This window comes from Neovison vison, chromosome 7 (assembly GCF_020171115.1).
Source record: "Neovison vison isolate M4711 chromosome 7, ASM_NN_V1, whole genome shotgun sequence".
Taxonomy (NCBI): Eukaryota; Metazoa; Chordata; class Mammalia; order Carnivora; family Mustelidae; genus Neogale; species Neogale vison.
This window is the reverse complement of record NC_058097.1, coordinates 192,896,521-192,961,229: the sequence shown is the minus strand read 5'-3', so window position 1 is coordinate 192,961,229 and position 64,709 is coordinate 192,896,521. Positions and strand designations below refer to the sequence as shown.

The window sequence follows — 64,709 nt, the reverse complement described above, 5'->3', positions numbered from 1 at the left end:
CTGTGTCAATTCAGATAATTCATACTTTACTCATGAGAACACATGCACACATAAATGCTTTTTAAAAAAATGTAGCTTAGTATAAATGGTTATGTGAATGAAATAACTTATAAAACCATCAACTAGCAACATTAAAACGTATTAATGTATTGTTTGTTTAACCATCAAAACATGCATTTATATTTAAACAAGTTTTTTGTTTTCTCTTTCTCTTTCCAGAATTTATGTATTGCATACAAAAACATTTATTAAGAAGAATCAGATACAAAATAGGAAATCAAGCAGATAGAAAGAAGCAGAGTGAAAAGAAATGAAAATATACAAGCAGATTTTAAAAACTGGACTAATAGGTGGTCTACTTAAGGAATCCATCAAGAAAATACATGTTGACTGACATACATATGGGAAATTCCAGCCTCAATATAATTCTAATCTTTACTTAACTTATATGTCTCAGGTAGCACACCTGTGGAAGATAAAGAACATTATACTTTGAGTCTAAAACTTTGTATTTAAATCTCAGACTTACACCTAATATGACCGGAGAATACTAACTTTATCGTCCTAACCAAAGAATAAGTAAGATGGACCAAAATTTTTGCGCATGTCTTGTTCAGCTACATGAATATCATGTGATTGCAGAGTGCTTTGTATGGTATGAACTGAAATATGTTTTAGTAAAGGGATTGTTATATGTGAGGGATACCTACATATGATATATTACTTCCAGATTTTATTTAACTACAGCAAAATAAATAGGGAGTTATAAAATCAATTTATCATCCAAGCATTGAGCAATGAAAGATCCCAACTGTTTCTTCTTTTATTAGTCATATGTGTGTTATATGACACTTACATATTAAAATACCATTCTCATGAGACTAAATCCAGTGGATCCCAATATTCTATGCTATCAGATATCTTAAAAATGCATCTAGGTCACTGCATGACTTTGGGCATTTCAATAAAATAATGGTATGTTTATTTAAATCCTCCTCATCATTTTATCCATAATAATTTCCCATAACTCTTGATATCTGATCATATGTGTAGGACAGGAAGGTAGTTTATGAATGAAGGTAAATGTTAGGCTAAATAATGCCCCATTAGAGAAATTATGTAGACACAAAATATGAGGTTCATTTATTTCATCCAAGATGGCTCTTTAAACAGGACATTCTGTCAAATATTTAAAGAAATTAAAACTCATTGTTTTTATCTAGCTGATTTTGCTTTGAGACAGAAGCTTGAAAGGCAAAAATATAGATCCCAAACTAAAGTCAAATGAGTTCCTCAGCCCTAACACAGTTAGAAACAGACTGTATGGACACCCATGAGAACTCTACCATAAACACTAAGCTTGAGAAGAAACCAAACTATGATGGCAACTACCACAAATTATAAAGTGGTCAAGAGAGGTTAGTGATTTTGTGTATTTCATCTAATGCAACCTACGAAGTAAATAATTTGGATCCTTTTATAGATGAGAACACTATGGACCAGTGAGAACCATAAATTAATGTAACCCACACAATAAATTACTAATAGAAGGAGGATTAAAGTCTAGGAGTCTTGGTCACACATTTTAAGTTACTTCCACTTGTCCATTTTGCAGACTCATTATGATATGTTCTAATTCTGGAAATGCTATCCCCTAGAATCAATACAATATAACATATACGTGTATTTGAATTTCTTTAAGAAATCAGCAAGCTTGAGTACACTGTGATGTTAAAGCACACAAAATAAAAATCTGCAGTGGCTTGTAGATCAACTAGCTAACTAATAAAATAAATTTTAAGTTGATTTATGATCCCCAAATGGCATATACTCAATGGCTGGCTGATAATTAATTTTTCCACTTAATAAATTTCCCAAATTTTAAATATAGTCATTTATTTCTATTATCTTCATTCTCACTGTTACCTCCCATCAAATAAATTAAAGCAATTTTCTAATTTATAGCTCTAGTGACCTAAGTATAATGGAAGCATTATACTGGAAGCAGTATATGGAAGCAGTTCCCCTACTATGGTCCCCGGAATACCCTCATTCAATTCTTAATTCAACAGTGAGTTGACTAGAATTTTCTATCTCAGATCTATATTTAAAATGTAGAATCTAGTTTGACGTTTAAGGTCATAGCTTCTAAAATATTTTATAAGTGATAAAAATCCTTTCCTCTTACCTGTGGAAATTAACTGCTCACTTGGCTAAGGTACTCTATAAATATTAGGCTTTTGGACTTGTATGCCAGGTTCTCAAGCTTTTCTTGAAGTCCACAACAATGCCCCGAGGACAAAACACAGTAGTTCTCTTCTGGGACAGAGAAGTAACAAGATGACTTAATTCTTTTCCATAATGAGTAAGTGACTAGTTCTGGAGTAATTAACTACATGAGAAAAATGGTTACATGGTACACTTTGGCTTCTGGAATAACCTGATCCTTAGTGGAAAAAAATATGATTAAGGCTGGAATAGAAATCTAATGCAGCACAACGTATCTTGGTTCTGATATTGAATAAGTATGTACCATTGGGTTGATGACTTAAATTCTCTGAAAATACAGCTTCCTCTTCCTGGGAATAACACCTGTTTAATTCTTTCAAAATTCTGTAAGCATGTATGTAATGAAATAATATGAAAAGTGTAACCTAGAACACACTTCAAAATCACTTAATAAAGCTTACCATACTTATTTAACTTTTAAAGGGCTATACATCTAAGTGGTACAAGAGATGAAATTAAGTTCATTGAAAGTGTAACAGAGGATATAGGATATAAATACATGAATAGAAAGTATGGACAGGAGATACGGTGCACTGTAAAGACCATTTTATATTTTATATAGTATGACATTAGAATATTAGAGATCTGGCAGAGATAAACGTCAAATGGTTTGCATTGTATATGGTTTTGTGTTGTCATTGGGATCCCATATACTAATCTATATATTAGTACCTACTTATGTATTTAATTTTTTTAAACTGTAAACAATACATGGATGCCTGAACTGTACACTCAGAAATTCTAAATTAGTAGTTAAAGAATGTTGAACATAGAATCTGGGTGAAAAAGAAGAAAGAGAGAAAGAAAAAAAGAAAGGGAGAAAGGGAGGAAAAAAGAGGGAGAGAGAAAAGAAAGAAAGGAAGACAGAGAAGAAGGAAAGAAGGATGGAAAGAAGGGAGGAAGGAAGGAAAGAATGAAGTAAGAAAAGGGGGAAGAAAGAAAAGAAAAGAGAAGGAAAGAAAATAAAAAAAAAGAAAGAAGGAAAGGAAAGCAAAGAGAAGGAAAGAAAGAAAGGAGGGAGAAAAGAAGAGAGGGAGGAAGATAAGAAGGAATGAAGAAAAACTTCATAGGAATCCCAGCTGAGAAGATGGTATTTATTTGTAGCCAGTCCAATTATGAACAAAGGATCTATTCATTAGATGCAATTCCAAATTATCCACACATTTAATATAACTGTAATTAAAATTAACCACCATTTCTGCAGAAGTTGACAGGGTAATTCATATGTAATTTCAAAGGAAATAAGGTAGTCAAAACAATTTTGAAATAGTACAATAGTGTTAGAAGGATTCACATGAGTTCATCAAGATTTACTACAAAGCTAAAATAATAAAGAGTATATGGCATGGGTGAAAAGTTAGGTCTTCAAAATTTCATTCACAGAATATAATCAATTAACTTTTGACAGTTTCTAAGGAAATCCATGGAGAAAGATAGTCTTAAAAAATCATTTTGAATATGAACAATAACCTTACATCATAAAAAAGGAGACAGTGACTCATTCCTTGCACCATATAAAAAAACCTCATCTCAAAATGGATCTTAGACCTTAATATAAAACCTTATTTATAACATTTGTAGAGAGAGGAAAAAGATATTTGTGTGACCATGGGTTAGCCACAACTCTGTATATGAAACACAAAAGGAATCAAAGGAGAAGAAAAAGTGATGAACTGTCCATTGTAATTAAAATCTTAGCTTAGTAAAAGACACTGTCCTGGGAATGAGCCAGACACATACTTGTATAAAACATTTGCTAGACAGCTACCTGATAAAGAGCGAGTATATATCTGGATACATCCAGAAGATATAAAGATCCTAATAACTCAATCATATGAAAATAAAAGAAAAATGAACAATAAAAAGAGAACTATTGTGTTTTGTCCTCGGGGCATTGTTGTGGACTTCAAGAAAAGCTTGAGAACCTGGCATACAAGTCCAAAAGCCTAATATTTATAGAGTACCTTAGCCAAGTGAGCAGTTCATTTCCACAGGTAAGAGGAAAGGATTTTTATCACTTATAAAATATTTTAGAAGCTATGACCTTAAACGTCAAACTAGATTCTACATTTTAAATATAGATCTGAGATAGAAAATTCTAGTCAACTCACTGTTGAATTAAGAATTGAATGAGGGTATTCCGGGGACCATAGTAGGGGAACTGCTTCCATATACTGCTTCCAGTATAATGCTTCCATTATACTTAGGTCACTAGAGCTATAAATTAGAAAATTGCTTTAATTTATTTGATGGGAGGTAACAGTGAGAATGAAGATAATAGAAATAAATGACTATATTTAAAATTTGGGAAATTTATTAAGTGGAAAAATTAATTATCAGCCAGCCATTGAGTATATGCCATTTGGGGATCATAAATCAACTTAAAATTTATTTTATTAGTTAGCTAGTTGATCTACAAGCCACTGCAGATTTTTATTTTGTGTGCTTTAACATCACACCCAAGACAAAAGAAAACATAGTTCACACAAAGTCCTTATTGCAATATTTATAACAGCTTTATTCAATTTATTCCAAAACTGGAAATGATCCAAATATCCATCAACTAGTGGATGGGAAAACTGTGTACATCCATTATCCTTACTCATACCTGAGCTTGTAGCTTTCTGCTAAATTTCTGATATATTCACAGTATTTCTGCTGCCCAGAAGAAACTAAATTTTTTCATCAAATCTCATATTTAGTGAGCTAGTCTTTTCTCCACAACAAAAAATTCACTGGTAATTCGTCTTTCTTATTTAATAGTTGATTTATTATTATTTCCCTAAGAAAAATTATTGTGGATATCCTTGTTCCTTCCCCCTCTGTCATGTACTTTATATTGTTTAAAAAAATACATCAACTGCAGGGTCATAAGGAAGCTCTATTTTTAATTTCTTGAGGAATCTCCATACTGTTCTCCAAAGTGGCTGCACCAACTTACATTCCTAACAACAGTGTAAGAGGGTTCCCCTTTCTCCACATTCTCTCCAACACATGTTGTTTCCTGTCTTGTTAATTTTGGCCATTCTAACTGGTGTAAGGTGGTATCTCAATGTGGTTTTAATTTGAATCTCCCTGAGGGCTAGTGATGATGAACATTTTTTCATGTGTGTGATAGCAATTTGTATGTCTTCATTGGAGAAGTGTCTATTCATATCTTCCGCCCATTTTTTGATATGATTATCTGTTTTGTGTGTGTTGAGTTTGAGGAGCTCTTTATAGATCCTGGATACCAATCTTTTGTCTGTACTGTCATTTGCAAATATCTTCTTGGGAGAAGAAGATATGGGTTGTCTCTGTGGGTTGCCTCTTAGTTTTGTTGACTGTTTCCTTTGCTGTGCAAAAGCTTTTGATCCTGATGAAGTCCCAAAATGTGGGAATGCAAGTTGGTGCAGCCTCTTTGGAGAACAGTGTGGAGATTCCTCAAGAAATTAAAAATAGAGCTTCCCTATGACCCTGCAATTGCACTACTGGGTATTTACCCCAAAGATACAGATGTCGTGAAAAGAAGGGCCATCTGTACCCCAATGTTTATAGCAGCCATGGCCACGATCATCAAACTGTGGAAAGAACCAAGATGCCCTTCAACAGACGAATGGATAAGGAAGATGTGGTCCATATACACTATGGAGTATTATGCTTCCATCAGAAAGGATAAATACCCAACTTTTGTAGCAACATGGACGGGACTGGAAGAGATTATGCTGAGTGAAATAATTCAAGCAGAGAGAATCAATTATCATATAGTTTCACTTATTTGTGGAGCATAACAAATAGCATGAGGGACATGGGGAGTTAGAGAGGAGAAGGGAGTTGAGGGAAATTGGAAGGGGAGGTGAACCATGAAAGACTATGGACTCTGAAAAACAATCTGAGAGTTTTGAAGGGGTGAGGGGTGGAAGGTTGGGGGAACCAGGTGGTGGGTATTGGAGAGGGCACGGATTGTATGGAGCACTGGGTGTGGTGCAAAAACAAAGAATACTGTTATGCTGAAAAAAATAATAAAAAAATAATAATAAACAATAAATAAATAAATAGATAGATAGATAGATAGATATGGTTCCAATATAATTTTACAAATACAACACCAATGAATTAAGACCATGATTTCAGAGCTCAGAATGTTAGTAGTAACTGATGATCAAATGTCTATATATGGTGCCAATATAGAGAATTAATGGAAGAAAATTCACCAAGAAAGTTGGTTTTATAAGTTATGGAATGCCTCTGTTCCAGTATTCCATTGCTGCATTAAAAAAAAAAAAAAAAACACGGACTTTTTAACTTAGAGTATTATCACTTTATTGTATCTCATAAATGTAGAGGTTAGGAATTAAGGCAGGGGACAGCTGGTGATGATCATTCTATCTCCTGTGGCACTGACTGTGGTCACTCAGGGGTACTCAGATGGTGATGGGCTTAATCTACAATGTACAAAATGGCTTGACAAAAATCCAGTTTTGTGTAACTTATATTCTATTGTGGAAAACCAGTTAAATTAAAAGAAACACATTGTTAAGATTATATACAATAATGAAATAAATCAAATACAATCATGTGCATAACAACTGTATTTGCAGTATTTAGCGGTGTTTAATTTATTTTGGGTAATCAAAGATTACAAAACATTTTCCCATTGTAACTGGCATTATGCATCTCATTTATCTCACCAATGACACTTTCATCTAGACAGTAGAATCCTACATGTGATTAAGTTTTTAAAAAAGAAAAAAAAATAATTAAGTGCGGGTGTAAAAGGTGAAGAAAGGCAGAGTAAAAATTTTTATACTTACTACAATTGTCATAGGACATAAATGTATGTATGCACAGAACATAATCCAGAATCTTCAATGAAATTATTATAGTTTATAAGTGATTTTAACATGTTTGTTGAATACAGACAATAAATAAAAATCAATTTGTTTTTATGAAAAGAGGCAAACATAATTAAATATTTAAAATGTTGTACAAAAACCACTGTGCAAATAAGATCAAATATGTCAAATACTTGAATATTAAAATTCTAATAAAAATGTGTGGAAAGTCTATCCAATAAACTATAAAATAATTTTAAGGAATTGAAAGAAAAATAAATAAAAGGATATTAAAACATGGGTACTCCAATTTGAAGAAGTTTGCCTTCATCTAGAGACACTTACTCTTAGGTATGTATCCAGCAGAATTGCTTACAATGTTTCCAAAGACAAAACTGCACAAATTCATACCTGTTCAAGTTGTATTGTTCAAGGAATAAGTGATGGTGTCCCATCCCACCCCCCAGGGCTTGTGCACACTCACCATTAGTATATAAAATGTGTGTTTCCAAGCAATTACATTGGACAAGTGTCCTAGGGTTTCTTACAAACTAAATGTCTGTGTCCTTTAAAACTGTATTCCTTTGTCTTGAATGAAATTGAGTATTCTTTCATATGTTTAAAGGATGATTTCCCTCCCCTTTCTATAAAGTTTTACTTCATTTACTTGACCTGTTTTCCTTCTTTTCTTTCCTTCCTTCCTTCCTTTAGTTCCTTCCTTCCTTCATTTCTTCCTTCTTTTTTTTTTCCCCTCTTTCTTTCTTTTTGGAATTCTTGATATTTAAGAAGATGTTATTTGTAATGGCAAATAACACCTTATCTGAGATATTACATCTTATCAACATTATCAATAGTATTTTGATTTTATTTTTGGTTCACCTTTGTTTCTACCACATAGAATTACTTATTTTTATGTAGTTGCTTTCTTTTTTGTTCAATTTTTATGTCCTGCATTTTTAATCTTGAGCCAAAGCTACATAATCTTTTTGTGCTTCGATATTACAAAAACTTTAAAAATTATAAAATCTTAGAACTCTTTCATTATCTTATCTTCTAAAATATTTAGACCTTTGGCTTAGATTTCCTTACTGTAGTATGACGTTTTACTGAAAATCTGTATTTTTTTCTTCAAAGCTTTCCATGCTGTCCCAGTAACATGTATTTTAAATGTCCACGTCTTGCCAATTTCGTAGGTGAGCTTTATTGAATGATAAATTCTCATTCATATTGGAATCTTTTTCTATCTTTCTACTCTATGGCATCAGAAGATCTCCATATCCACACCTGGTACTAGTATTATGAGGCTTCGAACCCTTCGGCAGAGCTACTTGTTGGATGTACATTCTCAGTAACGCCTGCCTGGCCCTCCTCTCACTCACTTGCTGAGCTCTGTCATGTCTGTCTTCCCTGTGAAATCTGTTGCCCTCCTCCTCCCTGCCTTCCATGTTCCCCGGCATGTGTTCCTAATATTTCATAATTAGTTTTCCTAATCACTCTCTGTTATCACATTACCATAGGGGTTCTCTCTCTTGGAAATATTTTCTCTTTCTAATCATAAACTTGTAGAAATCACTATTTATTAAATAACAAGAAGCAACATCCTATTTTTGAGGAATTGAACCCAAGCCATGATTTTTAAACAATCTAAGTGTTGGAAGTCATTGTCTTTTCCAGAATTGAAGCTTAGAGATGTGCTTTGCCTGGCATCTTTCCCACACAGCTGGGAAAAAAAAAAAAAAATTATCCTACATTTTGTTTGGTAGTATTTCCACTTAAAAGTGGGTTTAGGGGGTGCCTGGATGGCTCAGTGAGCTAAAGCCTCTGCCTTTGGCTCAGGTCATGATCCCAGGGTCCTGGGATCAAGCCCCACATTGATCTGTTCAGTGGGGAGTCTGCCTCCCCCCACCTCTCTCTCTCTGCCCGTCTCTCTCCCTGTCTGTAACTTCTGTCTGTCAAATAAATAAATAAAATCTTTAAAAAAACAAGTGGGTCCAGACTGGAAATAAAATTAGAGGCAGATGACAAAATGCTGTATGAAAAAGAATTTTCCCCTACCAAAGGTCATATTGGTTCCAAAATTATTTTTTAAGATTATCTTTATTTATGAGAGAGAGAGAGAGAGAAGGAGCAGAGGGAGGGGCAGAGGGAGAAGCACACTCCGTTGAGCAGGGATCCCAGTGTGGGGTTTTATCCTGGGACTCCAGAATCATGACCTGAGCCAAAGGCTGAGAGCTTAATAGACTGAGCCATCCAGGCATTCCCCCAAATTAATTTTTTAAACTAGATATAATACATCCAACAGCTAGCTCTCAGGCTGCCTTGGTGCTCATGAAGAAGTCAAGAAAAGAACAGGCTAAAATAGTATTTGTCATCAGGACATTTACAACTATTACACAGGCAGAACCCTGAATATAGAGAATAGTAAGAAAAGAAATGGTTTAGGAAAGTGATGGGAACAAGTCTAACAGAAACAGAAGCTCTATATGGAGTATTCATAACAGTGGATGAATTGGATGTGTATCAATTTTGGATGGTCTTAAATGATATTGCTCAGTACTCTATTCATAGTAAGAAATAAGACACACTGTGTGCATTATTCCATGGAGAGGCTGAAGAGAAAATATTCTGGGTAGAGTGAGTGAGAGCTATCTGGAAAAAAAATGTAACAAATTACAGAATGCCAAAATGATACTTGTAATTAGAGAGTTAAGCATTTCTGGTTGGAGAGAACCCACAGTGTAAAGATGACTACCTTTTATTTAAAGAACACTTTATTTTTGGAAAGAACAGGACAATTTATAGTTGAATGTCTTTGATGGACTAAGTGATATCATCTAAAGTAATATGAATATTTAAATCCTCTACAGTGAGAAAAAATCAGCATCATCCTACTAAGAAAGGTAAATATGAACTATTTCATACTGTTGGAAGCTTCATTTATAATATGTTTAAGTTTAAAAATTAAGATTTAATATATATAGCAAATGTGTCATATTAAAGCAAGTCCTACATATTTCTGATATTAAATAGAATTTATAGTTAAATAATAATTAAATACTGATATTAAATCTCTTTGAAATACTCAAAACTTGAATAACTGATACGTTTTCTCTTAAGTATGATAAACACATAATAGGGTCAAACTTAATTTTTAGCTAAGACCTGGTAATGAATACGCATTTATTTCATAATTTTAGTCTTGACGACATTGTACTAAAAGATTTTAAAATAAAATAATTCAGCTATTACAATCATAATTTTATGGGAATTCAAGGAATATTTTATTCTTCAAAATAAAGAAAAAATGATCTTATAATTAATTACAGAGTTTCATTTGCTCATCACTAGTAAATATACAAACATAAGTAAAGTCAGTAGAGATGTTAATATGGCAAATATCAAACTGATTTAGAGTAATATTGCCCAGTCCCTCAATCATTTGGATATTTCCAGAGAGTACAAGCTTGAATTTAAAAAATAGCTATATGAGAACATTTTTATTTTTTTCTTGATGAGTAAATAATTAAACATTTATAGGAAAGGAGAATAATATAGATAATTTTGTGAGAGACGCAGAGTAAAAATTTGCTCTTTCTACTCTGTTGCCTCATGAGAGTAGCATATGCAAATCTTACATGGTTCGTGTTTTACCTTGATGATTTAAGTGTGAAAACGTAGGGTTTGTCCAACTAGAAATTATATTTTATTCAGCACTGGAGGCTGTTACATTGAAATAATTAGAGTGAAATTATTTAAACCAAATGCTGCCATTCTTTAAAGTGATGCACAAACATTAGACTCTTGTTCTTTCTTGCATTAATTCTTTTATCCCTTTTAAGAATAAAGATTCTTAAATAGTATCTACATCTTTGGTTCATTGTAGAATCAAATATTGAGCATCTTGATACATATATCATATTTCTTTTGATCTGTATGTATCTCTAATAGGAAAGGGATCACAGTCCTTCCTATCAGATAATTTAGTGTCGGTGAAAGAAAGGACAACAAAAGGAATTTAGCAAATTGCAGCACTAAATCTTGAACGGTTATGCATCCTGTAGGCAAGGTTAATAGTTTAAAAACTCTACATATTGGCAGAGAATTCAGGAGAATTTGCGACGTGAGTGTTTAATTGTTTGGGATTTCTATAACATTTGGTGATCACTTTAAAATCTCACTGCATTTCTCTAATAATTGTGTGACACAAAGAAAAGTTATTTACAGGGCATTTTTCCAAGTTGTGTAGAACTCTGAGTATAATGCAGAAGAATAAAACCTAGTTTTTAGTTATAATGGTCATAACTAGCACATGTGTTAACTTTTATAAATGCCAAGGCTTCTTCCATTTTTTTTGCGTATATTAAATGATTTAATTCACATAATGACCCAAAGCATTGGAACAACAGCAGGATCACTTTTGACTGAGAGAACAGAGTAACTTGTACCAGGTCACAAACTAGCAGTGGAGTGGCCAGGCTTCAGTTCTGTCCACCAGTGGAGGACTGTACTCCTCACCTATGACATTGCACAGGTGCTAAGTTTCATGAACCATGTCCAATCCCATCAAGATGGAGAGATGGAGAGATGAGGGACAGGCTGGGTGGACCTTGTGGTCAGCCAAAAGACATGGGCACGCAACAATCAAGGAGGGACTCATACGGAGATACAGGCCCAAGAGCAGATGTGGGCATGATTTCCCCTTTTTCCCCCTTAAAATCACTCTCCAGAGCCTCCTTCTCCTCACTAATCTGGCCCTGAGAAAGGGAAGAGTGGAAAAGAGTGATCACCAACAAGAGAATGCAATAACTCTATGGCATGAAATTCTGCTGGCAATGCACTGTGACACTGGAGAATACAAAGAACAAAATATAATCCTAATTGTAATTATTTAATCCCAGCTAATAAGTAATCAGCTTAAATTTGATAGGTAATAATGTTATCAATAGTCTCCCATTCATTTCTCACAAATGAAGAGGCAAAATTTAGAAAGTTTAAATGATTATTTAACATTACACAAATGATAAATCCTGGAAAAAGGATTCAAAGATGAAAAAAAAATCACTAGTTTGCAGTTACGAACATGTGCAACTGGTCAAGGACCCACATTTTGTGAGGCCCCATATCCTTATCTTTAAAGAATGGTGAGTTTAGAAATGGTGTTGAGGGGGTATCTTTGGAGAACCAACAAAGGCAATGGAGGGTGCATATTGTACAGGGTTAAACCAGATGTAGACATCTTTTCTCCCCGCACCCACACATGTAGAGACCACTGGTAGTGAACACATTTCTGGCCATCCTTGTTTCCCCAAGTTCGATCGCCTTTAGTGTTTTTTATCTGAATCAGTGTTCTCTAGTTAATATTTTTGAATAAAACCCTCTTATGTTTTCCACCTATAAGCCTTCTAAAAGACATTTTCATGAGATGATAACAGTTCTAACAATTAAAGAAATCTAATAATTTGAGCCTAATAATAGGGGCATTTAAGCTCAAGGTCAACAAGTGAAGACAGAGGAATGAAGGACTGAAATTGGCAGCTGAAAATATATGTGAAAAGACACTTTATGAAAAAGTGTTACTGGGGGCGCCAGGGTGGCTCAGTGGGTTAAACCTCTGTCTCCGGCTCAGGTCCTGATCTCAGAGTCCTGGGATGGAATCCCACATCAGGCTCTCTGTTCATCGGGGAGCCTGCTTCCCCCACCTCCACATGCCTCTCTGCCTACTTGCGATCTCTCTCTCTGTCAAATAAATAAATAAAATCTTTTAAAAAACAAGTGTTACTAAACAAAAAATTGCATGGAAAAGTATAATAGGATTGTCAAAAAGTGCAGTCAATTAAGAAAGTAAGGTCATATGGCAAAGCTCGGAGTCTTTCTCCACAACAGCCAATGTTTCAGAGCCTCTGCTGAATGGGATATAGTTTCTTTATCCTGGGTTGTTTTCAGAAAGTGTAATGGAATGACCCTCAAGGAACTTTCAGGGGAGATTTTACAGTGATAACCCACAGGATTTAGTTGTCTATATCCTTATGCTGATGGACAACGGTGCCATTATTTCTAAAAAATAAAGAATTGGGCCCCATTGTACAGGTTACCATGCAGATTTTGTTTTTAAAGTTTTTCGTAATAAAATCTTTGAATTTTTTTTTTCCTTCTTGGAAATCTGCTATGTATCCATTACCCTCCCAGAATGCTCATGAATCTTGGGATCCAAATAGAAGGGCTTTTATGTTAGTCATACAACTGTTTGAGCTTAAGTACTTCCATCTATAATATACCATGAAGACACCAACATAGAATTCAAGATCATTTTAGAATACATGAGAGATCTTATTGCACGCTCTTGGCTAATACAATGGTCACACAGTTAAAATCATTTTTGTCCTTTGTTTTCTCAGATATTGTTTGATGGTATAATGTAATTGTCTTTCTTGTTTAAATTTCTATATTGTCCACCTATATCTCAACACACGAGATTATTGAGTCTCTGTAAGTTTTATTAATTAATTACTCATGATCAAAATACACTTGCTCACTCTCTGGTTAAAATATATATTCTCTGTCTTTGGTATTTCTGGAAACTAATAATGATATTTTAAAATATTTTGTAGCATTCCATTATGATTTTTATGTTTTTCACCTCTGAAATATTATTAAAATGAAAATTGTTAGATGAAAATGGCCAATGGCAGATAACAAGTCACTGAAAGATAAATTTACTAGGCAGAGTTTTGGAAACCATATCATCAATGTAATTCCTTTAATATTGTCATTATTAGTTAAATAATCAATAGCTCAAAAAACACTAAAACATTTACTGCATCTTTGAGTAAGATAAATAAAAGATCTTACATTGTGATACCTGAAGACTATTTATTTTGATAAATAAATGAAACCAGATGGTTTCAAATAACATGCATGCTTGAATAGTAACAGTTATAGCTGTACCGTGTGGAAAGAAAGGCATGCCTTATACTTGGAAGAGTGGAGAAATTACAAGAAAAAAATAATAATTTGAAATATGATGGTAATATACCAATGAGAAAATGTGATGTAAAAGTTTCTGCCTCAGGATTCTGCTTGTTGATATGAAGAAAAAAATGGACTAATTTGGTCTACACACAAACATACAAAAATTCAGAATTAATAATTCTAGAACATATTACTTTCTTCCAAATCCAAACCTAGCCTTAAATATCAAATACATTCATATATTTAGAATTTAGCATGTATTCTCCATTATACTTCAGTTGTGTTCTTAGAGCCCAGGATGTAAAAAGTTGGAAATTAGTAAACAATAGAAATTGTATGTGCTAATTCCCCCAAGTTTCTTTAGTCCATTAGAAATTAAAATAAATAAATAAATAAACAAAACAAAACAAACAAACAAATAAACAAACAAACAAAACCCTGGAAAACAGCCCTCAAAAGATAAGTGTCTAATTTTATTGTTTTCACAGATGGAAAAAAACCCAGCAGAAGTAAATCTCACTTCAATGACAGAATTTATTCTTTTGGGATTTTCTGATTATCCCAATCTTCAAATGTTTCTTTTCATAATATTCTTCTTTGTCTACGTGATAATTCTGATGGGAAATGGCATTATTGTTCTCATAACCAGGGTTGACCAGGCTCTCCAGACTCCCATGTATTTTTTCCTTAGTAATTTTTCCTTCTTGGAAGTCTGTTTTGTATCTGCCACTCTTCCCAGAATGCTCACAAATCTTTGGACTCAAAAAAGAAGTATCTCTTTGTTTGCCTGTGCGACACAAATGAGTTTTGTGCTTATGCTTGGAAACGTAGAGTGCCTCCTTCTGATGGTGATGGCCTATGACCGCTACATTGCCATTTGTAACCCTCTGCACTACCCTCTCGTCATGAACCACAAGGTCTGTGTCCAGCTGGTGACAGCCTGCTGGATCACAGGTGTTCTGGTCGAGATAGGACAGACATGCCAGATTTTCTCTCTGCCATATTGTGGGTCCAACCAAATCAATCACTTCTTCTGTGACATTCCCCCACTACTCAGTCTGGCTTGTGGGGACACTTTCCTGAATGAGATGTTAGTCTTCACAGTTGCTATGCTCTTTGTTATGATCCCTTTTCTATTGATTCTTGGATCCTACAGTAAAATCATCTCTACCATCCTGAGGTTGCCATCAGCAACAGGACGAACCAAAGCTTTCTCCACCTGCTCATCTCATGTCATAATTGTGGCCATGTTCTTTGGATCTGCAATTATTACATATTTACGGCCCAAAGCTAAACATTCCTCCAAAACAGACAAGTTTCTCTCTCTTTTCTATACCATCGTCACCCCAATGTTTAATCCCATGATATACACTCTGAGAAATAAGGATGTCATGATAGCCTTGAGGAAATTGTTGCCTTGAAGTTTAATGTATTAGTTGCTGATTTGAACTCATTGTCAATTTTCTTATTTAATTCTGCCATTGTGCAATCAAAAATAAGTATTCATTTTGTTTTCCTACCTAACTATACAATAATTACCTGTACTCATTGTTGAACTTGTTGTTATTTGCTGGACTCTAATATCAGGATTATATCCACAAGGTGGTCATGCCAATTAAGAAATTAAGAAAATAAGTATCCAGCCAATTCCATATTCAGGCCACCACTCTACTTCTCCTTCAATATTACTAGTAACTACTTGTTACTTTTTACTGAAAAATGTAATTCTCCTTATCTAGTAATTGTTGCCATATACTTTTTCCACCTAAAAATTATAGTCTTTATTTTATTTATTTTTTTCTTAGAGCAAATGGACTTTATTTCAGGAACTTGCAATTAAAAGATGGTCTAGTGAATGTCTTTGATACTTTTCCTTTTATGTAACGGTCTTTTTTTCTTCTCATGAAATTATTCAATTGTAAATATGGTAAGCCTTTGGAGAATATTTGCTAAATATCTACATGATTATACTTTTATGAGACATTTTACCATTCATCTAACTGAATTTTCTTTGTTATGATTTTGAGAACACCAAAGGAAAGACTAAAACAAAAAAAGCTCTTTGATTATGTATATTTGGAAATTGGTAAGACGGCAATGCATCTTTTACCATCTGCTTTTTTTTTCTATAGTCAGCCTGATTTCTCTTTGACATATGCTTTTTCTATATGGCTGAATCATGACCAGTGATGTTTTGATAATTTCTTAACTTAGATTTTATTAATGCAAAAAAATGAGTGTACTGTGCTTTTCAGACATACAATATGTATGGGATTGGACTACTTTGCTCCCAAAAGGATTCACCCATTCTCTAAGATTACTTGACTTAATGTTTTTACTCTTTTGGTGGAACATATAATTGAGATTAATATAGCAGCGTTTCTGATATTTATTGCATTATTTTGCCAAGTCCTTCTGGATGAAAGGAGGACAAGTGAGAAAAGAGAATCATTATACCAAACAGACAAAAGTTACCGTTAAGAAACAAAAGTCTTATATTTCTTTAGATGCATCCCATTAAAATACAGAAAACCCATTTGGATATATTTTCAATCAAACTTGATTGGAAAATAATGTTGTTTGTATACAGTTTTTTTATTGTTTTAAGGTATTTATTTATTGTATCTCTTCTCTATACATTTAAATAATATCCATAATTTATAAATCAGTTAGTTCTCTTGTTTAGAGAGGTATCATGGCATCAATAAACACATCTAAAAACACAGGGCAATTAAGGTACTCCTTTCAGAGAAGAGAATGTTCAGAGAATAACTGTGACTAAAACATATTAACCATCTAGAGAAATAATGGAAGGAAAGGTAAGAATATTGATTTCATAACCATTTGGAAATGTCCCGTTTCAGTTTTTTACTGTTGCATAACAAATCACACCCTAGGTTTGTAGCTTAGAACAAGGGTCAGGAATTGGGGCAGGACCCACTGAGTGATTCTTCTGCTCCTTGTGACACTGTGGTCACTAAAGGAGTATTCACATGGTAACTGGTCTGATCTGTGATGTCTAAAATAGCTTTGTATCACTATATATTACTTTGTGTTACCATATGATATCGTTACAATCGTGGATGTCAGAGGAAAAAAAAAATCTAGTTGTTATGTAACTTACATATACATGGGAAGAAGCAGTTAAATACTTAGAGAAATACATTAGTAAGAAGAGAGCCTGGTTGCCTCAGTCAGTTGAGAGCATCCAACTTGGTTTCAGCTCAGGTCATGAACTCTGGTTTAGGACTCTACACTTGGTGGAGAGTCTGCTTGAGGATTCTCTCCCTCTGTCCTTCCCTTCACACGTGCCCAATCCCTCTCTCTCCAAAGTAAATAAATAAATAAATCTTTTAAAAAAATACATTAATAAGATAGTCTAAAAGTATGATGTAAATTATGTACAGTAAACTGTCTGAGATTGCATTTGTAATAGAACATTTTTAAATTTAGTTTGGTAATCAGAGGTTAAGGAATATTTTCCATCAGGAAAGGCACTGAGGTTTCTTTTTTTTATCTCACCAATAGGACTCATCTACAGAAAAAAAATTCTTACATATTATTAAGTTAAAAATGATAAGGGAAAACAATGAAGAAATGATAAATGAAAAGAGGAGAGGAAGGGTCCCACATTCACTAGTTTATATAAGGTACGACACATATACATGGCAATAAGAAAGAGACGTGTTAGAATATGAGCTAATAAACATAATTATGTGTAAAAATATTGAAATGTATCATTCTGCAATTGAGACCAAGAAAAAGATTGTGTCTTACAGTTTGTATTCATCATTTTACTGGCAATACTAGATTCTGTAGTGACAAAGAAATAATGTGAGAATTGGAAAGATAAGTATTAAAGTAATTATTGGCAACATATATAAATGTAGATGTAGAAATATTCCAGAATCTACATTGAAATTACTAGAGTTAATAAATTAATCCTATATATGTGCTGAATGTATAATCAATAAACAAAGTCAACGTATTTCCACACAAAAGAAGCAAACATAAGTTAACATTAAAGCACTATGTAAATAGGATAGAATATATCAAATTCTTAAGAGAAATCTAGTTAAAAAAAAAAACAAAAACATGCAGGAAGTCTACCCAGTAAACTATAAGATAATTTGAGGAAAGTTTTAGAGAAGTAAAGTAAATGGATTGCAAGGACATGTCCATGGATTAAAACTTAATATTTTTCAATAATTGAAAATATTAATAATAATTTTCAGGTGTCAGTTTTCCTCAGTATGAACCGCAAATTCAATACAATACAAAAAAATTCCATCTGTATGTGTGCAAGATGTGTGTTTGTAATGTACCAACCTGATTCTAAAACTGTTGTAGAAATGAAGATAGCCAGCAATAGCCAAACCACTGCTGGAGAGAAGTAGAGTGGGAGCACCCACTCTGCTGGGCATCAGGACATTATAAACTGGGAATTCAGACCAGAGGAAAGAGTTCAACAATAGATAAAGAGACCAGTGGCACAAAATAGAGAGCCCAGTACGTACCAAGCTCCTGGACTCACTTGAATATATAAAAACCACAGAGTAATATAGAAAAGATGAGTTTTTATAAATTGTACTAATTTAATTAGAAGTGAATGTATTTTTAAGAATAAACCCATACCTCACATTTATAAAAAATCCAGATCGTTTGCAAACCTAAATATGAAATGCAACATAATAAAGCTTTAATGAAAATAGGACTATGCTATGACCCAGCAATTACACTACTAGGTATATATCCAAAAGAGAGCAAAATACTGATTCAAAGAGGCACATGTACCCCTACATTTCTTGTAGTATTATTTGTAATAGTCAAATTGTTGAAAGAGCCCAAATGTGCATTGGCTGACAATTGGATAAAGAAGATGTGGTATAAATATACAGTGAGATATTACTCAGCCATCAAGAAGAATGAAATCTTACCATTTGCAATGACATGGATGGAGCTAGAGAGTACAATGCTAAGTGGAGTAAGACAGTCAGAGAAAGACAAATATCATAAGTTATCACTAATAGGTAAAATTTAAGAAACAAAACAAATAAGTAGGGGGAAAATAGAGGTAGAGACAAATTAAGAAACAGACTTTTAACTAATAAAGAGCAAACCAATGATTACCAGAGGGGTGGTAGGTGGGGGATGTGTGAAACAGGGTATTGGGATGAAAGAGTATATTTATCATAATGAAAAAAATAAAATAAAATGATAAAAGTAAAACAAGAAAACTGATCATAGTATGCCAAGCCATAAAAACTCTTCTGATGATAGCATGTGAATTGTTACCCCATTTAGAGTAATCTGCCTTCATCTACAGAATTCTCCTCTTAGGTACGAATCCAGGAGAATTACATACACATGGGTGCTGGGAACCCTCTAAGAATGTTTATTTTAGCAACCTTCATGATAGCAAACTCTTATCAAATCAAAATTGTAACATTAACTGTAAATTTCACATGAAGAAAAAGCAAAGATCTATCAAAATGAACAACACAATTATATTCAACTTGATTGAAGTCTACCAGTGAACAAAATAAACCATAAACATAGTGTATATGTCCTTTTAGGTAATGTTAAAAGACAATATTTGGGGATGCTTACTGATTTAATGGCTCCCATTGGGAAGAGGAATTGCAAACTAGAGTACAACAGGATTATTAGATGAAAGAAACCATAGTTTCTTAATTATTGGTCACAAAATTGTACTGTAGTAAAAATGAAAGATGTTCTTTATTTTGTTAAGAAACTGGTACATCTAAGACAATGTTTCACTTTCTAAATTATTATTATTATTTTCTGGTGATGGTGATACTTAATTGAATAAAGAAACACTCAATTTTTTGTCTTAAGGATAGGATGGGTATTAGATCAGTCTACTCCAATGGGGGATGGGCATTCAATATGTCCCAGCCTGTAAGTAACTGACATCTTATTCAAGGCAAATCATGAATGAAGTTCCCATTTGCATATAAACATGAAGGAAGTCCCTCAGCAATATCAAATCAGTGACAATAAGGAGTCTAGAGAACCAATGTATAGGAAGCATGCTATAGTGAAGAGAAGCAGCCTTAAAATACAGAAAGGAAAGGCAGTTTTGAAAACATACTATCTGGACAAATAGAAATGTACCATTTTGACAAATGGAAGCACAGAATTTTCACAAATAGCCAAAGAACCCCCAAAAGGAAGAAACAAATGTAATTGCAAATAGAAGTAGATATTAGGTTTGCAACTTTAGGCATGATAATTTTATCTCCATACCTAACTAGAAGTAGTCTAAACAGGAAAACAATTTTGACAGGAAAGTTTCTTTCTCTCTCTCTCTCTTTCTTTCTTAAATATTTTTAAATGCTTATTTCTGAGGTAGTTTATATTTTGAATCAGCTGGATATTTTCCCTGATGCCTGAGAAGATGATGTAACTTAAAACCATCTAGATTTTTTTTTTAAACCATCTAGATTTTTGTCAGCAGACATGGCATGCTTCAATTTCCACAAAATTTAATCTAGGAACAGACCTCTCTTCTTCTGAAAATGGATCTTACCACCTAATATATTCAGGAACCAATACCATGCTCATGTGATAAAACATGTAACACATTTTTCCAAGGTTGTGAAGGATCTAGACCAGGATGAATTACAGAATGAAAGTAAGAAAAGCAAACCCATACTAATTATTAAGGATCTAAAAACAAACACAAAAAAATTAAACTATTTTCCTGAAAGTAATACTAGACAACAAAGTAACACATTTTCTCCCCCTAGGGACCCCCCCCCCCATAGTGGGGAAGCTTTTTGCAAGAAGAACCTGAAGAGAAGGACAGGTCGTCTACAGAGAAAGTTTTATAAAATAAACTCAAATGATTGCTCAACAGAGGCAGTCTTCTGGAAATCAAAATGATACACGAGAGAAGATGTCCCCTAGGATGAACATGATGACTTCCTATTTAAAAGCAGCTAATGTTTGAAGCCAGCAAGAGTACTGTAGAATTACAGTGAATTACTGACATGAAAGAAGAACTTAAAAGTTTTATTGGTTATAAAACACCTACACTCACATAGATAGCTTCATGCAAATTCATAAAGGTAAGGTATATTTGTGCTGCTAGACTATTTTATTTAAGGGTACTTCTAAAATTGAGGCTCAAGATACAAAGAACAAAATAGAAAAGCATAACATTTTGAGATCTTTATCTGAAAATGAGTTACCTTCTTTTGGGGAGGAAATAATTTTCTATATCCCTCAAGGTTCTTCTAGCTGGGCTAAGAGAAACTGACATGAGACAAAACAGAAGAGGAAAAAAAAATTAATATTGTGTCCACAGAAGCCCAATAAATAAATTGAGACCTAAAGAAGTGATCGTGTTGCTTTTATGCATCTTAGACAAAGGGATTCCAAACAGAATTTGGGCTGGGGTAGTAATCAGTAAAAGTAATAAGGTTTGTTTAAATAGGTTTCTTCCACCCTGAGTTGCCCATCTCTGAAGAGAGGAATGTCTCTCTATATCATGCTACAGGTCCTTTCATATGGAAAATTTATTTCCTGCTTTCTGGAGACAAAAGGAGAGGGTGTCAGAGTGCTTTTCTTGTACTGGCTGTTTCTTAAGTAACTTTAATACAAAATAATCATTATAGCATTGTGGCATAATTTGGGGCAGCCTGCCCTGTACTCCCCATTACTTAACATGATCCATATAGTTCTTACCTTTCTTAACGATAAAGTAAAATTGGATGTATGTAAAATAACAATCATTATTATATTTGTAATAAAAATATTCACTTAAGGTAATTTTGAAAACTAGTTCTAATGAAAATGGGAAAGTATGAGAGAATTTGCTCAGTTTTTAAAATTTATTTATTTATTTAAAAAATTTTTTTTGTTCAGTTTTATTTATCAAAGTATAAGGCAAAAATGTCAGCTGATAGGGATATAAGGGGGAGACAGGAATAGTGGATTTGGGGACTGCCTAATATTAGATGGCATTATTAAGTGAAGTAGAATAGGAAGAGAGTGTGCGTGTGTGTTAGTCCCATTCTTATGCTTTGACCATTTGCATGTTCAGAATAAATAATAGTTAGGTTTAATGAAAGTTACACTTTAATAGCTTAAATTTTTAAAAAAGGAATATAAAGAAAGGGAGTTGCATTTGATTGCAATGAAACCTTACATAGGTAAGGAGCAATATATGGAAAAAGATTGCACTGAATGGATCATTTTTTTTGGATTGGATTAAAGCTTACTTGATATTTATCATGCATTGCACAGGATGTGTTAATAAGGAAGGTTATTGAGCAGTATGATGAGATTAAGCTTTCAATATTTAGCAAAAGTGATGGAGAGGTACATAAAGTAGAACAATAATATTGCATATATTTATTCCCTTAGGAACAAAGGATTTGCTTAAAAAAGTGATTCTAATTGGAAGATAAATAGGAAGATTTAAAACTCATTTTGAATAAGAATGAAACAAAAGTTTAAGAGAAAATATTTAAATTGAAAGAAGATGGAATAAGTCAACCAATACAGAAAAACAAGATGAACTCAGACAAAAACAGTAGAAAAATAGTTCCACTTTTAATAGGGGTGAAATAACTACAGATTATTCCTGCACAATATGCTGTAAATAACAATATACACTTCTCAGTATCTCTAGTATTATTACATGCAAGTATAAGACCTATATATTAGGATTTTTTTCTTGAATTGATTTTAACTTCACATCAGTTCATTTCTGAGGTTTCACGTATCATTTCCTGGTAATAGAGCAAAGTAATGGAAATAATTTGAGATTACATAAATACATTCATCCATCTACTCCAGGTAAAAGTAGAGAAAAATGTGATTCAAAAGTGTTAGTGAATTGGGGCACTTGGGTGACTCAGTCAGTTGAGCTTCTGACCCTTGATTTTGACTCCGGTCATAATCTCAGGGTCATGAGATAGAACCATGTGTCAGGCTCTACTCTGGATGCAGAGCTTGGTTGAGATTCTCTTTCTCTCTGTTCTCTCCCTTCCCCCCTCCCAACCCTACTTGCACTCTCTCTTTCTCTAAAAAAAAAAAAGGTGAATTAACCATCTTGAATTTACTATATCTGCAGATGGAGAACAAATTAAAAACAGAAATTTTGAATATAACTGCCATTGTGGAATTTGTTCTCTTGGGGTTTTCTGATATTCCCAATATTCAATGGATTCTTTTTGGAGTATTTTTAGTCATCTACCTAACTATCCTTATGTGCAATAGCATCATAATATTGATAATAAGAATTGACTCTGCTCTCCAGACCCCCATGTATTTTTTTCTCAGCAATTTTTCCTTCTTAGAAATCTGTTATGTAACAGTCACTATCCCAAGAATGCTCATGGACCTATTGACCAAGAAAGGAAATATTTCTTTCTTTGCCTGTGCTGCGCAAATGTGTTTTGTCCTTATGTTTGGAGGTTCAGAGTGTCTTCTCCTGACAGTGATGGCCTATGACCGCTATGTGGCCATCTGTAACCCTTTGCATTATACTCTAGTCATGAACCACAAGGTCTGTGTCCAGCTGGTAACTGTGTCATGGGTCAGTACAGCTCCAGTTGTAATTGGGCAAACATGCCAGATTTTCTCTCTGCCCTTTTGTGGGTCTAACATAATTAATCATTTCTTCTGTGACATTCCCCCAGTACTCAAACTTGCTTGCGGGGACACATTTGTGAATGAGATAGCAATCTATGTAGTTGCAGTGGTCTTCATCATGGTTCCATTTCTGTTGATTGTTTTCTCCTATGGCAAAATTATATCCAGCATTCTGAAATTGTCATCAGCCAAAGGGAGAGCTAAAGCCTTCTCCACCTGCTCCTCTCACCTGATAGTTGTAGTCTTATTCTATGGAACGGCTACCATCACTTATTTACGACCCAAACCAAATCAGTCTGAAGGAGTTGGAAAATTGATCTCTCTTTTCTATACCGTTTTGATCCCAACATTGAATCCCATTATATATACTCTGAGGAACAAAGACATCATGGTAGCACTGAGAAAACTACTAACAAAGTTATTAATGTGACTCAAATTATGGAATTTGCTTATGTGTTCATCATGTAGAGACAATAGAAAAAAAGTCTTCTAGTTTTATTTCTCAATAATGATCATTAATGTCATCATAGCAACCTCACATTATATTAAGAAAATTCAGTTTTACAGGATTAAGTTAAGGGCTCTGTAAACCAAAGCACAATTTATCTCGATAGCAGCAATCTAATTTGAAGATTCATCTGTCCTCTACTGTGAACTAGTGAGTTACGAGATTGCCTGAACAATACAATAATAGCTAACTCAGTGTGTTTTATAAGGAAGGTTTAGGGTCATGTGCTGTGATCATTTTTTTTTTAACCTTCCCATTCCTTCAAATATATTTGCTGCCATTCCTTGTACTTGTGATTGAATTTAGTCAGTGACAAAATCCAGCAGCAGCCAAGATGGTGGAAGCAGGAGAATCAGTATTTTCCTTGCATTTGTCCTTCTGTCTATCTCTTGTCATTGTCCATGTTGCTTTAAGATTACAAATCCTGAGAATTTTCCCTTTACTCTGGTGACATCATTCCCTCCCCCTTGTAGCTTCAAGTTTTGCTTTGATAATATCTATTTAGTATTACGAGACTCTGGAGTTTTCACTATAAACTATCCAAATGGATGTGTAACACATTGAAATGTTAGTCCTTCTAAAATAAATGTCTATTTACAATCTGCAAATGTGCCTTATTTGAAAAAAAAAAAAAGGAAAAAAAAAAAGGACTTTGTAGATGTAATCAAGTCAAGGAAATGAGATCATCCTGATTTAAGGTGGGCAATATATTCCTTGACCAGTGGCCTTATGAGACAGAAAGGTAAACACAGTTTAAAAAATAGAGTCACCGAGAAGAACCACATGTGAAGGTGGAGGCAGAGATGGGAGTGATGCAACCAAGAACCAAAAAGATCAAGAGCCTCCAAGAGCTGGAAGAAACAAAGAATGAGTCTCCCTTAGATCTTGTAAAGGGAATGAGGAGAGACTGCTAACACTGTGATATTGGACTCTGGATTCTAAAACTATGAGAGATTCAATTTTTGTTGTTTTAAGCTCTTCAATTGGTGGTATTTTGTTACAGTAGATCTAGGAAAGTAATGCACTATGTAAGTAGTCTTTTCATTGAGTTGCTTCTATTTGAATCCTCTGGAATAAATTCTGTACCCTTTTGGGGAAGTAATTTGGCATTTTTTTCTTTTGAATGAAAAAATTAAAGTACTTCTTTTATTTTAAAAACCATATCAATGAAGGGCGCCTGGGTGGCTCAGTGGGTTAAAGCCTCTGCCTTCAGCTCAGGTCATGATCCCAGGGTCCTGAGATCAAGCCCTGTGGCAGGCTCTCTGCTCAGCAGAGAGCCTGCTTCCCTTCCTCTCTCTCTGCCTGCCTCTCTACCTACTTGTGATTTCTGTCTGTCAAATAAATAAATAAAAATCTTTAAAAAAAAATCAATGAAAACTCATCTTATAGAAATAATATTTTCCAAGAATAATTATTACCTATATTCGTTTAAGAATTTTTATTAAATGTGTTTGTTCAAGAGTGTTTATAAGAGGTTTTCTTTTGTTTTTTGTTTTTTTTTGGGGGGGGTTATAGTGCAAAAGGAAACAAGAAGCAAAGGGAAGGTGCTCTCAGTTGAAACATACTGACATAGTGGAGTACATCTACACCATATAATATAAGCCAGCCTGTCAAGACAATGTTTTAGATCCCCTTCGCTGAAGAATTTCCAAGCTTTCCTGACATGTGAGAAAGTAAATGCATGCATAAAACATAACTATTTTTGTAAGACAAAGAAGGTTAGCAATCCATAATCTCATACACTAAAAAAAAAATTAAGATTTTGTTTATTTATTTGTCAGAGGGATCCAGAGAGCACATGCAAGGGAAGCAGCAGGCAGAAGGAGAAACAGGCTCTCGACTGAGCCAGGAGCCAAACATGGGACTCAATCCCAGGATTCTGGGATGGTGGCCTGAGCCAAAGGCAGATGCTTAACTGACTGAGCCACCCAGGTGTCCCAAAACAAAAGCTTCTTGCATATATATGATTATATATGTATTTGTATATATTTATATCATATATTACATATATAATATATATAAAATGTAGATACACTATTCTACTGAGGGAGCAAAAATAAGCTCTAACTAAACATAGAAGAGAAAGTATGAATTATTTTTAAAAGATTTTATTTATTTATTTGATAGAGAGAGGAATCACAAGTAGGCAGAGAGAGAGAGGGAAGCAGACTCCCTGCTGAGCAGAGAGCCCAATGCAGGGCTCGATCTCAGGACCTTGAGATCATGCCCCAAGCCGAAGGCAGGGGCTTAACCCACTGAGTCACCCAGGCACCTGAAAGTGTGAGTTATTTTATGTCAATATGATTTTGTATTAATATTCTTCACTTACTTTGGAACACTGTAAAATTCAAACCTACTAATATATATTAACAATGCTGGTTTGTTTAGGAGTTAGCATATATTTGCCTTTGGATTCAGTTTTATTCTTTGATGCTAGGATATCAAATGCTGGAATTTGAATGGAGATATATTTTATGTACAGATCAATAGCGAATGTATGAACTTCTGTCCTCATGCAGTGGGATGTGTCACTCTTTGGACACATGGATATGTTTACCCCAATGGGAGCTCTCTGAGCCCAGCTTTAGGAATGTTTAAAGAGGCTTCATCACATAGGCAAGACAGGCCATTAACTCTGTTTTCAGCCCCTCTCTCTTCTAAGAAAATGGAGGTAAGGAGAGCTGAAAATTCTAAGTTTCTAATCATGGCTTGGTTCTTCTGTTGATCAATCAGTCCTCATGCAAAAGTCATCCAGGAGCCTACCCAAGGTTGCTTCATTAGAACAAAAGACATTCCTACTGCCCAAGAAATTATAGGAGTTTTAGGAGCAGGGTCAGGAACTAGGGTCAAAGACCAAATATTAAAACAAAAGATGCTCCAAGTGTGCTCATCACTTAAGAAATAACAAGAGTTCCAGGAGCACGGTGTCAGCAGTCAGGGCCAGAGATCAATATGTATTTCTCATTGAGGTCACAATATCACAATCATACCAATCAGAAAGAAAAAAAAAATTGAACAAAACAAAACAAAGGAATATATGTCCCTATTTAAGGAATGCTCTTCTTCTCTTTTCTGTGAATTCTTAATCTATTTAGTACACTTTTCCTTTCTTTTTTTTTCTTAATATAAATTCAATTAGACAACATATAGTACACCATTAGTTTCAGATATAGGGTTCAATAATTTATCAGTTGTCTATAACACCCAGTGCTCATCACATCATGTGTCCTTTTTAATGCCCATCACCCAATTACTCCATACCCCACCTCCTCTCCAGCAACCAGTTTGTTTCTTATAGTTAAAAGTCTTTCATGATTTGTCTCCCTCTCTGATTTCTTCCCATTCAGTTTTTCCTCTCTAGTTCCATCCATGTCAATGTAAATGCTAAGTACTCATCCTTTCTCATGGCTGAGTAATATTTCATGGTATATAAATACCACATCCTCTTTATCCATTCATGTGTCAATGGACATCTTGGTTCTTTCCACAGTTTGGTTATTATGGACATTGCCTTTATGAACATTGGCACATGTTGTGATGAGTACTAGGTGTTATATGCAACTAATGGATCTTTAAACACTACATGAAAAACAAATGAGGTAGTATATGTTGGCTAACTGAACATAATAATTAAAAAAAAAAAAGAAAGAAAGAAAGAAAGAAAGAAAAAGAAAACCAAAGCTAGTGGCTTCACAATGCCAGACTTCAAGTTATATTACAAGGCTGTGATTACCAAGACAGCATGGTACCGGCATAAAAACAGACAAATAGATCAATGCAACAGAATAGAAAACCCAGAAGTTGACTCTCAAATCCGTGGTCAACTGAATTTTGACAAGGCAGGAGAAAATATCCAGTGGAAAAAGGACAGTCTCTTCAATAAATGGTGCTGGGTACATGGGTGCATGTGGACAGCCACATACAGAAGAATTAAACTGGATCATTCTCTTATACCATACACAAAGAGAAACTCAAAATGGATAAAAGACCTAAATAGCAAGGCAAGGGAAACAAAACAAAAATGAACTAGTGGGCCTTCATCAAGACAAAAAGCTTCTGCACAGCAAAGGAAACAGTCAATAAAATTAAAAGGGAAATTATGGTTGGGAGAAAATATTTGCAAATGACATGTAAGATGAAGGACTAGTCTCTAAAATCTATAAAGAACTTATAAAACTTAATATCTCAAAAATAAATAATGTAGTTAAGAAATGGGCAGAAGACATGGACAGACATTTATCCAAAGAAGACATACAAATGACCAACAGACACGTGAAAAAAAATGCTCCACATCACTTGGCATCAGGGAAATATACAAATCAAAACCACAATAAGACACCACCTTATGCCAGTCAGAATAGCAAAAATTAACAGGAGAGGAAACAACAAATGATGGCAAGGATGTGGAGAAAGGGGAACCCTCTTACACTGTTGGCGGGAATGCAAACTGGTGCCGCCATTCAGGAAAATGGTATGGCAGTTCCTCAATAAGTTAAAAATAGAGCTACCCTATGACCCAGCAATTACACTATTAGGTTTACTACACTTTTCTATTTATATTTTGGCCTTTTTTTTATATTAAAGAACAAGCCAAGACCACTTCATTTGAGATATCATTTTTTAAGATTTATTTATATATTTATTTGTGAGAGAGCACCATTGGAGAGTGCATAGGGAGAGGGAGAAGCTGACTCCCCTCTAAGCAGGGATCCCAGTGTGGGGTTGGATCCCAGGACCCTGGGATTATGACCTGAGCTGAAAGCTTAATGAATCGAACTACCCAGGTTCCCCAAGATATTATTTATAATTATTTTTCCCATTGTATCCATTCTATTTGACTTTACTTTGGCGGCTTATTTCTTTTATCATGCCGAATTACGTATTTTGACACATCTTTTTTTTTTTTTTTTTTTTCAAATTTTGTGTCCTGCCTTCTTAATTGTGAGCCATAAACTTTCATTACTTCACAATTGGTGGGAGGTTGGGGGAACCAGGTGGTGGGTATTAGAGAGGGCATGGATTGCATGGAGCACTGGGTGTGGTGCAAAAATAATGAATACTGTTATGCTGAAAATAAATAGATAAATAAATAAATTTAAAAACAAACAAACAAACAAAAAAGACCTTTTCCTTAGAATGTTTTCAACACTTCAGTCACTAAAGTATTTAATAATATATGCTCTTCACAAAAGTTCATTGTTCTTTCCTGTTGTCTGGAAACTGGCTGCCCAATTGTCTCAAGAGCATGTACTTTAAATGTCTGTATTTCACCAATTTGGTAGGCTATCTTTATTGAGTGACAAATTCTCATTTGTTTTTGAGTTTTGTTTTGTTTTGTTTTGTTTTCTCAATATTCTATTTTATATCATCAGAAGACCTCTGTACCCATGCCTGGTATTACACCTTCTGATTTTGCGGCTTTGAAGTCCTCAGCAGAGATACATCTTGGACACACATCCTTGTAGCTCCAGCCTGGAGGGGTTCTCAATCACTCGCTGAGCTCTCATCTGGCTCCTTTGTGAGATCTGCTGCCCTCCTCCTCATCTCCTTCCATGATCTGGGGCACATGCTCCTGATGGATCCCAGGTCGATTTCCTAATCATTTCCTGTTACCACATTGCTATAGGAGTTCTCTCTCTGAAATAGTTTCCTTTCCTAGTCCTAAACTCATAGAAACCACTATTTACTAAACAACTGGAAGCAACATCCTATTTTTGACGTGAGAAATTGTTCCCAAACCATGATTCTTAAACAATCTTTTGGAACAAAATTGCCTTTCCTAGAATTGAAGTTTAGAATTCACAGACTCTTTGCTCTGAATCTTTCCCATGATCTCAGCTAGATTTATTTCAGATTCTCATTTTACCCTAAGTAAAGCTTGAAAATATTCACACCTTAAAGATGTAAAAGGAAATTGGGAAAAGATTGATATGCCTGCCGAAGGAAGGAAAAATTTCCCCTTTTCAGATTAGCCTTAGCTTAAAATTTTAATTTTTTGAACCACGTGTAATTCATTCAACAGCTAAATCTCTAGTTGTGCAGGTGACCATGAAGAAACCAATAGTATAATAGTTTTGTGTATAAGAATAACATTTTTCATCAGAACATTTAACACAGTGGTTACACAGGCCAGCTCTAACTAGTGATCAAGGAACCTATCATAGAGGAGAACATAAGAAAAACAAATCTGACTTCGTGGTCTGATAGGAACAGACTCCCAATGGAGCATTTAGAATAGAATAGATAAGGTAAGAATTAGATGTGTGTCGATTTTGGATGGTCTCAGATAGCAGTGTTCAGTGCTCTGTTCCATGCCTAAGAAACGACATATGCTGGTGGCTCTAGTCCATATAGGGGCTGAAGAGAAAGGATTCTGGGAAGGCTAAGAACTATGTGGAAAAATTAAAATATAACACATCAGAGATGCCGTAGTGATGCTTCTAATTAGAATCTAAATTTGTCAGGTGGAAGAGATCCCTGAGGTAGAGTTAAATAACTTTCATTTAAAGAACAGTTCATGTTTGGAAAGAACAAATTATTATAAAGGTGCTTCACATATCTTTGATGACACAAGTAAATTTCAAATACAATAACTAAACCATTAAATCCTCTATAGTGAAAAAAATCAGCAACAACCCAAAGAAGAAAGGTAAATACAAACTAATTTATACTGATACTAGGCTTAGATGATATTTTTAAATTTAAAACTTGCATTTAACACAAAGTAACACATATATCATGTTGTTACAGTGACTTCTATATATTTATGATTCTATTAAATAAAATTTACAATGAAATAATGTTAATAAATAATGGGATTAAGTCATTTAGAAATACTGAAAACTGTAATAACTGAAGTAATTTTTCTAGGTGTATGTAATATTATTGGAAATTTCATTTTGCACCAATACACTGTAACAAATAAGTGTTATATTTATGTATTCAACCTCATAATGTAATAAGAGATTTAAAGCACAGTAATCCATGAAATCATGTTACAACCTTTGGAGAACCCAAAGAACATATATTTTAAAGAAAACAAGTGATAGAATTAAGGACTTGCAAGATAATGAAAAACAGTTTTAAATCCAATATTGTTTTTAAATTAATTTAAGGTTTAATTAATTTAAGGTTTAAGTTGTTAATATATACCAAATCTATAAATATAACTGAAGCTTGGGTGGCTTCCAATATTTAGTTGAAGTAGAGTGCTGTTTTACCTTCTCTTAATCATTTGGAGATTTTCACATAATGGAGGCTTGGGTTTAAAGAAAACTCTTACAACATTAAGTTTTATTTCCCTTTATTAATAAGAACTTAAATATTTATAAGAAAGAAAGTAGTATAATATTGTGAGAGCTCATGGAGCAAACTCTGTTCTTTGTGCTTTGCTCCACTCTTGAGAAATACAAACACAAATCTTACTATTTCATGTTATATATCAATGATTTCATCACCAAAATGTTGAGTTTGTACAACTAGAAATTATATTTTATTTAGCATGGTAATTTTCTTCCAATAATAAGCATTATTTATATTAAATAAATGCCATTTGTCATAGAGATACATAGAGATTGGAATTTTATTCTCTTGTATATTAATCCATGTCTCCCCTTTAAGAATATGATTTTTTTGTTTCTTTATTTTAATTTTTATTGTGTTTATTAATCACCATAAAATACGTCATTAGTTTTTGATTCAGTGTTCCAAGATTCATTGTTTATGCACCTCACCCAGTGCTCCATGCAATATGTGCCCTCCATAATGCCCACCACCAGGCTCACCCATCCCCCCAAAGAGTCCACAGTCTCTCATGGTTCATCTCCCCCCTTCTGTTTCCCACCCTTCACTTTTCCTTTCCTTCTCCTAGAATATGATTTTATTTAAAACATGTCTGCTGCTTTACTTAACTTCAGAATCAAATACTTGGCACGATCTTATGTGTGTAGCCATTTTCTCACACCTATAAGTGATCCTAACTGGGAAAACAGCCATGGTCTTTACTTCCCAGGTCCTACATTATAAGTGAAAAGAAAGGCTTACTAAAGGAATTAGCCAAATTGCAACAATCTTTGCTGAGCAATGATAGGTACTCTAGGACTTAGGTTCACAGAATAGAGATAATAATATATACAAAACTATTGGTGGAGAATTCACGTCTGCAGAATGTGACATTTTTTATGACATTCTGATGATTGCTTTGAGGTCTCATTCCATTTCCAAATTAATGACTTGATGCAAAGAAAAATAAATTAGAGAATTTTTTCATGCTGCTTAGAGCAGAGTACAATTCAGAAGAATAAGTTTTAGTTTTTAATAACAATGATAACAGCTACCTTTAGAGAGATTTGTATGAGTGCCAGGACTTCAAATTGTTTTACATGTGTGAAATGAATACATTAATGTAAACATCCTAAGTGTCGGTACAGTATTTAGCCGGTTTTGTAGTTGGGTGAACTATAGCATGAGGAGATTAAGCATCTCTCATGAGGTTATAGAACTAGCAGGTGGTGAACCCTTGATTTAAATCCAGCCCATCTTGGCAGTGGATTCCATATCCATGACATTATAGTGTGCTGTTTGGTGGACAAAGTCCAAACCCACCAGAACGGAGAAATGAAAGGCAGACCTGAGATTGACCTTGAGCCAAGAAATTCCAAGGGTACAATACCTAAGGATTCATTCACTCTCAGGATTCAACAACACAGATTCAGCTCTGAGAATGAGTGAGTGCCTCTCAGTTTTGTACCTGAGCTCTCTCACTCACCTTACCTTCGTCCTGGGCTTGATGAAAGGAAAGAATGAAAAAATAGACATGATCACCAACAAGTAATGCAATAATTGTATTAAACACAATTTTGCTAAACAATGTGTTACGACCTTGGAGACTAAGGACTTAAGAACACATTACCATATTCATAGCATATTAATTATAGTTATAAGACCATAACTAATAATAAATCAGAATAAAATAGATAGGTAATTTTACCAATATTATCTCATTTAATTATCACAAATAAGAAAGCAACTTTAAAAAATCTAAATGATTGCTTAATGTCACACAGATAATAAATCATGAAGTTAGGATTTAAACTAAAGTTCAACTAAAATATAAATAAATAAAATAAGGCGCCGGTGCACCTGGGTGCCTCAGCTGGTTTAGCATCTGACTCTTGGTTTTGGCTGAGGTCATGATCTCAGGGTTGTTAGATCGATTCCCACATCAGGCTCTCAGCCTGGCACAGTCTGCTTCGGATTCTTTCTATCCCTCTCCCTGTACCTTTCTCCTGATTCTCTCTCTCTCTGTCTGTCTCAAATAAATAAATAAAATATTTAGAAAAGTAAGCACTGAGTCATAACCATAACACCTATGTACATGATCACATTATCTATCATTAGTAAGTCTCAATATTCTTATCTCTGAGAAGTGTTTAGAAACTGGTTTGTCAAGTGTTTTTTGAGAAACAAAAGAGATAGTGGAGATCACACAGCACACAGACCCATACCTCCCCACCCCCACCCCCACACACATACCCACAAGGAAAGAACACACGCCAGGCTGTCCTTGTTTTCCCAGGGTCACCCTTTTTATTATTTTTATCTGTTTCCATGCTCCCAGGCAATTTTTCCTGAATGAAACCCTTTTATAGTCCCCATTTGATATCCTACCAAAAAGATTTGTTTTATTTCCCTATGTGTGATAAAATACTCTTCTACTTTTTTTTTTGTAAATTTCCTAATATTAACTGTATAATAAGAAAATGAATGAGCAAGAAAAAAAGTGATAAGAGGATATTGAAGAGTTCAATTAGGCAGTTGAAAATATATGGGGAAGACAAAGTCTGATGTAGTTCTACAGAAGTGTGGTAGAGGAAACGGTAGGGGAGTACAATAGCATCGTCAAGAAATGTAATTAAGAATGGGATCATATGGCATAACAGGAGATCTGTTTTCAGTGATTGCCAATGTTTCCAGTGACTATGCTGAGCAGAGCATAGTTTGGTTTATCCTGGGCTGTATTTGGAAAGTATATGGAATGATCTTAAAGGAAATTTCAAGGGAGTGTGTACAGTGATAATCCACAGGATCCAAACTGAGAAAGTGAGAATTACACGAATAGTAACATTATTAAATTAGAAACAATTACAGTGATTATGAAAACCAATGTAGACACTCTAATGTAATTTAGAGAATAGGTACTGATGCATTAAAGTAAAATAAAAGTACATGCTCAGTTGACCCTTTCACAGATGAAACACCAAGGAAAATCACAAGCAGAAAATCTGACTGAATTGATAGAATTTGTTCTCTTGGACTTTGCTGAAGTTCCCCATCTCCAGTGGCTTCTATTTGGAATTTTCCTAGTCATCTATATTGTTATTGTGATGAGTAATGGCATCATATTTCTAATAACAAAATTGGATCCTGCTCTCCAGACCCCTATGTACTTTTTCCTCGGCAATTTTTCCTTTTTGGAAATCTGCTATGTTTCTGTTACTCTCCCCAGAATGCTTATGAACCTTTGGACCCAGAGAAGAACGATTTCTTTAGTTGCTTGTGCTACACAGATGTGCTGTGTTCTTGTGTTGGGAGCCACGGAGTGCCTTCTTCTGACAGTGATGGCCTATGACCGCTATGTGGCCATTTGTAACCCTCTGCACTACCCTCTAGTCATGAACCACAAATTTTGCATCCAACTGGTGGCTGGCTCTTGGGTCAGTGGAATTCCAGTCCAGATAGGGCAGACATTCCAGATTTTTTCTCTGCCCTTTTGTGGCTCTAATTTAATTGACCACTTCTTCTGTGACATCCCCCCAATACTCAAGCTTGCTTGTGGGGACACATTTGTGAATGAAATGATGGTCTACATAGTTGCTGTGCTGATCGTCACGGCTCCCTTTCTTTTGATACTTATTTCCTATGGCAAAATCATCTCCACAATCCTTAAATTGCCATCAGCCACAAGTCAGGCCAAAGCCTTCTCCACCTGTTCATCGCATCTTATGGTTGTGGTGTTGTTCTTTGGATCAGCCATTATTACCTATTTAAGACCCAAAACCAGTCACTCAGCAGGGACTGACAAAGTGCTTTCTCTTTTCTACACTATTGTGACTCCTATGTTTAATCCCCTCATATACAGTCTAAGGAACAAGGAAGTCATAAAGGCATTGAGAAGATTGCTACGTAAATAATTCACTTCATTAAAAATGTGATACTTGCAGGAATTGATTCTTTATGTATTGGTGTTGAAATTTCAACAGATATTTATATTAATTTCTAGTATCTGTCTATACAATGGTAACTTTTTTCTAAATTAAAAATTACTTGTAATGTTCTAATGTGTCAAATCATATATTTATGCACATTTTATCAAATAACAAGTCATTCCATTGGTAATTTCATAGTTTTCTTGTGTTTTATTTTCCTCTCTCAGTGAGAACTTCTGACAAGATTCAATGTAATGAACTTAGTTGTAATATGGGCTTTGTTGTTTCACTTATGGGAAACCGTATCATTCATTTCTGCAGAGTTGCTTTTGAGAGTTGCTTTTGCTTTAAGAACTGGCTTGACAATGAACATTAAAATAAATAAATATGTATATATTGCAATGACTCTACAAGAAATCATTAAAGAAAAAAAGCACCTTTCACTGGAAACATAGTTTTATAAACTATTGGTGCACTAATACTAATCAATATTAAACACAATTTATGCTACTACCAGATTAAACATTTCTATGTAATACAGTTTTATGATTTGATAAAAGTAAATATTGTTATTAAAATATTTGCCTGTGGGTTGCCTGGGTGGCTCGGTGGGTTAAACCTCTGCCTTTGGCTTAAGTCATGATCTCAGGGTCCTTTGATCAAATCCCGCATCAGGCGCTCTGCTCAGCAGGGAGCCTGTTCCTCCTCTCTCTCTCTTTGCCTCCTCTCTGCCTACTTGAGATCTCTCTCTGTCAAATAAATAAATCTTAAAAAAAAAAGAAAATAAAATATTTGCCTGTAATAAAAAGAGGTGAGAAAGTTATGGGAATGTATGTTCAATATACTTTTCTAGAGATGAAAATGTGTATATCTAGTCATTGCAAGATATACATATTTATTTATTGATGGGAAAATTAGGGAAAAGGAATAAAGTTTTATAAAATATATCTATTATAGGGGCACCTGGGTGGCTCAATTGGTTGAACACTGGATTATGGCTTCACTTGAGTCGTGAACTCCCATTGGTGGGATCAAGCCCTGCATAAGCCTCAGCACTAGGACTGGAATCTGTTTAAGATTCTCTCTTCTCTGCCTCTCCCCCTACTTGCTCGTGCTCTCTCTCTCTCTCAAATACATATGTAAGTAAAATCTTTAAAAATATATATCTGTTATGCTCCACAAATGAGTGAAACCATATGATAATTGACTCTCTCTGCTTGACTGATTTCACTCAGCATAACCAATAGCATGGAGGACAAGGGGCGTTAGAGAGTAGTAGGGAATTTGGGTAAATTGGAAGGGGAGGTGAACCATGAGAGACTATGGACTCTGAAAAACAGTCTGAGGGGTTTGAAGTGGCGGGGGGGTGGGAGGTTGGGGTACCAGGTGGTGGGTATTATAGAGGGCACAGCTTGCATGGAGCACTGGGTGTGGTGAAAAAATAATGAATACTGTTTTTCTGAAAATAAATAAATTGGGGAAAAAAAAATATATATATATATATCTGTTATAAAAACACAGATATTACACACCTAACTTGTATACAATAAACACACATACTGGAAGTGATCAACAAAAATATGATCATCAATGTAAATTATGGGTATATTAGGGTAAAATATTCTATTATCTTCTCCTTTGTTTTACTGATATTTATAGTTTATTGCAATAAGCATGTGTTATTCATGTAATCATGAAATGTGAATATGTATTCATAAATATGTATTCATTGTGTATCAGGAAAATCATTACGATTCATTGTTTGTATTGTTTCTCTATTTGTTCTGATGTAATTAACCTTATTAATTGTCAGTATTTATGCCTAAGAATCCTTGTGTATGCAGGCAACAGATCTCTAAGGAACCATGACCTGTCACCAGTACTTCCAATTAAAAAAGAATGTGCTGAAGATTGCACTCGCTTTTAAAGTTTTAGTCCATAAGTGAAAAAGTCAATTCTACTCATTTCATATGAACATATCAAAACTAAAAATATGATGTAAATGATTGGCTATAAGAACAAATTAATAAAATAGAAACATAATATGAACAATAAAAAATGCCAGGAAAATTTCCAAGCAGAAATTATATCATTCCTGAAGCTATTATATGTGGAATGGAGTGAGGCAATTATAAAAAATTCTTTCCATTTTCATTGTCCCTCCTGCCTAATGTAGGAAAAAAAAAAGTTGAGATAGAAGATATACCAAGGGTGAAAACATTTAAAAAATAACTCTAATAGATGTCATCAAATCTAACATTTTTATAGAAGGGCAAATAAGAGCTATGTTCTTGGAGCACTGTGATTATTTTTTGCTGGATAGTGAAGTCCCATAGCTTCCTCCCAAAATCTGTGAACAGTATCAACAATTATTTTCTCACTTAACTAGTCAACCTACAAAGTATACACTATATATTAACTGACTGAAATTTAAGTAAAAATCTGAAACAAACAAGAAAACAGGAACCACTTACAGTGATAATTATATGCTGAAAACTTATTTGTCCCACTAGTTTTTAAATATGATAATGTGCAGCAAATAGATGTGCTTTGTAAATTACAAATATCTTTCTTGTCAAGATAAACTTTTTTTTATTTTTAAATTGTGTTAACAATTCATTCACAGTTCTAAGAAGTTGACTTTTCTTCTTTATAACAGACATTTATTTACACAACTACTCATGCCTGTGTGAATTTGTGTGTATGTGTGTATATGTGTGTGTGTGTGTGTGTGTGAGTGTGTGTGTGATGTTTCTTTGAGGGTCATTATTCTATGGCAATCAAAATATTTCTAAAAGAGAGTCCATTAATAAATCAATAGGCTTCTCCATACATTTGGTTTCTGTACTGAAAGCATATGTAAACATTAGGAAATTGTTTCATATCCTAAATCAAAATAAAAGGAAAAGAGACTTCAGGAAAGCTTTGCTCTTTTATTTTTCAAGTGGGATCACATTTAGAATCACAAGTAAAATCAGGTGACTTTTAAATTTGACAAACTGCTTTCTTTCACTATGATGAGGAAGATAATAGATGACAATGGGAAAAATTCATTAGAAAAAATGAAAGTAGTTAATTAATTAGAAAACATTTCTAGGGTGCCTGGGTGGCTCAGTGGGTTAAGCCTCTGCCTTTGGCTCAGGTCATGATCTCAGGGTCCTGGGATCGAGTCCCACATCGGGCTCTCTGCCTGGCAGGGAGCCTGCTTCCTCCTCTTTCTCTCTGCCTGCCTCTCTGCCTACTTATTATTTCGCTCTGTCAAATAAATAAATAAAATCTTTAAAAAAAAAAGAAAACATTTCTAGAGGCTTATACTCTGAAAATCAGTTGACTAGAAGCAAGAAGAGATACGGCGTAGAAGAAAATAATGTGATATGGAGAGTTGATAGAAAGCTAAGTGATATTCCGTGTCTGGAAACTGTGATAGACCCTGAAAGCCCAGGAGCCCAAATATTTTCTGGTGTATAACTTGAGAAGCCAAAGCAAAATAGATTCTGCCCAAAGGTTTAAAAAGGCAGGGAAATTTAAAAAGGCAAGGATTTGTATTAACATAGTGGCAGTTAAAATAATTTCCATGTTTAAATGTGCAGCCTTAAAAAAAAAAAAAAATAGTGCAGGGGCACCTGGGTGTTTCGGTCGGTAGAGGGGCAGACCCTTGATTTCAGCTCAGGTCATGATCTCAGGTCCTGAGATCAAGCCCCAGGTCAGGCTCTGTGCTGAGCTTGGAGTCTGCTTAAGATTTTCTCTCTGGGGGTGCCTGGCTGGCTCAGTTGGTTAAGCATCTGCCCTTGGCTCAGGTCATCACATCAGGTTCCTGGGATGGAGCCTGCAACTGGCTCCTAGCTCAGTGGGGAGTCTGCTTCTCCCTCTCCCTCTGCCTCCCCTCCCAACTCCTGCTTCCTCACTCTCTCTCACTCACTCTCTCTCATGCATGCACTCTAATAATAAATAAAATCTTTAAAAAGAAAAAAAAAATTCTCTCTCTTTTCTCCTTCTGCCTCTCCCCTCTTACACTCTCACTCTTTATTAAAAAAAATATGTGCAGCCTTCATTCACTAGAAAACTAGATTTTGTCAAATGCCTCCTTCTCCAAAATTCTTGAATTTTCTTTATTTTTTTTAAGATTTTATTTATTTATTTGACAGACAGAGATCACAAGTAGGCAGAGAGGCAGGCAGAGAGAGAGAAGAAGGGAAGCAAGCTCTCTGTTGAGCAGAGAGCCCGATGCAGGGCTCGATCCCAGGACTCTGGGATCATGACCTGAGCTGAAGGCAGAAGCTTTACCCCACTGAGCCACCCAGGTGCCCCCAAATTCTTGAATTTTCAACAAGATTTTTTGGATCCAAGATCATGATTATGTGTTCATAATATTACAGTGGGATAGTGATATGAAACATTATTTTCATTTTATAGACAGAGTAGTTGATACAAATGACAACAGAGTCTCTCAAGGATGCATATTTAGGGTAAATTAGAAATAAAAATCTTGATTCCTGAACTAATGTTGTTTTCATTATACCATAGCATGTGATTATCCAAGAAGAAAACAAAATAGCATTCTCATAAATATTGTAATTATCTTCAACACCCTCATCATTATTACAATGGAGAATATGTTTAATTCCTGATACATGCAAGAAAATACATGAGGTAGGTTAAGGTATTTGTACTTGTACATACTTTTAAAAAAAGATGACATAGAGCATCATGTTAACTGTGGATGTTTAAAATGCAAGTCCCTAAAAATGAAGATTCAAACTTTTGTATCAAATGTTGCAATTAAAATGCAAATCCTTATAAAAAGGACCTAATCTGAAGGGACAAATATCTACAAGGATAACAAAACTTATAAAGTGGCATAATTGTTGGGTAAATGAAACAGTCAAGTATTAACAAGAATGTTTAGAAATAAAGACTGAGTATCCTCTGAGTTGCACATTCAAAACAGAGAAGTGGGTGTTAAGTACAATGTTAATAAATGCCCTAAATCTTCTTACCCTTAAGATATTTATGATTGATTAGTTCTTGATTTTACCTGCACTTTCCAGTAAAAAGAGCTTTATTTTATAGAAATGAGACAAGGATAAAATGGGAAACATTAGTCACTGTTACACTAATTTAATTATAACTTGTAGGAAGACATGTTAGGCATCTTCAATATGTAAATAGTACTATTTGTGATATCAAGCAATTGTGTATGAAACTGTGCTTCTTGTTTTCTCCCCTTTACAGTTTTAAATGGGTTCTTTAAATTAAATATGAAAAAAGTCATAGACTGGGGTGCCTGGGAGGCTCACTTATAAAAAAAGTCTTAGGTTTATTTTTCACTGCAACTTTGATCAATCAAGTAAGCGATGGCAAAGAATTCTGAGAAGTTAGAAATACATTTCAGAAACAGGTATAAAGCACAATGATGAAATTATTTTATTTTATTTTGGTCAATTAATTAACGTATAGTGCATTACTAGTTTCAGAGGTAGAGTTTAGCGATTCATCAGTTGCATGAAACACCCAGTGCTCCTTCCATCAAGTGTTCTCCTTAATGCCCACCCTGTTCCCCCACCCACCATGAAAAATATTTAAAACAAAGTGATAGGGCAAAGTCAGATGTTTGACTTTCTCTGGATACACATGGAAACATTTTCGTAACTCATACTGAGAAAGTGGATATAATGAAAGATTTTAATTTTGCTTTTAATTTCTGTTTACAATTTAAAATATGATATATAATTTGTCTTGTGTTCACTTCCTCAACACATATCTAGTGTAAACCTATCACAAAGAAATGAATGGGTCATAGATACAGGTGGGAATTACAGCATGGTATTTGTAAATATTTGACAAATAGGAAAGGCCAGCCCTATTTCTTCCACACATTTTTAAAAACTATTCTAACAGTTGAAATTATCTAAAAATTTTAAAGGTAGGTAAACTTATAATATGCTGTGAAAAAAATTGTCTTAAAAAATAGAACATTTGAGAATTGATTAATTGTCTTGTTAAAGAAGAAACCACAAGTGACTTCAGGCCAGAACTCTCAAATACATAACTGCAAAGGATTACATAGTAATTCTGAACAACATTGCCATAGTAAACATGAATATAGAGACATTAAATTATATTTCTGTGATAACCATGAGAAAAATTTATTAAAAATGTGATCTGTAAGATGCTCACACTGTTTTCTTGAGTAATAATTTTTTCAGGGCTGCAATCACGTCCTTGTTCCTAAGGCTGTATATCATGGGGTTAAACATCGGAGTCACTGTGGTGTAGAAAAGAGAGAGCAGTTTGTCAGTTCCTGCAGAATGACTTGATTTGGGCCTTAAGTAGGTGATGGAAGCCGACCCAAAGAACAAAAGCACAACAATGAGATGGGAAGAACACGTAGAGAAGGCTTTAGACCGGCCCCTGGCTGAGGGAAACTTCAGGATGGTGGAAATGATTTTCACATAAGAGCCAAGTATAAGTAGAAAAGGAATCATTGCAAATAATATAGCAACTACATAGACACACATCTCATTAAGTGAAGTGTCCCCACAGGCCAGCTTGATCAATGGGGGGATGTCACAGAAGAAGTGACTGATTTGATTAGAACCGCAAAAAGGCAGGGAGAACACCTGACATGTTTGCCCTATCTGGACTGGAATTCCACCGATCCAGGCACCGGCAGCCAGCTTGAGGCACAACTCGTGGTTCATGACTAGAGGGTAGTGCAGAGGGTTACAAATGGCCACATAGCGGTCATAGGCCATCACTGCCAGCAGGAAACATTCAGTGGCTCCGAGCAGAAGGAAGAAGCACATTTGAGTGGCACAGCCCAGCATAGATATGCTTCCATCCTGAGTCCAAAGGTTCACCAGAATCCTGGGGAGAGTGACAGACACATAACAGATTTCCAAGGAGGAAAAATTTGCAAGAAAGAAATACATGGGTGTTTGAAGAACAGAGTCCACTCTCGTAATTAGTATGATAAGACCATTTCCTGTTAAGATGAATATGTAGATGAGAAAGAAAATTCCAAATAGAAGTCCCTGGAAGTTTGGAAGGTCAGAAAACCCTAGGAGGACAAACTCCACGACTGAAGATAAATTTCCTCCTCCGATCTGGTCTCTGGGTATCATCTGTGAAAATAAAGAATTCGAGATGTGAAGTCACTTTATCTGCCTGAGTTGTAGCTTGCTTAACTATAAAATAAGAGCACTGCATTTTAAAAATGGACAAGTCCCTAACAATGACTCCTAGAGAAACATTTGCATTTGATGTTAAACCGTGATTTAAAAAAAAAAAAAAAAGTTCATTCTTTCACTATCATCCACCAGAAAACATCCCTGTCAGGGATTAGTCTGCTGAAAAATGGTATATTTTCTTGCTATTGATAATGAGTAATGCTGCATGTTGCTATCAGCTTTGATGATAGGAATATCAAAGTCTAATTGGAATCACATTAATAAAAATAATATTTATAACAAGCCATTGGACAATTTTGCTTAGAATGAACTTTTCCATCAATTCCTCTCTCTCATGTTATTTCTTTTAAAATATTTCTATTTATTCACATTTGGATTTAAGCTCTCTCAAATATTTTTTGTGACATCATATCATTATATTTTAAGAAATGAGCTGAAGAAAGTAATTTCCTGAGTGATCTCTGTGATTTTTTTTTTGTTTTATAATAGTTATTATAGCCAGTTTATTTCAACTGGAAGAAGTCATTCAAAAGTGGCTATCAATAGGTAAAGAGATATTTACCAAATTGCAAATACTGCATTTAAATGTTAATTCCTGAGGTGAATAGTCAAGTTTTTCATTCAAGACTTAAGTCAAAGGGAGAAAAATCTGAAAGGTTTTCTTTTTAAAAGGGTCCAAGCAGAAGGTTGCCCTTCCTACTCTGATGTTCATTTTGCCTATTTCCATCCTATTTCATAAAATACTCTATAAATTATGCAAAGGTTCCAGTTCCTTTAGCAGTTTCTCCTAGACAATGCAACTCCTTCCCAAGCTCTATTGTACCAAGAGAACCTTGTTGAATTATGTAAGAGTTTAATTCACCTAGTACTCAAATAATGGAAAGTTCTGGAATGAGGGTATCATTTCTATGGTACTGAGCAAAGGCTGTGCACGTATTCCAATATCTGGGGACTCCTGGAGCAGGGAATCAATGCTGTGGTAGGTGCATTCACAGGCACTGTCTTATTTGATCCTCACAATTGTGCTGGGAGGTAATTCTATCACCATTTTACTTGTAAGGTAACTTCTACTTTAAATGTTCTATGAATCAACCAAGATCACAGCAAATAAATGGCATTACTGAGGTTTGAATTCAGGCTTGTGTGCAAGTAAAAGTCCAAATTACTTTTATTACAACATATAAAACCAGGAGACCATAAAATATCCTTCCTGGGTACTTAATGTACATAAACTACTCAGCATGTGTTTGATTCATAAACGGATAACAATCCTGTTACTAACTGGCAAGCACTATACACTCCACCAGTGGTGGGTGTGGGATATGTTATTCTCATACTGTGTTTGTATTCATCTCTCTCTCCCCTCACAGTTAGTCCTGTCTTTAGTCTTCTCTAGTATTCTAATCAGTGAACACTTGGGAAAAAGAGAATGAAGTAGAATGAACAAATAACTGGAAAATAAATTGGAAACAAATAATCTACAACTTATGAAGACGCTCAAATGGGGTTTGATGCAAGTTCTGAATAAGAAGTAACGATGAATTTTTTTTAAATTTCACATACATTATAAACATGGAGTTATACAATAAAGACTGTTGAAATGTAGGAATCAGATTCGTCCGTGTCTACACAGTTTCTAATTCCCTCCCTAAATATTATAATATCATAAAAGCTTTCCTTAATATAACATTAGGTAGCATTTTTTCTATGAATTTTTAAATTTTCAGCCTATTCCAATAATGCCACTCATAGGCAGATTTACTAAAATACTGAAAGATGTTATATATTGATCAGATATAGTGCAGGGTTTACAAACGAATCTTCAATTTTTTAAAATATTTTATTTATTTATTTGACAGAGATCACAAGTAGGCAGAGAGGCAGGCAGAGAGAGAAGGGAGGAAGCAGGCTCCTTGCTGAGCAGAGAGCCCAGCAGCGGGGCTGGATCCCAGGGCCCTGAGATCATGACCCGCACCAAAGGCAGAGGCTTTAACCCATTGAGCTACCCAGGCTCCAGAATCTTCAAGTTTTTAATTGAAATTAAATTGAAGTAAATTGAAGACAACTGAGTTAGAAAGAATCAGTGCAGATATCCAGCGGTCTCAGAATGTAAACCCTATTCTAATTCCACTGTATATTTCAGATTCTGTTTGGCAGCTTTTACTTACATGATTTCATATTTAATATACATATATATGACTGATTTTATATCTTTCATGATTTTGTCTAATTTCCAAAATTTTCCAGTGAAATTATAATGTTTTGCAATTCAAAGATGGTTTTACCCATATCTTCCATAAAGCTGTACACCTTTTATTTTCTCAAATGACTCTTAAGGAATAAATGAATCAGGAACCAAAAGAAGTTCAAGCATCAGGGAGGAAGGGAGAAAGGAAGGCAGAGGGGAAGGAAGGAAGGAGGAAGCAGGGGATGGAAAAGTCACAACCTGAGGTTTCTTCTAAGCATTTTCATAACTAATATTTACCTTAATGATTAGTAATATATGGTTTCCAATATTTTTAATACACTACATTCACACCTAGAATTGGAGAGGAGATTGTATTATAAGCATTGTCTGATTGCATGTATGTGTTTCTTCATTATGTCTAGAGACCAAGAAGGTCATGTTCTACTCTGAAATTAACACTACGTTCAGTCTTTCTCAAAAGTCCTTCAAGCTGAAAGGTAAACAGAGACTTGATTCTTTTGTGCATTTAATAGACGCAATTTCATTGCAATCAGACTTTTTTTTTTTTCTCAGGGACACAGGAAAGTTTCTGTTTTATCTAGCTAATGACCTCAGAACTCTAAATCCCCTTGAATAAGGACAAAGACAGCCAGTTACATTAGCAGTTCTGGTCTGTAGTATTTCTTTCATCAGAAAAAAAAATTTAATATCAACATATTTTTAAAGACTTTATTTATTTATTTGAGAAAGAGAGAGAATGGGAGTAGGGTGGGGTTCGGAGGGAAAGGGAGAAGCAGACTCCCCACTCAATCGCAGGACTCCAGGGTCATGACCTGCACCAATGACAGATGCTTAACTGACTGTGCCACCCAGGTACCCCTCAATAATTTTTTAATGACCTAAAGTTTCAGATTTCAAGACGGTGTTTCTTTAGAAATAATTATTTATTTCATTGATGGCAGGGTACAGACTTATTTTTAAAATATCCAGCTACCACCTTACTAAGTTTTGCTATATTAGAATTCTAAGAATTACTGTATTGGAATAATTTTCTTTAAAACTGCCCCAATTATTAAATCAGTTTTGTTACATTATAAATAATGCTACCTTTCAAAGTAGGACATTTTAAGTGCTTTTTATCATTTGTCTCTCTGATCTCCTCAAAGGAAAAAAAGAAAGAAAAAGTATAGATGTGGTGTGAAATACAGTTTTAACTTAACTTCACTAGATTATTCCCTTAGTATTCTATAAATATTTAGACGTTCTGATTTTTGATACTGAAGATACAATAGCTCAGAAAACCAAACTAAGATGCAAATAAGGCCTTTGATGAAAAAGTTCATACTTACCTTTATGGACTCAAATGAAATTATTTCTTTCTTTGACACAGACTGTTTTAAATGCTTTTCTCTTGAAAATGTGGTTCTAGAACATTAAATGCCATTCTATTGAAATTAAATTTTAAACTATTTGAATATTAGGAGTTGCAAATACCTAACCAATATTTTTCTTTTGAAGCAAATAGTGCTCTTTAAAAAATACCTTTCTGCCTTGTGGGAATGTGTCCTCTCCCAAATCACCATTTAATTGATTTAACTCATTATATTTGCCATTCGAACATTTTGGGAAATAACCAAATATATCTCTGGCAATAGCATTTCTTCTCAGAGGTGTCTTACTCTACAGTTCTTTCAAACATTTGATCTCTCATACTTTTTTTTTTTTTTTTAAGATTTTATTTATTTATTTGACAGACAGAGATCACAAGCAGGCAGACAGGCAGGCAGAGAGAGGGAGAGGAGGAAGCAGGCTCCCCGCAGAGCAGAGAGCACGATGCGGGACCCGATCCCAGGACCCTGAGATCATGACCCGAGCCGAAGGCAGCGGCCCAACCCACCGAGCCACCCAGGCGCCCCATCTCATACTTTTTTTTTAAACTATCTCTAGTAAATAATAAAATGTTTTTAACTAGTTAGGTATTCTTTGGAGTTTTTAATAAATATCTTTATTGGACCATGGATTCACAGGTGTTCCCTTGATCTTTACATTTAAAGATGCTCTCCTGACCTTTATAATTGTCCCTAATTTGTTTATACATAAAGTACTCATGTGGAGAAATTAAAGATAGATCATAAGTGGAAGAATTTATAAAGTCAGAAGTGTTTGTGAAAAAATTACAACCAGGATTTCAGGGAATTGTGAATTATTATTATTATTTTTTTAAAGATTTTATTTATTTATTTGGCAAAGAGACAGAGTGAGAGAGGGAACACAAGCAGGGGGAGTGGGAGGGGCAGAAGCAAGCTCAGAGCCCATGCAGGGCTCTATCCCAGGATCCCAGGATCATGACCTGAGATTCCTAGGATCAGGACCTGAGCCGGAGGTAAATGCTTAACCACTGAGCCACCCAGGCGCCCCAGGGAATTGTGAATTATCAAAGAAGCATGCTAAATGTTCAAATAGACAAAGAATTTATGTTTCTTTAAAGATCCCAAGTGTGACTCTTTCGTTTTCTTTTACATCATGTAAAATTTCAAGCATATAGAAGGTGGAGAGAAGAATATATTTAACCCTGAAACAATCAAAACACAGACAAGCTCATTTCTCTAGTATCACCACCACTTCCATCTCTCACTATATCAATTTTGCGTTAACTCTGTATAAGGGTTGACATTTATGTAGAGTTTCAATTCCTCTGTGTGTGCATGCATATGTGTTTGGTTCTGCATGTATAATTTTTCAACACCATTTTTTGAAACAATGTCTTTTTCAGTTGAATGGTTTTAAGCATTGCCAAAAAACCCGTTGGTTGTATTTATGTGGGATAATTTTTAAACTGTCTTAAATTCCATCAGTCTCATGTCTACCCCTGTACCACCACTATCTTGTCTTCCATACTCTAGACAATAATGTATACACTCTGTTTGCATCATATTATATATGTTATCTATAATGTATACATTTACATATATGTATATATGCATATTTGTTAGATATATAGAAGATCTATCCTATTATTAACTTCAAAGGAAATTATTAAATTCAGTGGAAAACTGCAACAAGCAAATTGAAGCGGAGCTACTTACAGCCCAGACCATTCAGGAATAAAGTCTTGGATCACCCCACAAAGAAATAATCATGGCACCCAAGGTGCCTTGTGAGAGCAAAAGTCATGTGGATTGGATATTGAAAGAAGATAGTTATAAACAGTAATGATGACCCATGATTATTTTCAGAAATAAGAACTATAATTATTATGAGTCTCTTCTTTCCTCATTTTGTTATGAATATATCAAAATATCAAGAACCACAGTTAACATCACTGAAGAACTTCGCATCTTTTCTTTTTTGGCAAAAGAGTAAGCATGTTTGGGGTTGCAGGTAGAATATTTGTATCAGGTTAGGTAGAATTATAACTTTTATTGCCTTTATTTGACAATTAAGTCTGACTTAAGGAAATTTTTGTGGTTGCCAGGGATAGACTGTGAGAGAGGGTTCTTTACATCAATAAGTCTAGTCTATAAAGCCTAAGTATTCAGTCAAACAATAATCTAGGCATTGTTCTGAGGATACTTTGTAGATATGGTTAATATCTAAAATAAATTGATTTCGGATGCCTGGGTGGTTCAGTTGGTTAAATGTCTGCCTTCAGCTTAGGTCATGATCCTGGAGTCCCATGGTTGAGTCCCACATTGGGCGGGGGGGTCCCTTCTCAGTGGGGAGTCTGCTTCTCCCTCGGACCCTCCCCACTGTTGAGCTTTCTCTGTCTCTCTCTCTCAAATAAATAAATAAATAAATAAAATATTTTTTTAAAAACCTTATTTTAAGAAGATCATGCTTAATACATGAGCCTCATCCCATCAGTTGCATGTCCTTAAAAGCAAGACTGAGGTTTCCCTGAGAAAGAAGAAATTCTTCCTCAAGACAGCTTACTTCTGAGATTTGTAAGAGGCCAGCTTGCCCTATACATTTTAGAGTTTCCAGCCCCAACAATCTCATAGCCAATTTCCTAAAATAAATCTGTGTGTGTGTGTGTGTGTGTGTGTGTGTGTGTGTGTGTGTCTGTGTCCATGGGTTTGTGAGTATCAGTGCTACTCTCTGCCACTGGCATTTGGACACAAAGAAGGGGCTCTAATTGGATCAGGCTTGGTGAGTGGAAATTCATGTTGCTGAGCACATGTATAACCCTGTCCATCCCCAAGTCCACTCTGTTCATGAACCCATTGTGCAATAACAGGTATAGTTGGCAAAGAGGCTGAATAGTAACCACAGAAAGGCTTACCCTGTCCACTTGATTATTAAAATTCTCCCCTGACTAAAACCACTCATTGATAAGCATTCAATGTAACACATAGATCCTCACTTTTTTTTTTTTTTTTGCATGTTCAGAGAAGTCCATTCACATACCTCATCCTCAAGTCCCTGACAATTCATGCCATCCTTTGTAATAACATTTCTTTTTTGAGGATGTCAGATGTGTGCCAAAAAACATGGTTTTTAATCATTGTTTTTAAACTGTTGTTTTAAATATTGTTCCTAAATGTTTAAAATGAATAATAGGAAAAAATATAATTTTTTACTGTTTTACAACTATACATGTAATTATATGCATTATATAATTATATATGTAATTACATGTAACTAATGCACCCTTTTGATTTTTGCATTTTTGAGTTAATGTATAGAAGTCTGGGCAATTGATTATTGATAAAAATGCTAAACAGCTTTCAGTGGAAAAATGAGTATTTGTTTTAGCAAGCAACACAAGAAAAATTGAGCATCCATGTTAAATACCTAAACCTCAGATTCATGCCTTCTACCATAATTAATTCAAGATGGATCACAGATTTAAAAACAGAATGCTGGGGTGCCTGGGTGGCTCAGTTGGTTATGCATCTGCCTTCAGATCAAGACATGATTCCAGGGTCTTGGGATCTAGCCTTGTGCTGGGCTCCCTGCTCAGTGGGAAGCCTACTTCTCCTTCTTCCCCTTGCTTGTGTTCTCTCTGTTGCTATCTCTCTCTTTCTCTTTCTCTCTCAAATAAATAAAATCTTTAAAAAAATAAAATAAACATATAATGTTAAACTATGCAATAATCAGAAGAAATCGTAAGAGAAAATCTATGTGACCTGAGATTAAGATCTTAAATATCTTATTAAAAAAAACCCACAATCCATTAAATAAAAGTTTGTAAATTGAACTTCTCAGAAATTGACATGTTCAGAAAGTTAAAACCTCAACCAAAGGTGGAAATACTTGCCCATCACGCTTCCCCATAAAAGCATATAGAATATACAAAGAACCCCCAAAACTCAATAAGAACAACATAATTAACCTATGTGCAAAAACCTGAATATGTTTTTTGCTAAAGGGGATATACAAAAGTCAAATAATCATGTGAAAAAACATCATCATTATTAGCCATCATTAAAATGCAAACTAAAACCACAATGAGATTGCTATGCATATATTTTAGTAGCTAAAATGAAAATAAAATAAATGTCTAAAAATTGGTGAATAAATATATAATCCTTGAAAATGAGAGCTTTTCAAAGCACCTGACATGATATTTCCAAAATCTGTTTTCTATCTCTCTGCTCATTAATCTTCACGGACATAGAAATCTCCTGCTTCCTTATTTAGAACTAATATTCCCTCCATTGTATTTTGTGAATGTGTCTATGTGTGTTTGTTTGTAGGGGGTGTTACAGAAAATTACTCTTTTATTTTATAATTATACATTGCAAAAAGCCACAGTTGACCTGAAGATATCCTTGGCTGAGAACTGGATGCCAGAATTCCTTGGCATTTTAGGTTTGGAAAATTGAAGAGGATTAGTGATAGTCATAGAGTCTTAGCCGGTCACACGGAAGTACCTAGAAAAATTTTTTTTTAGCTTATCTTCCAGCGCAGGGAGGGAAGGTCTTATGACTAAATTTGACATAAGGAATTATGCCTGGAAATTCTGCATACTGTTCCTTCTGGTTTGCAAGTCTAACAAGGAATAAGTGAGTGCTCCCCTTACCCCCCACCCTTCTGTCATATGGGAGATGATGATGCTACCTGGCTGACGTGGGCATGAAGATGGCAGGCTCACATTGAAGGTGACAGAACTGCCCCAACAGCCCTACACTTCTCCCCCCTGAATTCTTAATGAGGGAGAAGAAAGCTTCTCTTTAATGTAAGACTCTGTGCACTGGCATCTTTATTGGAATGTCTTAGTTTACATGATAAGTCATATGTAATTGTAAATTTCTCATTTAACAACACTTATATTTCTCAGTGATCACAAAAAAAGTAAGAGCATAAAGAAGTTAGGGAAGGAGTGGCATGGCCAAATGTGGTTTTGGTTATTTACCAAATTTCTTGAGTAGCAGGCAGAACGGTTTACTTCAATTAGAAGGTGACACAGGAAAGGACCTGATCCCAAGGGAAAAGAATATTTCCTTCTTAAAGAGCACTAGGTGTTACGACAGTGGAACATATTTTAGAAAGTGGTTAACTTCTGTTTCAAATAAAAGTAAATTACCTGTCAAAAATACAGTTCTCATGCTCAATCAATAAAGGTAAGCATTATATTTAATCTCAATTTAACCTCACTCGAAACAGGTAAGCATGAATTTTTGTCTAATAACAAATTGAGTTTACTAAGAACCATATTTTTTCGGCAGCAGCAAAGAATACTTATTTACAGAAAATTTAAAAAATAATCCTTTGTCATCACGGTTATTCTGGTTTGATTTCAAAACACTGATTCAGAAAGCCTTTTAATTTTTCTGACTTGTTATTATAACATAAGCAAAAATACCAGGTATTTTGTAGTGTAATGGACCAATATATCAGAGATTACCGACATCTGCATTATCATCAACATAACCATCACTGTCACGGTCTTTGGTGCTAACGAGTGTAACGACTGCGTGTTAAGCATGTATTTAAGTAGTTTGCATGTATTAAATCTGGAGATCATGTCTCCTGAAAATTTAATTACACATAACTGAGGAACAAGATAGTTAATGGACCTTATTGAAATGGGTTTGCATCCTACTAAAACCAAAGATATTCTTTGCTTGTGAAGAGTTAGGTTCCATGATAAATGAGCCTGAAGATGCTAAAGAGATATGGGTATGTTTTCCATTTTTATTTTTAGACGCATCTAAAGGAAAGACTTTCTGAATTGCAATCACCAAATTCTGACTTTTTATTCTTGTCTTCAATTTGATTTTATAAACTTGCTATGAATATAAGCAGTTTATACATCACATTGATAGTTGTCATTGATATCCCAATCTCCACATTTAAAAAAAAAAAAATTGTTTCGGTGGGAAGACCAAAGAAACAAACAGAAAATATTTTAATAAAAACAGAATTCACTACATTTACCTGCATTATATAATAGTTTTCTTTCTGAGTTGTATAAATAGAGCATCTAAAGTTTTCCAGATCAGAGAAACAGGGACTATGCTACAAGATTTGAGGAAACTTTTTTTTTTTTTGGTAAGATTATGTTTAGAAGGAAAGCACATGATTTGTTAGCATTTGAATATTTGTTTTTAATTATTATTAAATAGTAATTAATAAATATTATATCCTTTCTAATTTTATAAATGGTTTTACAGTGAGAATCCATTGAATGTTCTATTTTACAAATGAAAAGCTGAGATCAAGAAAAAAAGTTCAGTAAATGTAGAACATTATATTCTTTAAAAAGAAAAATTATTTTTTAGAGAGAGAGCATTGGGGGAAAGAAGAAAGGGGAGGGAGAGGGTAAGACTCTCCAGCAGATTCTGTGCTGAGCACAGAGCCTGGGGACTTGATTCCACAACCCCAGATCATGACCTGAGCCAACATCAAGAGTTGGACACTTCAATGAGGCAGCCACCTAAGAACTGCTAGAACATTATGTTCTTTTTTTTTTTTTTTTTTTTTTTAAGGTTTTATTTATTTATTTATTTGACAGACTGAGAGAGAGAGAGAGAGAGACAGAGATCACAAGCAGGCAGAGAGGCAGGCAGAGGCAGAGAGAGAAGCAGGCTCCCCACTGAGCAAGGAGCCCAATGCGGGGCTCGATCCCAGGATGCTGAGATCATGACCTGAGCTGAAGGCAGTGGCTTAATCCACTGAGCCACCCAGGTGCCCCAGAACATTATATTCTTGATTGCAAGTTTTGATGCTGCTTCTCCTTGTTAATTGTTTGTTGGCATCTTAGATTCAGTTTGCCTTTCAAACGCACCACCCACTTGAACAGCAGACAAATGTAGAGAAGACCAAAGAATGAGAGAAGAGCTTACACAAAGAACAGGTCCAATACTGAGAATAAAGAGAACAGCAGTTTCTGAGACCAATGGTTTACTCGCCAAATGTGGGGGTATGAGGCATGTTAGTCTAAATGATGCAGTGATTCATTCAACAAACATTTTGAATAATTGTCCAAATATTGGACTCTGTTGAATTAAATAAGTGAATAAAACATGGTTAAAAACACTTTTATGCTGTTGTAGTAAAAAGTGGCCTTCATTGCGTAGCCTTGTACATCACAAATCAGCTAATAACTTCTGAGTACCTTAGGACCTAGTTATAGCATTTTCACATTCCCTGTAATCAAATTTCCATTGGATGAATTGGACAAGGTTTAAATATCTTTATTTAGTATGTAGTTTGGAATATTATAGATTGTAAAAGAAATTGTCATTTAGTTTCCCTTTTCTCAGCCACAGAAAATCTTCAGGATGTTCAAGTTTTGCATGGACTGTTGTTCCTGCCCCATTTCTGTCTACTTTTTTGTAGTTGAAATTGTGACCACTGTCCATATTTAACACCCTTTGACTATGGTTAGAAGTATATCTTTCCTTTGTAGTGAGTAAGTCTCCATGGGTTTTCAAATTAGTTAACTCATAATATGGAAGTTATCTAGGACATACTGAAATCAATGAAGCAAATTACTACTTCTGCAAGAGTGAATGAAAAGAGTATAATTCACACAGACACACACACACACACACACACACACGCACACCAGAGAAGACATGCTTGATCTGTAACAGGAGGGAAAGAGGCAGGGGAGGTATGTCTTTTAGGTTAGGAACCCATGCTTACATGACTGTGTAAGGAGGTAAGACTATTCCAAAGAAACAACCATTTGGCTCATTTGTAATTTTTTCCAAATTTTTCAGAACAAATATACTATGCAGTGCTTAGAAAGATGTAGAGAATATGAAAATATATTTATGATCTAGTTATGACAATGAGAATAGTGCATAATAGAGATGGGATATACACTTAGGTACACTCATGTGCATAAACATAGACACACATGTGTGCAAGGAAAAGACTGAATGGGTTAAGTGGGGTCATCAGAATATCAATTATTGAGGATCTGGGTAATTTAAGAATATCTCAGAGATGAGTTTTGGTTGATATTTCTTATATAAGGTGTGTACATTGTAATTGAGATGGCTTTCTTAAACATAAATGCTAGATGAACCTGCCTCTTAACCTCTTGAGTATTTCAGGACATAGACCATCTTAGACTTCCTCTTTACCTTTTTGCAAAACCTGAAAAAAAATGACTTGATTTCATGGATCTTACACTGAAATATAGTTTTAAAGATTGAATAACACCCCATAACATTTAGTGCTTAGCTCATCAATTTCATTTTATAGTCAAATAGCCTAAGTATGCAGAATGTTGAAGCTTAAAGAGACTTAGAAATACTAGAGAAGCCCATTACTTTAAAAAATGAACATATTCAGCACTCAAACCAATTTAGGTGGCTTACAAATTATTTACTTGTGCGATGAAATAAATTTTGAATTAATAATAGTAGAAAACAGAATTGAGAGGTGGGGAGAAAACATGGCTGGTGAAAGAACGGAATCCTTGTCACAGTTGAACATAAACTCAGATTTTGCAATTTTGAGTGTTCAGATGGACAGCAAAATGACAAGCACTTATCTTCAGAGGCAAAGAAGCCTGATAATTCACAGCAGAAATAAAACGCGATGGAGATTTCTTTTTCTTACAAATGCATTTAACAGTAATGAAAAATGTACTTCATCACAATTTTAGAGCCCTGGCAGTTATAGATTTCTTTTAATAGGGAATGGGAAAGAATTGGGAGGCATGCCATCCTGTTTATGTATAAGAAGAAAAGAACCAAAGAAATCAGGGTAACTTGGACTTTTGATTCAATTGTTCCACAGATGACGTGTGAGGAGATGAGAACAGAAGACAATGCTTCCACAATAACAGAATTCGTACTCTTAGGATTTTCCGACCTTCCAAACCTGCAAGGGTTACTATTTGGGGTGTTCTCCATCATTTATGTTATTGTCCTAATTGGAAATAGCCTCATAATAATAATTACCAGACTTGACGCTGCTCTAGAGACACCCATGTATTTTTTCCTGGCAAATTTTTCCTCCTTGGAAATCTGTTATGTGTCTGTCACTCTCCCCAGGATTCTGGTGAATCTTTGGACTCAGGATAGAAGCATTTCTATGCTGGGCTGTGCCACTCAACTGTGCTTCTTCCTTCTGCTCGGAGCCACTGAATGTTTCCTGCTGGCAGTGATGGCCTATGACCGCTATGTGGCCATTTGTAACCCTCTGCACTACCCTCTAGTCATGAACCACGAGTTGTGCCTCAAGCTGGCTGTTGGCTCCTGGATCGGTGGAATTCCAGTCCAGATAGGACAAACATGTCAAATTTTCTCTCTACATTTCTGTAATTCCAACCACATTAACCACTTCTTCTGCGACATACCCCCCATCCTCAAGCTCGCATGTGGGGATACTTGGATGCATGAGGCAGCCGTCTATGTAGTAGCTATGTTGTTTGTCACAGTTCCTTTTATGTTGATTCTTGCCTCTTACAGCAAAATCATTTCCACCATTCTGAGTTTGCCAACCGCTGGCGGACGGGCCAAAGCCTTTTCCACGTGTTCTTCCCACCTGCTGGTGGTTCTTTTGTTCTTTGGGTCGGCTTCCATCACCTACTTAAGGCCCAAATCCAATCATACGGCAGGAATTGACAAACTGCTCTCTCTTTTCTACACCATAGTGACTCCGATGTTTAACCCCATGATATACAGCCTCAGGAACAAGGATGTGATTGCAGCACTGAAAAGACTATTGCTCAAAAAGTGATGAGTTTAATTGTAAGTGCTTTAGCTGCTTGCCACGCATGTCTCAGAGAAACATTTCAAATCTCTGCATTCCTCTTTAAGAACTTAACTGCTTCCAGCTTAGGATGTACTTCTAGATACTTCTAAACACCAACCTACAACTTCTTGTGCTTGGAGACAGACCAGGCAAATTAATCTGTCTTCAGTGCTCCAAACCTAAAGAATAACCCCTATATATTACCACTATATGGTGACTAACACAACATTAAAAAAAAAAAAACTATCCTACCTCATGATTAAAATAGTAATGCACACATTTCATATGCAATTAGAATATAAATCAAATTCATATAAAAATAACTCAATCTGTTAGAATTTTTGGCTTGATTATACTAAAAATATATGATTGCTTACCTAAATAATTTCCTAAACCTTCACACTGGTATTTATTAACATTTTATGATTCTATAACCAGCGACTGGAAATAGCAGTTAAGTAACAGATTTTTTTGAATGACTGATTAAATAAATTAATGGGTAAGTGAATATTGCTGTGACATGCCTCAGACTCCTGCCAAAATCGAGAGATTTCAGAGCACCAATAGACATTGAAAGCACATTTATTTAAACTACCATGCAGCCATGTGGAATTACTCCAATTATAATACCGAAAGAAAGTCTTACATTTACTTAGCTTTCTTCCTAATAACATTCTTCTATGTTTAACTTAACAATATAGCTGCCAAAATAAATTGTTTTGAATTATTTCACCTCTTCTTTTCTGGTACTCTAAACAGTTACTCCCATACCAATTCATATTTTGAAAATAAAATATCTGTGAGTTTGAAATTGAAGGAATGAGTTAGAAATTACTTGCAGATTAAGAGTCACTTATGGTTTGTCTCCCTCCCAATCCCATCTTGTTTCATTTATTCTTCTCCCACCGTCTTAACCCCCCATGTTGCATCTCCACTTCCTCATATCAGAGAGATCATATGAGGGTTGCTGGGGGAAGGGGGATTGGGAGAAGCGGGGTGGGGTTATGGACATTGGGGAGGGTATGTGCTATGGTGAGTGCTGTGAAGTGTGTAAACCTGGTGATTCACAGACCTCTTCTCCTGGGGTTAAAAATATATTATATGTTTATAAAAAATAAAAAAATTAAAAACAAAAACCAAAAAGAAATTACTTGCAGAATTATGCAAAGTCTGCACATTTGCATTTACATTAGTGTGCCTAAACTTTCATGCCTTCAGCCTTTTCTAAAGTGTCTTAAAGTATTAAACCTTTGAACTGGTTTTATCAAGGAAAGAGAGTACCTGTTAACAGAACCACTAATGCCTATCCTTCCAGTTCCAGATTCTCAAGTCAGTCACTGGCATGAAGAGATCACTTAGTGCATCTTCCCCTGAGAACTTCTGTTAGCAGTTCTTTAAAAGTTATGCTGTTTCGTAGTTTTAGCTATAACTGTACATATGCCTATCAAACAATATTAACTCCTGTCCTTTCATGGTTATATTTTGTTTCATCCAGCCATTTACATCATCTACCATCTAACATAATGTACCACATTTATCTATTTCTGTATTTTATCCATGGAAGTATATATGTTTATACCTCTACTCATTTAATGTTTTATACAAGAATTTTATGTATGTACATGATAAAGACCATGATGATGACGATGATGACGATGGTGGTCGTGGTGATAGTGATGATAAAGATGATGATTATGGTACAGATAGTAGTGCTGGTGTTTTTTTGTTTCTGAAACTTAGTGAAGCAGGAATCACGATGTCACAGAAACAGTGCTATCCCAGGAGTTCAGATAATTTAATTTAAGTTAAACTAAATAAATTGTCGCTTTACCAACATCTTGAGCAATTCCTTCAGCTACATTTTTTTTTTTTAATTGCAGTTGGTTAAAGAACAGAAATTCAACTAAGTAAACCTTAGAGATCTTATTGGGTTTTTTTGTTTTTTTGTTTTTTGTTTTTTGGTTTGGGTTTTTTTGGGGTTTTTTTGGGGGGGCCATGAATCAGGGAGCATTCAATCCAATAGGTAGAAAGAAGTGCTGAAAAGCTACCCAAGGCAAGGGATTCTAAGGGCAGAAAGAAGCAGGAACAAGGAAGTTGCATTAGGCAAAAATGGAATTGGTTGTTGCAAAGTTACTTTCCTCATAGGGCATGGCAGGTTGATACCAGGCATGTCACCTATGCTAACCACGTACTTGTTGATTGAGTGCTTTTGGATTCCATTTCTTGGAAGAGCCATAACTGGAGCTAAGTTTTTTGGTTTGGTGATGTGTGGCTTGGTATAAGTGTTTCCATTTTGAGCTTGTTGTCTTGTCTTTAACAGTTTGTAATTAATAAAATTGTCACAATCTATTTTTTATGAACTCCTAGGACTATTACAAAGGTCAATATCCACCTGGCATGGAGAAGCATTTGGAAAAGTTTAAAGCACCAAAAATGGAAGTGTTGGCTGTATTTCAGTATAATTCTTAGTGAAATCTCTAGCTGTGTGATATTTTATACTCAAATTCATAAAGACAATCAATAGAATGCTATTTTTTGATGAACGGACACAGTCCACAATATGAGTTACCTAGGGAAGAAAACCTAACTTATTTACACATTGGAATTGTTTTCCTTTTACATTATTTATGTTTAGTTTTCCAAAAATGTGCTAGCCAACTATTTGTTCATCTAAATGAGGGTTATGGAACAGAGCTAGTATTCAAATAAAATGTTAATGGACATTTCTATCATTATGAGTCCAGTACCAATTAAAAACTGTAGGATTATGACCTCCTTTATAGTTAAAATCTTTGAGACCTTTGTATTTTTCTCTTTTTATATCTCTATCCCTTGTCTTCCCACTCTGTTAATTCACAATGAGATAGCCTGTAGAAATTAGTTGTTGGATTAATTTAATTATATATTCTATTAACTGGGGTTGATCAAAAAGAAACTGTAGGGGGCGCCTGGGTGTCTCAGTCAGTTAAGTGTCTGCTTTCAGCTCAGGTCATAGTCTCAGGGTCCTGGGATCAAGTCCCACATTGGGCTCCCTGTTCAGCAGGAAGTCTGCTTCTCCCTCTCTCTTCCTGTCCCTCCCGACCCCAGTTCCTATGCTCTCTCTCTCTTTCTCTCCCTCAAATAAATAAAGTTATGAATGTATAATAGTCATAATTATAAACTATGACATAGTTTATAAAAATGGTCATCTGACCTAAAATATAATTCTTTGACAAGCCTATGATTGTTAGTAAGGGCAGCATATATAGTTTTGAAGTAGAGACCAAGAACTTATTCTCATATATTTTTCCCTTTTTTCTGATTTTTATATTACACAAGTCTTCTAGATAGTCCCATTTACTGAGTTCTGGCCACCCAGTACATGGGGAATGCAATATATGACTTGTTGTACAATTTGTTGAAGATTTATATTTTTTGTCATGTCAAAATAGCTGGGTCAATATATATATACATCATGTCAATATATACATCATTAACAGCATATATTTTATTAGAAAGGAAACATGCACATTCCTGTCTAAATTCATTTCGGATGAGTGTTGTTCTATGTAAAAGATTGCCTCTTCCAAAGGGATCGCATATATTGTTTCCTCAACATAGTAACAACTTGGACATAAGGTTCCTGTAAAGAAAATACTTGTTAAAAAAAGCACAATTACTTCTAAGAATGTAGCAGTGATTATATTTTACAAAAACTATTTTTAAAAAGCTTATTTTATCAAAGAATTGTATGACATATGAAAAAGAGGGTAGAAGGTATATAAAAGATTTTAACACATTCACTTTAAGTCACAAAGTAGTTTGTGGCCTATTTTCTCTGGTGACTTCTAGAAGCAAGGCATGACATTTGGCAATGCATGGCAAGGCAACAGGGTCTTCAGTCCTGCAACATCTGGGAACTGAGCTCTGTCAATAATCTAATTGATCAAAAAAATGGAATCAATACTAGAGCTTCCAGAAAGAAATGCAGCCCTGTCCACAACTTGATTTTTGCTCACTGATAACCGTGTTAGACCTATGACCCACAGTGCTGTAAGGTAATAAATGTGTGCTATTATAAGTCAATTTATTTGTGGTGATTTATGACAATAGCAATAGGAAATGAACCCACAGATTCACAGAAACTGTGTAGTGGGAGATGCTGTAGACTGGATCAGAACATACCAATCTAAATCCTCTATCTTATAACCAACTTAACTACAGAATTTGAGGATTTGCAATACTCCACTTCCCAGCCCCCCTTCCAGCTAAGTATGAGCAGAAGACTCACTGCTGGATAGTGGGATGGATATAGGTATCAGCAGGTTCTCTTTTGCTTCCATTGTCCTTTATTCCTGAAAGGTTGCAGAGGTCATATCTCAGAGTGGAAAATCAGGAAGATGAAAGAAATGTAGACTTCTGATATCATTTTAAAAGCCCTGGACTATTTATTTTCCCCATTCCCCAGAAATTCTGTTGTGTGAAGCATATAAATATTTCGTTGTATATGGCTGCATGCAATTCTAAAGGAGAAAATGTCTACATATTAATGTTTCACAATGATTGGCGGGGGATAGTGCCTCTTTATTTTAGCTGGTGTGGAAGTCCTTTAGTGGTAAGAAATGTTTCCAAGGAATGCAGGTTTTGGTACTTATATGCATGTGGTATGATTAAATACTTCAGGTGTTTAAAGGATGATTTTCTTCACTTTGCACCTTCATCTGATGTATGAACTTCTGAGGTGATAGACAGTTGTGAATACAAACATATTTTATTTTTTAAATTTTTAAAAAAGATTTTATTTATTTATTTATTTGAGAGAGAGGGAGATAGCAAGAGCGAGAGTACAAGCAGGGGGAGTGGGAGAGGGAGAAGCAGTCTTCCCACCGAGCAGGGAGCCTGACATGGGGCTCGATCCCAGGACGCTGGGATTATGACCTGAGCTGAAAGCAGGCACTTAACTGACTGAGCCACCCAGGTGTCCTCAAAAACATTTTATTAGTACTTTGTAAGAATTTAATATACTCCAAGTAGCAAAGGGCGAGTAACAAAAAGGTCTAAGAATCATCCATTGATATTTCAAAGAAAAGATTTTTATATTTCTTCAGGTAAAGGTTTTATAATTATATCATGTGCCAGACATTTGATAATTTGCAAGGAGTTTCTTCACAAATCTCTTATATTTAAAAAAAATTGCAGTTTCTCATCAGCTTTGCTGCTACTCCTGTATGATTTTGGCATTGAAAAACATTTTAAATCTGTGCCTTTGAAGTTATTCTTTATAACTTGGCTTACAAAGAATATGAGTTCTTCACCATTTGAAATAGTAGCCCAAAGTAGGGAAAACTATTTCAAGAGGTTATGATTAACAGTACCTCTACCAGTACTGACTCATGGTTATGTTTCAATCTATCTTTCCTTTGAACATTCATATGACCATGATGATGAATTCCTATAACTAATGTTTCATCATTAGGATAAAATCTGCTAAATATTTACAAATGATCTCACAGGGAAGTATAATTTACCCTCTTCTCTGAACAGACTTCAGTCTGTTATATTTGAAATACAGGGCCATGGTAACATTAGTGTGCAAATATTTTAGTGATATTTGTGACATAAAAACCACATTTATTCTGTTCTATCATTCACTATTGTCTGTGTCTCCTTGTACAGGTTTTGCTGACTCAGTACATAAGATTGTGACTAACAGAAGTGACCTCTGGAGAGCAAGAAAGATGTCCTTCCAGTGTCTGACATTATTTTTAAACATGTAGGCTGACCTTGAAGAGTTTCTTAAATGAAATAGCCTAGAGAGTTTGTTTGTTGAATGAGGATAAAATATATTATTTAGAGTGGATCAAGGAAATGGCGTATGTAACATCTTAATGATGACTTTGTTAGTTGGTGCATTTTAAAATTTATTTTAAATTTACATACAACAAATTTTAAATTTACATAGGAAGTAAAATGTACTCCTTTCAGTTTAAGTTCTATGAGATTTGACAAACTCATGGAGTTGTATAACATAACCATGATTAAGGCACAGCCCCAGCACTCTCCAAATTTCTCACCTGTTGTCTTTTTGCAGTTAGCAATTCCCACCGACTTTATCATTAAGCAGCCTTCCTCTGTCCTTATAGTTTTCTTTTTTCACTAATGTTTATAGCAGTTTTATCAACAATAGCCAAATGGTGGAGAAAGCCCAAATATCCATCAAGTAATGAATAGATCAGAAGAGGTTAGCTGACGCGTTTTATGTTGAGTGAAATAAGTTAAAGAAAGACAAATACCAGATTATTTCATATGTGGAATTTAAGAAACAAACCAGATGAACATAGGGGAAGAAAGAAAGAAAGAAAGAGAGGGAAGCAAACCTCTTAGACTCTTAACCATACAGAACAAACTCAGGGTTGATGGAGGGAGGTGGATGGGGGATGGGCTAAACAGGTGATGGGGGTTAAGGAAGGCACTTGTGGTGAGTATTGGATGTTATATATAAGTGATGAATCACTAAATTCTACTCCTGCAATAAATATTACATTATATGTTAACTAACTAGAATTTAAATAAAACTTGAAATAAGCAAACGCAAGAATGTCATATAAATAGAATCAGACAGTAACGGCTTTCAGTCTGGCTTCTTCCACTGGCATAAAACATTTGACATTTACCATGTTGTTCTATGCATTAATGTAGTTTCTTCATTTTTATTGCTGAGTTGTGTCCCAGTGTATGAGGTTCTGGAGTTGGTTTATCCTAGATGAAGGACATTCATACTGTTTCCAGTTTGGGGCTGTTTTCAGCAAAGCTACCCTGAATATTTTCTCTGTAGTTTTATGGTTTTGGGTTTTTGTTTTAAATATTTTATTTATTTGACAGAGATCACAAGTACCAGAAAGGCAGTCAGAGAGAGAGGAGGAAGCAGGGTCCCTGCTGAGCAGAGAGCCCAATGCAGGGCTCCATCCCAGGACCCAGGGATCATGACCTGAGCCGAAGTCAGAGGCTTTAACCCACTGAGCTACCCAGGTGCCCCTTGTCTGTAGTTTTTTTGTGTGTAAACACACATTTTCATTTCTTTATGATAAATAGTCAGGAGTGGGACTTTTGGGTAAATGTATATGGTAAGTAAATGTATAATTAACTTTACAATAAACTTCCAATCATTCTCCAGAATGAATGTTAATTTTGCATTCTTATCATAAAGGCATGAGTACTCTCGCTGCTCTAAATCCTTGCCATCAGCAGGCATTATCATGAATTGTTGTCTTTGTTGTTATCATGGGTTTTTTAAATCATTAAAATAGACATTCCGTGAAAGCTCATTTTCTGTTTTGCTTTTTTTTCTTCCCTAATCAAAACTGATGTTAGCATTTTTTCATGGCCTTTTCATGGCCTTATTTGCAATCTCTATATCTTCTTTGATGAGATGTCTGTTCAAGTTGTTTGCCAATTTTTAAATTAGGTTGTTTCCTTATTATTGAATTTTGAGAGTTTATGCACATTCTAAATACAAGTACTTTGTTAAACAGGTGGGCAAATCTATACCCAGACTATGCTTTGTCTTTTTATCTTTTCATGGTATCTTTTACTTAGCAAAAATATTTAATTTAATGAAATTCAATTTCTTTTTTTTTCTTCCTACGTGCTTTTGGGCTTGTATTTCTGTACTTTCTGTCTAACCCAACATCACAGAGTTTCTCCTTTGTTTATTCTGAAGTATTCACAGTTTTGGTTTTGTGTCTACATCTATGATCCATTTTATTGATATTTACAAAGAAACCAAGTGTTTTATTTCATTAGTTTTCTCTATTTTTCTCTTTTCAATGTCTTTGATTTCTGCTCTAGTCTTAATTATTTCCTTTGGTCTGTTTGCCTTGTATTTATTTTTCTCTTGTTTATCTAATTTCTCAATGTGGAAGCTCGGGTTATTGAGATCTCTTTTTGTTTTTTTTTTTCAAATGTAAGACTTATTTGATTATTTTGCTGTAACAGATAAATTTGTACTTCTCTCACTTTAAAAGAACCATACGGCAGAATTTATATGGAGGCTCTCTGGTATCAAGGAGTAGGAATGCAGGAGTAAGAAAGGGCAGATGTCTTCATCCCTTACCAGTATTTGAAATTGAGAAAACTGTAGAATCACATGCATTTATAAGAAATAATACAGAGTTCCCTTTTATAATTTTCCCAATTTCTTAATAATAACATTTTGCAAAATCGTTTAACTTGGTGTCACAACCAAGATACTGACATTACTCCAATCACTCGTCTTATTCTAAGTTCTCCATTTTTCGTACTCCATGGTGTCTGTGTGCACACACACAAGCAAGCATACACAAGTGTTCCAAATTTCCCTCTTATATCATTTCCTTCATTCTGAAGAACTGCCTTAGTATATCTTCTAGGGAAGGTGCACTGGTGATAGGTACTAATACTACTCCTTCATCTAAGAACAGTGGTGACCTTGAAGAGTTTCTTAAATGAAATAGCCTAGAGAGTTTGTTTGTTGAATGAGGATAAAATATATTATTTAGAGTGGATCAAGGAAATGGCGTATGTAACATCTTAATGATGACTTTGTTAGTTGGTGCATTTTAAAATTTATTTTAAATTTACATACAACAAATTTTAAATTTACATAGGAAGTAAAATGTACTCCTTTCAGTTTAAGTTCTATGAGATTTGACAAACTCATGGAGTTGTATAACATAACCATGATTAAGGCACAGCCCCAGCACTCTCCAAATTTCTCACCTGTTGTCTTTTTGCAGT

At 34.8% G+C, this 64,709-nt stretch overlaps 5 protein-coding genes across 6 annotated transcripts; 4 read left to right on the top strand and 1 right to left on the bottom strand.

The window, feature by feature from the left end:
• The first annotated feature begins 14,551 nt into the window (after window positions 1-14,551).
• LOC122914418 (olfactory receptor 10AG1-like) lies at window positions 14,552-15,493 on the top strand. Its single transcript, XM_044261032.1, has one exon. The coding sequence runs from the start codon at window positions 14,561-14,563 to the stop codon at window positions 15,491-15,493; it is 933 nt and encodes a 310-aa protein (XP_044116967.1). The 5' UTR covers window positions 14,552-14,560.
• A 7,667-nt stretch (window positions 15,494-23,160) lies between these two features.
• Window positions 23,161-24,129, top strand: LOC122914417 (olfactory receptor 10AG1-like). The gene has a single exon (XM_044261030.1). The coding sequence runs from the start codon at window positions 23,179-23,181 to the stop codon at window positions 24,127-24,129; it is 951 nt and encodes a 316-aa protein (XP_044116965.1). The 5' UTR covers window positions 23,161-23,178.
• Window positions 24,130-34,457: 10,328 nt separating this feature from the next.
• On the top strand, window positions 34,458-35,399 carry LOC122914416 (olfactory receptor 10AG1-like). Its single transcript, XM_044261029.1, has one exon. It carries the CDS (start codon window positions 34,458-34,460, stop codon window positions 35,397-35,399), a length of 942 nt encoding a protein of 313 aa, XP_044116964.1.
• A 6,188-nt stretch (window positions 35,400-41,587) lies between these two features.
• Window positions 41,588-42,565, bottom strand: LOC122913646 (olfactory receptor 10AG1-like; the record flags this gene model as incomplete). Its single annotated transcript, XM_044260297.1, has 1 exon — window positions 41,588-42,565. A coding segment is annotated over one exon (978 nt), but the record flags the coding sequence as incomplete, so codon positions are not given.
• An 11,905-nt stretch (window positions 42,566-54,470) lies between these two features.
• LOC122914414 (olfactory receptor 10AG1-like) lies at window positions 54,471-55,940 on the top strand. Of its 2 annotated transcripts, XM_044261028.1 has the most exons (2): window positions 54,471-54,479; window positions 55,008-55,940. In XM_044261028.1, the coding sequence occupies exons 1-2, from the start codon at window positions 54,471-54,473 to the stop codon at window positions 55,938-55,940; spliced, it is 942 nt and encodes a 313-aa protein (XP_044116963.1). The 2 variants fall into 2 exon arrangements, with proteins under 2 accessions (XP_044116963.1, XP_044116962.1); XM_044261027.1 differs by lacking the exon at window positions 54,471-54,479 and having other exon boundaries at window positions 54,996-55,940.
• Window positions 55,941-64,709: the final 8,769 nt, after the last annotated feature.

What these genes read in the sequence shown, in the direction of transcription:
- LOC122914418 (XM_044261032.1), top strand. Translation starts at nt 14,561, where the DNA reads ATGGAAAAAAACCCAGCAGAAGTAAATCTCACTTCAATGACAGAATTT.
- LOC122914417 (XM_044261030.1), top strand. Translation starts at nt 23,179, where the DNA reads ATGGAGAACAAATTAAAAACAGAAATTTTGAATATAACTGCCATTGTG.
- LOC122914416 (XM_044261029.1), top strand. Translation starts at nt 34,458, where the DNA reads ATGAAACACCAAGGAAAATCACAAGCAGAAAATCTGACTGAATTGATA.
- LOC122914414 (XM_044261027.1), top strand. Translation starts at nt 54,996, where the DNA reads ATGACGTGTGAGGAGATGAGAACAGAAGACAATGCTTCCACAATAACA.